Source organism: Toxorhynchites rutilus, chromosome 3, assembly GCF_029784135.1.
Source record: "Toxorhynchites rutilus septentrionalis strain SRP chromosome 3, ASM2978413v1, whole genome shotgun sequence".
Classification (NCBI taxonomy): domain Eukaryota; kingdom Metazoa; phylum Arthropoda; class Insecta; order Diptera; family Culicidae; genus Toxorhynchites; species Toxorhynchites rutilus.
Window position 1 is genome coordinate 127,747,632 of NC_073746.1, and position 72,089 is coordinate 127,819,720.

Sequence of the window (72,089 nt, forward strand, 5' to 3'; positions counted from 1 at the left end):
ACGCTAATAGGGTGTTCATTCTGGCAATTCTTGGAATACAGATCATGTCTAACTTTGCACAGAATAGTTACCTCAAGAAAGCCTAATTATCTTTTTAGTAAGCTGATTCCAATGCGGCAATCTCGAACCATGAACTTCATAATTCCTTATCATGAATCTTCATACTATGGACAGTCATTCTTCGTGAGAAGCATTGTAGTTTGGAACGCGTTACCTATCAACATAAAATCAATTAAATCTGCTTCAGGAATTAAGCGGGAACTCCTTGCTAGATTTGATAGCATGAATTAGAACAATAAATAGTTGGGACCTTCAGGAACTAGTGTAGTTTAGTTTTTAATTGAATGAAATAAACCAAATGAATTCTTTTTGTGGCATTAAAAAAGACGTTGTCTTACGTCACAATTATTATGAGCAAATAAATAAATAAATAAATAATTCAAAAAGTACGTTACATAACACAATACTATAGCTTCAATTTTAGAGATGTGAACATTCAGTCTAGAATGCAGTTGTAAAACGTTGAAATAATATAAGCAAAACACTTAAACTTAAAACCGCACGAGTTTAAGAAAGTTAAGTAACTGATGTTTGGAATTTGACCATGTGCGTAGTAGAATTTTATCATCAAATATGATCCTGCTACGGTCAAGATGGCTCCTGCGTTCTGTATGGATGAAGTAATGAAAAGTATATATGGAAGTGAATGAATAGTTTCTCCAAGCTATTTTCGCTTCAAACCAACATTGAACGAAACTAAATGCGTCAACGTAGATTTTAACTGGACTTACAACACAACAAAACGCAAAATGCACTGGATGAGTAATTTACCAATCGACCAATCTGAACGCGGGATTTTCGTTTAGTTCGCGCTGCGAATTAAACAATTTCTCTAAAGTTGTTCTCATAAAATATATTTTTTCTTCATTTTAATATATTGTAAGAGAGTACCCACATTGATTGAGAGAAAAGACCCGTACACTCATTTCCAAATTTAAAATCCAGAAGTGTCAAATTCCAGATCCCGATTCTTATTCGAATTCTGTCCTTGCATATGTGTTATCATCAAGTAGCCAGAAAATTATTCGACTCATATTGATTACCTACTTCATTTACTGCAATGACTATTTAAAAATTGAGTCATCATTCGCAATGAAACTAGATCGCGAATTCAATGGCTTAAGCCATTAATGAGCGTCTTAACGAATTGTGTTATCAGCTGAAAGGGCCTGGCTGAGCAACGAAGTAAACAGTGCCCCCGAACCTTATTACTAGCGCTATGAAAAATATTGAAAAGAGTACAAAATATGGAAAAAAAAGTTAATTTTACTATAATAGTAAGATGCACTTTGAGTTTTCATTCCATACTAGCTGACGCGGCAAACTTCGTCCCGCCCAGAATAATTTTTTTGTTATGAATATGTACAAATTACTGAAACACACTAAGGGAAATAATTAGTAAATATAACGATTTTTTTTAGTAAATGCTACCAATGTATAGGAATTTTCTAACGTACCAATAAACATATATGTCAAGAAGAACCATGATTCGTAAGCCCAATATCGGCCACATTCTCCCGCCGAAAATGCACGTATTAGAATTATATCCATATAATACCTCCGTATTGCCTTATGGTAACAATAAAATTTGTTAATACGCGCTTTTTTCATCAGTTTTCAGAAATGATAACATTTAAGTTTACTAATGTTATCGAGTAAAATATACCAATCTCTGGTAAGGATGCGGGTATGTTGATAATATGTACAACAAATTTGTACATTCTACTAATGTTTGCAATAATAAATGTTTTTGGTAGTTTTCGACAGAGTTAACTTCGACCGTGTTAATTTAAAAAAAAACATTAAAATCGCAGGATAAAGATAAAAAAACATTAAATTCAGTGTGATGGATGAAAAATTGGCATTTTTTGAAAACCTCGATTTTCGGTGATTTTTCGTTTTTCAAAAAAAAAAAAAATTTAACGTTTGTGACACCAGTAAATGAAGTCCGAATGAGCTAATATTTTGCATAGGGTATATTATCGTGCAAATCAACATTTCGTAGCGAGTTTCGAATGAAAAATCGAAATAACTATTTTTATTGGCACCCAAAACCATATTTTTCGTTTCGTATTCCGAAAAAAAAAACAAGTCCTAGAGTGCCGATATTTGACAAAAATATTTTTTTCGAGATGACACTAGATCTCGACGTTTCATGCTATTTTAAGATATTTGGCATCAAGATTTGTTTTTTCGAAAACCCCGAATTTCTTTACTCTCCCCTTGGGTGATTTTTCGATTCTCAAAAAACTCAAATTTTTATCGCTTTGCGCCACTCTCCCTTAAGTCCGATTGAGCTGAAATTCTGCATAGGGTGTTTTTCGAGATGGTGAACATTTTTTATGGGGTAACTTTTTGAAATTCGAGATGACCATTTTCATTGGCACCCTAATGTATATGTGTCACATACAGAGCAAATCAAAACGTGCCTGAAGAACTACACTCAAACACATTATCTTTTATATTAATGGGGGTCGATTTTTAGACCTCGTTGACCCCCAAAATCAATTTTCGTTTATTTCGACCCCTGGGAAACCGATATTGACCCCAAGAGGCTTGTACATTGATGACAACTTTGAGAATCCCTAGTTTATAGTGAAGTCGGTAAAATCCAGGCTTTCAGGCTCCCTAAATTCATTATCGATATCCTGAATATTATTTTGATCACAAATATTTGGCTTTGTAGAAGAGGAACAATTAACATATGTTTTCTTTCTGACAATCAATTATCCCCATGTTGATGATTAAAGGATCATTAAATTGAAAACGTTTGAAACTTGCTTTGTGTGAAATTTTACATACTGATAAATATTTTTTTAATAATTCGTTTATTTTTACAGGCTCAGCTACATTAGTTTTAAGGAGCCGAACTATTAACTATATTTTTATAACTAAAGGTCGAACACGAAATTATTGCGACACCGAAAATGTCATGCCAATTTTCTTATAATGTTTAGAATCAAACCAAAATTTTAGGGTAGTTTTGTACATATATTTACATCAAAAATTAAAAGAAAAGTTAATCGATGGAGCCTTGAGTGTAAAATTGAACGCATTTTCGCTTGATGCCCTCCATCAAAGTCTTTACAGTGTCATCCGGTACCAGTTTCTCAGTTTTTTTTTCCATTTTATTAACATGTCCTTCTCGTCTTTGACTGTCTTTTTGCTCTTCCGAAGTTCCCGCTTCATTATTGCCCAGTACTGCTCCACCGGGCGCAGCTCCGGACAGTTTGGCGGGTTCATGTCCTCTGGGACAAAATGGACAGAATTGGCCTCATACCACTCCAGAACACTTTTAGAATAGTGGCATGATGCCAAATCCGGCCAAAATAGCGGAGCTTCGTCGTGCTGCTGCAAGAACGGCAAAAGGCGCTTTTCGAGCCACTCATATTTGTAGATCTCGCCATTTACTGTGCCCTTTGTCACGAAAGGCTCACTCCTCAGTCCGCAAGAGTAGATGGCATGCCAAACGAGATATTTGGTGGCGAACTTCGACATTTTCTTCTTCTTAAATTTGTCGTCCACATCGAACTTGCTCTTGCCGGTGAAAAACTCCAACCCCGGAATTTGCTTCAAATGGGCTTTTATATACGTTTTGTCGTCCATCACACAGCAGCCATATTTTGTCAGCATCTTCTCGTAGAGCTTCCGTGCCCGAGTTGTAGCCGTCGATTGTAGCCGCTCATCGCGGTTTGGAAAGTTCTGTACCTGTACCTGTACCTTGTTGTATGTAGTCCAGCTCTCTTCTTTGCATTCTAGACGTAGCTCTGCGACATGCTGATCTTTTTAGCCAAATCACGGCTTGAGCCGTTGGGATTTGCTTTAATCATCCGCTTCACCTTTCCCTCCGTCTTTTTGTTCTCCGGTCCCGGTTTTCTTCCAGCTCCTTTGCCGTGGTCCAACGTCAACCGCTCCTGGAACCACTTCAACACTCTGGAGACGGTTGAATGGTGAATGTTCAACATTTTCCCAACTGCCGGTGCGACAGGTCAGGAAATTCCAGGTGTTTGGAAAGAATTTGTTCTCTCGACTCGCGTTGGTTCACTTTCGTTGAATCGAAAAACACGACTTCGAGTTTGACAGCATGTAGACAATACACATCAATGAGAAAGTGTGCAAAATTTGGTTGATTTTTACCCAATGGTAAAAAAGTTATGCCCTGTTGAATGTGTCGCAATAATTTCGTGTTCGCCCTTTATATATAAACAATTTTCTAATTCTAAGGTTAGTAAGGTAGAAAACCGATTACTCGCGGTTGACTCGAGTTTGGAAGTGTGACATTTTTTTTCAGGACAACGATGGGATATGAGGAGTTTATAAAAATGTTGATGACCACACTCAATTCTTAAATCTATTCGTATATCTATAATGTATTTACATTTCAACTTATTCCACTGTTTATAGCAAAGGTGCCAATCACTCGTAAAAGAAGAAAAGGGGAGTATAAGGATATACGGACAATCACACACGAATATCGATAGATTTAAAGAAAACATATATTTGGGACATGTAGGGGAACCGCGGGTAATGTGGACAGGTGGTTGATTTGTATAGTTACATTTTAAATTTCAGATTTCTGTTAATGGGAACACCTTCTACAAATTATTATATAATATTTAAGCCACCTTACGGTAATGAATACTGATCAAAAGTGGAAAAGGGAAACAAAAACCGAAAATCATACTTGATTCTGTGTGTGGATGTAATTTTGGCTGCTTCGATATTAAGTATTTTGAGTGGTTTAATATCAAAATTCAATTCGTTGATGGTTATATTTCGGTTTGTGAGCTAACAGAGAAGCGATATTGGGTATGTACGGAAAAGTTAATTCATTTTTTAGTGGAAAATTTAAATTATTGAAATAATTGTACTGGTGGGGTAAAACGGACAGTTGTCAGTGGAAGTGAGGTGGACTGTGGAAAGTCTGTTCAATCTGTTCCCAAGGAATGCCCTGCGTCTATAAACGGAAATCAAATCGCCAAATGTGGACTGTTTGGAAGCAAAAGCAAAATAGTTGAGGGTCTGTCCGTTTATACTGCTGAAAAGCACGATATCACTTCTAGGTAGATTAATTCGCGATCGATAAATCTTTACGCTTCATCTATTACAAAACTTTTCATATTACCCGCATCGAAAAAAATGTTGTACTTTTCGGTCTGTTTTAATTTCAGTAAAAACATTGGAAAAGATATAATTGAAGTTCTACTTAACATGTCAGTTTTACCCTCACCTCCTCTAATCAAGGTCTAACCGAGCCAATACTAATAAAAAGGCAGAGGTTTATAATAACGTCTTGATTTATTGAAGGCTGACGTTTAACTAACGAAAAATAGTTCAAGGCTAAATATAACAAGGTTAACCAGATTGCCACTGTGTTGCTATATCAATCGGTTGTTATCTAACACCCCCGCTCAACCGAATAATCCTATTTTCGATCGTAGTGCTTCAAAAAGTCTTCTTGATAAGCCTTTGGTAAAGATATCTGCAGCTTGCTCGGTGGTTGGAACGTAGAGAACCTTGAAAAATTCGTCCTGTATTTTCTCTCGAAGAAAATTATATCGGATGTCTACATGTTTCATCCTTTTGTGGTCACGAGGTTCCTCAGCGATACGGATGCAGGATTGGTTATCCTCATATAGTGGTACTGGATGGTCCACCTGTACTCCAAGCTCCTTCAAAAGATTTCTCAGCCAAATTGCTTCGCAGAAGGCTTGGCTCAATGAAACGTATTCAGCCTCCGTTGAAGACAGCGCCACAGTGTTCTGCTTCCGGGTCATCCACGAAACGGTTCCACCATAAACTTGAAATATGTTGCCGGATATTGATCGGCGGTCTTCTGGGTTGTTGCCCCAATCAGCATCAGCATAACCAAGCAAAGGTGTAGCTCCTTTACGTCGCCGAAATACCAAACCGTAGTTGATGGTACCCTTCAAGTACCGGAGGACTCTCTTCAGATGGCTCCAGTGAATATCCGTTGGTGCAGATTGAAATCTGCTGAAGAAGTTTACAGCTGCACTGATGTCTGGTCTGGACGATAGTGCTAGATACGTCAGGCAGCCAATCAGCTCTCGATAGGGTTGCGCTGTAACTGCTTCGTTGCTCCGTTCCAGTTTCAGGTTTGGGTCTAATGGAGTTGACACTGGGTTGCACTCCGTCATTCCAAAACGCCGTAGAAGATCCGAGACATATTTAAGTTGACTGATCTTTATCGTTCCTCGGCAGCGATCCCGTTCAACTTTCAGACCCAGAAAATGTTTAAGTTCACCTATGTCCGTCATGTCAAATCGCTTGCGTAACTTCGCCTTGATTTCTGTCACCAGGTCAAGATGGCTGGAGATCAGGATGATATCGTCCACGTAGAGTAACAGATATACGACAACAGTCTCGATTCGCTTCCAGTATAAACAGCTGTCCTGATTGGATCGCTTGAAGCCAAGCGCCAGTACGAAAGAGTTGAACTCCTCGTTCCAGCTTCGTGGAGCTTGCTTCAACCCATACAGCGACTTCTTGAGGCGGCAGACGAGATTTGGGTCACTCCGCTCGAATCCCTCAGGTTGTCGCATGTAGATTTCTTCCTTCAACACGCCGTTCAGGAAGGCCGTCTTCACGTCCATCTGGTGAACATGGAACTGCTCCTGATTTGCTACAGCTAGCATCACCCGTACCGTGGTGATCTTCGCCACCGGCGCGTACGTCTCGTCGTAGTCGAATCCGTGGCATTGCGAGTAGCCCTTTGCTACCAACCGGGCCTTGTACCGATCGATGTTGCCAGCTTCATCACGCTTCACCTTAAAGACCCACTTGCAGTCCACAAGGTTCTTTCCTGCTGGTTTTGGAACAAGCTCCCAGGTTTCATTCTTGTGTAGCGATTCCAACTCACTACCAATCGCATCTTTCCAGTGGGGCCAGTCACTCCGCTTCATCAGGCCATCAATTGTGGATGGAAGATTCTCCACAAATGCCTCCGCATTCAGTGCAAATGCCATCACCGTGTCATCTGTCGTCTCACTGGAACCTGTGAAATATTCAGCGGCAGAAGTTGCTCCAAATCCAGTAATGTAATCAAAGAACTTACCGGGGATTCTGCGCTCCCGTCCGCTTTGCCTCGTGGACACTTCTGCTGGGCAGTTGTCACGTTCTAGTTGCGAAGGGAGCGCTTCGGTAGGTTTCTCCTCTTCTTCAGACACAACGTTGTCCTCTTCATTAATGGGTTCCTGGGGTTCTCGTGGTTCTACAGCCGTTTCCAGGCAATGTCCTGATGGACATTTAGTCTCCAGATGGATTTCCTCTTCCTTATCCTTCAGTTCCAGCGTTACCGGCTCGACGATTTGCTGCACATTTCGTTGCTAGTCGAATACAATATCACGTGACGTGAACAACGTCTTCCTCTTGGCATTCCAAACTCGATATCCATTGGTTGTGTACCCAATCATCACGTTCTTTTCGGACTTCGGGTCTAGTTTACTACGTTTTACGTTCGGAATCCATGTATAGGCGATCGATCCGAAAACTCGTAGCTTGTCGATGTTTGGCTTCCTACCGTACCATATCTCAAACGGCGTCTTCTTCTCTTCCAGGGCAGATGTAGGGCTTCGATTCAATAGATATGCAGCGGTAACCACCGCCTCGCCCCACAAGCTCTTAGGGAGACCAGCATCCTCCAGCATCGACCGGGACTTGTCAAGAAGTGTCCGGTTCATTCTTTCTGCAACTCCGTTCTGCTGCGGACTGTATGGTACAGTTGCTTCCATGCATATTCCTTCAGTGCGGCAAAATTTTCGGAACGACTTGCTCGAATACTCCCCGCCGTTGTCGCATCTGAGCTTGGCGATTTTCGTCCCGAAGAATGTAGTGACCCGCGCACAATAATGTTCGAACTTTTCCTCGACTTCATCCTTCGACTCCAGGAGGTATACCACCGTGAAGTGACTATAGTCGTCGATAAACGTGACGTAATAGCGTTTTCACATCGGAATGAACCAATTCTAATGGCCGGGATGAACGTTTCTCTTTGTTATCGTCGAACGGTTGCCTCGTTTGCTTACCAGCCAGGCACACCTCACAGATGCACTTATCAGGCCAGTCATGGATTTTTGCTGTTGTGTCCACCATCCCCTGTTTCCAGAGGGTTCTCATGTTCGCCTCTCCTAGATGGCCGAATCGTCGATGCCACAACTCGAAATTATCTTGCTTTGACGTCATAGCGCTCGCTTCCACTGACCTCCGGAAACTGATATCCAATGCATACAATTGGCCCTTTCTCTGTCCAACACATACTACCCGATTATTCTTCTCAATGGATACCTTTCCTCCGGCAATTTTCAGCGTCATTCCGTTATCCTCCAGCCGACGGACCGAAAATAGATTGCACTGCAGATCAGGTACATACAGCACCTCCTTGACGACGGACGGGTATTTCTTTCCATTGATTGTCATATTCACTCGGACCGTTCCAGCCAACTTGGCCACGAGCACCTGACCGGATTTCGCCACCGCAATGTGAATCGTTCTCGTTAGAGGATGCAGCTCTTCGAAAAACACTTTCTCCTTTATCATGTGATCTGTTGCGCCCGAATCAAGAAACCACTCAATTCGTTGTTCAGTCATTGCAGCAGGTGCTGAAAGAGCGCTGTCACTGTCGCCTGTGACAGCAACGGAAGCCATCTCGTTTTCGGTCGTCAAATTTGCATCGGATTTTTGTCGTCGCTTGAATTTTCCAGCAGTCTTCTGATTCCTTCCCCGGTCATTACCAGGATTCTCTGGACAATCTACACGCTTGTGGCCGTACCGATGGCAGCCATAGCACTTCAAATTGTAATTTTTACCTGCAAAAGCTGACTCGCTGGAATTTTCCTCCCTGCTGCTCGATGGATTTTGGTGCGTTCGTTTTACCTGCTCATCCAATAGCCGTTTTTTCACGTACTCCAGCGTCAACTGGTCAGGCTGGATCGTTTCCAGCGCCGTAAGATTTTGGAAGTGCCAGCAGCAGCTGACACACGACATCCTCCTCATCCATATTCACGTTAGCAGCTCTTAGCTCTCGGAGAACCTTCTCGAACTGTAGCAAAAAGTTCTGCACGGACTCATCGTCTCTCAGCTTCAGCTCTTGAAAACGCTTCCTCAGGAACAGCTTGCCGGCGATTCCCATACGTTCGAACGCGTTCTTCAGACCGTCCCAAACATCCTTTGCCGTGCGCTTGTCCTTGACGTACTCTAACTGGTCTTCCGCGATCCGGTGGATGAGTAAGTTCTCGCACTTCCGGTCTCTGACCATACGCTCCTCGAGTTTCTGCTTCTTTTCCTGTTTGACATCCGCGGAGTCATTTGCCAGTTCCGTCGCGTACTCCTCATCCTCGATGGCCTTCTCCAGACAGTCCAGCAATCCCTTGTCCTCCATCAGTACCTCGATCCGGAACTTCCAGTTCCCAATGTTGTTTCCGTTGAACAGCCAAAGCTTTTCTTCGCTCATTTCGGGAGCACTTTTTCGTTTTCTTCAGGTGAAAAAAAAAATCTTCTAGATGTCCACATGTGCTGGTCCCATAACCTAATAAAAAGGCAGAGGTTTATAATAACGTCTTGATTTATTGAAGGCTGACGTTTAACTAACGAAAAATAGTTCAAGGCTAAATATAACAAGGTTAACCAGATTGCCACTGTGTTGCTATATCAATCGGTTGTTATCTAACAAATACATCTCTCACCGGCACATTGGGTTGTCTTCCTCGGGCCCGAAGGTTTTCTAAATTCGATCTGGCGACCAGATATACCTCGCACGATCAAACAACGTGCTCGATGTCGCGATAACCTTGGCCACAAACGCAGAGATTGTTGCTGGCAAGATTGAAACGGAAGAGTAGTGCATCTAACGAACAGTGATTGGACCTGAGTCGGGAGAAGGTGCGATAAAAGTCCCGAAAAGTCCCGACGCTGATTTGATAAATTATTGATGATCAATAGCAGCACCTGATTTTGATAGCAGCACCTACATAAATATTATCCAAACTGACATAATTTTCCTGATCGAGCTTTGATATACAGTTTTGAAAATGGAGGCAAAATAGTGAGAAAACATCATACCGCACTTCTTTGAGCTTGTACTAGATATATATAAATATAGGTAGAGAAAGACGATATTCGTCATATAGAGTGAGGGGCAAAATAAAGTGTCCAAATTATTTTTTTGCATCTCTTTCATTTTTCTGGTTAAAATTCAACGAAAACACATCGTAATCATTTTTAAAATATTATTTATTATGTTCTTTTCAAGTTTTGTTAATGTTGTATTGGTAAAAAAGAAAGTTTTTCTGATAGAAAAAAAAGTTAATATTCCAAAGAAAAAACAGGGGCAAAACAAAGTGTCCAGTTCGGTACAGCTTCAAATAAATCAAACTGAAGGTGAACAAGAACGATTTAATAATGAGTATGGCCTCCTTTAGCCTTCAACAGCTCCTGCAAGCGCTTCGGCATGCTTTCAACATGGTTGTGCAAGTGTTTTGGGTCGAGTTCTTCCCACGCGCACTCCAGGGCATCAAAATAAGTATTTTTATTTGCCACACCAGTCTCATAAATCCGAGCATCGAGGAAGGCCCACAGATTTTTGATGGGGCTCAGATCAGGACTTTGTGGGGGCCATTCGAGGAATTTGATGCGGCAGGAACGGAAAAATGACTTCGTCAGCATGGCCGTATGCTTCAGATTGTTATCCTGCTGGAAAAACGAAACGCTCTTCGAGGCCCGTCTTGATGAGGGATACCTCGAGGTTTTCCCGCAGGATATTGCAATATGACTCAGCTGTCATGATTCCGTCAATTTTTACCAAACTGCCCATCCCACCCCAAGAAAAGCACCCCCACACCATCACGATACCTCCTCCGTGCTTGACTGTTCCTTGGGTATGGCAGTCTTGGAGCTCCTCACCCGACTTGCGCCACACACGATCCCGCTTCTTCCGGTTGAACAGCTCGAATTTCGATTCGTCGGTCCACAACACTGTTTTCCAGTATTCGAGCGGTTCATCGGCGTGTTCCTTGGCGAACTTGAGCCGCTTAGCCTTATTCAACTGGCTGATGATAGGCCTTCTCCCTGCGATCTTACTATGGTACTCCTTCGCTTGGATGCGGCGACGGACAGTACGACGCGATACCGAAAGTTGGAGCTCTTTCTGTATCTGCCGGATCGTAATTTTGGGGTTTTTTTTCACCTCACGAATGATTTTCTTGTCCGTTCTGGCATCTGTCTTGGGCTTCCGTCCTTCCACCAATCCGAAAATTTTCATCTTCTTCATGATTTTTGATACCGCTGTCTTGCTGATTTCGTAGTGCTTGGCCCCTTTCCGGTGCGTTTGGCCGTTATTGACATCACGAACAACCAGTTTCCGGATGGACAACAGGATGGAACCGGAAATTTTTGCGTTCTCCATATTTTACAACTTATTCGAATGTAGACACCTGTTTGAATGCTCCAGAGCCAAGCCAGTTGTTTATGAAACGTCAGAATAACCAAAACAAACAAATTCGATGGGCCTCACGATGGAAACTTATCGAAATTATATCGATTTTCGAGTTGGACACTTTATTTTGCCCCTGTTCGACCCACAAAACTTGCACAACCATGTTGAAAGTATGCCGGAGCGCTTGCAGGAGCTGTTGAAGGCTAAAGGAGGCCATACTCATTATTAAATCGTTCTTGTTCACCTTCAGTTTGATTTATTTGAAGCTGTACCGATCTGGACACTTTGTTTTGCCCCTGTTTTTTCTTTGGAATATTAACTTTTTTTCTATCAGAAAAACTTTCTTTTTTACCAGCGTAACATTAACAAAACTTGAGAAGAACATAATAAATAATATTTTAAAAATGATTACGATGTCTATTCGTTGAATTTTAACCAGAAAAATGAAACAAATGGAAAAAAAATAATTTGGACACTTTATTTTGCCTCTCACTGTAGGTCTTCGATGTAAGTGGATCGAAGTAGGATTCTCAGTTGGCAACTGTTTCCAAGTTTAAATTGTGGTTTGTTCACAACCAACAGGGCGAAAACAATAAGTTAGTATCTAAATTATTCATTTCCATCCTCATTTGCATCCTTCCGTCAAGTGCGATATGTTGATCATCACATGATTTTTAATAGCAACATGTTTCGACATGCAGCTAAAAGCACATCGAATTTTAGTTATTTTCATAGGGGAACTTTTTTTACGGTCCCTATCCACCGCATAAAATAAGTTTTTTTTCTGAAATTTTGTAGCGAACACTATTTTTTTTAAGCTACTGGTGAAGTTTTTTATTGTGTTTTCACATCCTCGCACAAAAACAGGTTTGCCCATACCTATGAAAATGGGGTTGTCACAATGTCATTTTCGGGAGTATATTTGGGGTAAAAAATAGAGGGCAGCTCAGGGTCATCTTTTTTTAACGTGTCAGAAAAAGACACTTTTGATTTGGCCTCTGTATTTTCCTATTTTACAATCATGAAAAAGTACTGGTAGAAAACATAGAAGAAGAGTCTTACTACACGTTTCAATACCGAAGTCGCCAAAAAATATTAGTCTAGGTACTCGAAAGTTATCTCAATTTAGAGGGTCGGGATGGGACATTAAAAAAACTTTTTTTCGATGTGTAATTGAAATGCTCTCGAAGAAATAAAAAAAAAACTAGCGATGAACAATACATTCAGTGATATGTTTTCTTCAAGTTTCATTTATTTTTTTTTCATTGAAGTTATAATTTTCATTTAATTCCAACGAGAACTCATTTGATAAAAGAACGTAACGAGTTCACAAACGGATCGAAAACGAGTTGCAGTACAGCGTGTTTGGTTTGCGGATTTCCCTCCTGGGCATTTATCAACCTATTGGGATATGCTACCGTCCACCGAAGTGGTTGATTTGCTACAAATTTCCCATTCAATTCACGTTCCAAACTTTGAACAGCTAGAAGCGCACACAACTTCGGACAATGGAGTTAAGGTTTTAATTATCTCCGGATTAAGGATGAGTTATGCACTACGGTGAACGCCGAGAAATTCGCCAGAACAGACAGGCATCTCCTTTCAACACGCTCCGCTGCCACTTTACTAGGTTGAGAATTCAAACAATTCCTTTGTCGTAGGTCTTTGGTCCGATGGTTCCCTCTGGATGCTGCACTGCCGGCACCAAGGACATGAAAATGTAGCAAAGTGCGGCGAACGAACAGTGAGAGGAATAGGGGGAGTGATGTGGATGCATTAGAGAATGTTTCTCTTGATTTTCGTTGGAAGTTTCTGTTCCCTGTTACACCCAGAGATTCCGTTTGCACCCGAGTTGATGGAGATATTTTAATTGTAACATCATTTGTCATTTTGCTTCAAAAAACATGTAGGACTACTTTCAATGCTCCATTTTTTTTGTTTCATATTAAAACAATTTCAATTAATCAATTCATTAGATCAAAGCATCGAAAAAAGTACTTTTTTGCTATACCTTGTCTATTCGAGTCTAACCGAGTAATCATTCGCTTTTGGCCAAAGCACCTGCGAGAGAAGCCGGTGCTCCCGCCTAATCTTCACTATTTATACCTCTCCTCGACCGTATATGTTACCAGAGCAGGAAACAAAAGGATAAAACTGCCAGCAGGAGACAGACAACCATTAAAAGCGGATAATGGCGCAAAGTTAAACAAAGGATTTGCAACTTTTGCATTATGATTATTGTTATGCAGCGCCGTCATTTTTACGCTCCTCGGGGAGGATGGAATGTGTAGGATCACCATTCGTTCCACACTACGGTCGCTTTTGTTGCGCACGAAGTTTCAGGGATTTCTTGCTCTTTTCGGTTCCCGGGGGAGATAGAACAGGTCATAAGTGTAAATTGTTGCATTGAAAGAGATATAATTCTCACGAAAAGGGGCCCGGCTGGAAGGATTTAAGTGGTGCGATTATGAGATTCTTAGTTTGACTGCGTGAGCACGAATCAAAAGCTTTAGCTTAGACATAGACATAATTGCATCAGAGAGTTTATCTATTAAAATTTGCGCGCTTTTTTACGTTTCCTCCAAATATCATAAATGAGCTCAAAAGGATTAGTTAGATTTGTTTCCTAAAATATTGTTTCGCATATATTTTCTTTAAAGGTTCCCAGCATGCACAAGCGTCCCACGTTCAATTCTCCTATAGAGACAATCTCGCTCCAAGAAAAAGGTTCGCCTATCATAAATACACATTTTCGCTCGGTGTTTTTTTTCTTTCCCACAGAGGGAATGAACATTTCCTCTGCGCTGGTTTCATCAGCCGGAGGGCGACCCCAGTTCCACCTTCGAAAAAGGTCCAATTTGCGAGATGGCAGATCCTGTCGTGTTAGATTCATCAGCAAACCTTTGTTTGATTGTGAATTTTAAATAGACCTGACAGGGCCAGGTCATCGTAATTTGTGTTTGGGAAAGGTTGCGATATTTTCTGGCTTTCCCCCCGTTGGGAGTGAATCCGAATAATTTGCGAATATTTGCTTGGGCAAGCTACTTTCGAACGTATTTCTTTTCCGGTAAAATGATTAAAGCCAAATTTAATAGAGGTTCGGGTGGATTGTACCCAATTTCTAAATTTCGTTAACGGAAGTGGTCAATTTGCCACTTAATTGACAGTTGGATTTAATTAGCAAACTATCAAAAGGGGCTGGTTATTCGCCTGATTAAATTGTATCGGTGTAAATAAACAACTCGAGGCATCATCGAATTGCCAAAGAAGATCTGATGTTGGTGCTGACAATTGAATGGTATTTTTTCTCTGGCAAAATATGCTCTGATGGAGCTATGATTGCTTCTGATAATTCTCGTTCGAATAATGAACGAACTGATTGCGGATTAAGTCGGGATATTACATTGAACCACTATAATATATCATCCACGGTAATTTACTGCATTCAATTCTCGCCCTGAATCGATTCTCATTATGTGCGGCATCAGATATGTTGCGTCTGATTACAGTTCGCATGAAGGATGTGCTCAATTTGTGTGAGGTCTACTTGAGTGAATTGAACTTTTGTTGAAGGTTACTTAGTGTTTGTTGTATGAGATATAAATGTAATTAGTTCAGATTTCATGGTGATGTACACTGGTGCAAATATATCTAACGCCACTACTATAATTGTGATTTTTTGTAAAGTTCTCACGAAGTTCTACGAAGATATTTTGTAAGAGAATTTTTGGAACCTATGTACGGTAACCTTTCATTCCGTGCCGTTTGATCAAATGAATTAGAGGTCCATACAAAAAAGTCGATTCATTTCGTTATATTTATACAGCCATTTCATGTCAAACCGATATAGTGGTTCTCAGATTTTCGTGAAAAGTGGTTGTTTTGTCCTTTATCGTAAAACATTAGACCCGTATTTTTTTATTTTTTCAGTTGGGCGAACATTTCCATTTCAGGGTTGTCAGAAAAATCAACTTTTTCCTCTTTTTTCCAAAAATGATTTTTTTTCAAAAATTCATAACTTTTGAACTACTAGACCGATTTAGATGATCGACATATCAAATTAAAGCCAATCACCTTTTTTTTGAAAAAATACTTTCCATAGTCTCGGGACCAAGAGCTCTATATTTTCTATATTTTTTCTGAAAAGCTGAGGATTTTTCACATAACCTATGTCGAAACCATATATTTTTTTTCGTTTTTAAGTTATGATTTTCAAAGCTAACCGATGGTCCAAAAAATCTTTTTTTTTTTAACTACTGGACCGATTCAGGTGATCGATATATCAAATTCAAGCCAATTAGTCAGTATTTTTTGAAAAACATAACACATTTGTCAATTAATTGATTTCTTCTCGCATACATCCAATCTAGTCGCATAGAGATATTGAACGGTTCTGAAAACATTTTAACTTTGAAAAATAATAACCTAAAAACGAAAGATAACACATCTCTGATTTTTGGATATGTTATGTAAAAAACTCAGCTTTAAAGGAAAAATATAGAAAAATAAAGCATCCTTGGTCTCGAAACCATGTAAACAATAAAAAAAACCAATACAATAAATAATTACGAAATCAAAATCTATTTTTTTAATAATTTTTAATCAATTATAAATAATAATTAATTTTTAAGTCTAATAATTTTCAAAAAAGACTAGCTAACTGGCTTTTATTTTATGTGTCGATCATCTGAATCGGTCCAGTATATCGAAAGTTATGAATTTTCGTGTTGGAAAAACGAGGAAACAATTTATTTTTCGAACCATCGAAAAATCATAACTCAAAAACGAAAAAAACGCATCTTTGGGTTCGACATATGTTATGTGAAAAATCCTCAGCTTTTCAGAAAAAATATAAAAAAATATAGCGCCCTTGGTCCCGAGACTATGAAAACAATAAAAAACGAACGCAATCAATAATAACGAGAACAGAATTCAAACTTTTTACAGGTTTAGTATTTTTCCAAAACAGTCACAGGAGGGTTGAATCCGAGACACGACCGCATAGTTGACGTAGGATTCCGTTAGGCTATCTGTTAATTTTGGATATGTTGGAAAAATCACATCGGTAAACTCTTTGGTAATGATTTGGTGGATCTGAAAAGGATCGTTCTGTTTGGTTGTTCGGCATTGTTTATTCACTCCACCAGTGTTTACCGAGTGATGATGATAGAAGTATGGTAAACAGTTGTTGTATGGTGCGTATTAGATAAAAGATGCCGAAGTGGAACGAGATATGATGAAAACCGCCCTTTGTGATCCTAGACGAGATGCCTCCTGTGTGGAATAAAAAAAAAACAAAACTCATCAATGTAATATAAGATAATTACCAACACCGAACACAATTATCAGTTTTTCTCATCAGTAAAAACATGTTACTTTCATATAGAGAAAACATATTTGAAATGGAAAATGTATTTTTTTACATTCTGAGTGTTTATTCAATGCGAATTTTAATTGGACTAACAACACCTAATACTATATATAGAACATATGGGAAATCACTTTTTCCAATATTTCTTCACTTTCACAATTTTTCTCGTCGTATAAACTTGAAAGTGAAAATGAAAATGGTGAAAATGAACACAACAAAACAGACAGCATAAACCAAACGACCCGTTCTTGAGCGGGAACACATCTTGGTTTTTTTTAATGAAAATTGAAATAAACCGTTTCATATATCAAGTCATTTTTTACACAACCGCTACCATATACAATTTTACACTTACACTTGTGCTAAATTTTTCACAATACACGATCGGTCATTGATATGAAATTTCACAAAGCAAGCAACATTAATGTTCCAAATTTAAATTTTATTTGCTAGAATTAATTTCGACCAATTAGAACGAGGTATTTCCGTTTTGGGATTTTACGATTGTTTGATAGTTAGTTTCATATAATATATTATTTTATTCATTGTGATGAATTTTTATGGAGGACTCAGATCGATTGATGCAAATATCTCGTGAATCCATCAGTATTTGACAAAGTAGAGGGTAGGTCAAAACTTCATCTATCGGATTCTATAGCAAACTCAAATTGAAACGTTTTGGAAGTTGAGTTATTAGTCAAAGAAAAAGTTGACGAAGAGAATTCGATCAAGTCACTTACATCCCTTGCATACTGAGCCCCTCAATTGCGATTAGAATGAATAGAAATGTTCTTGACAACAGCGATAGTGAAGAAGAGCACACGCTTGTTCCACAAAGGAATAACAATAACCCTATGTCGCTAAGTGAAAATTAGTGAGTTTGTCTTTTTTACGTTTTCGATATAAATGATAATGATTATTCTTTTGTTTCAAGGTTTCGGCAGTATTTCAGGCTCAGCCGAGAGTCATTTCAAAATATTTCGAACACAACCGTGTTCCAACCAACTTTCAGAAACACTGCTATTCCTGCAGCTTTCAAATTAGGGTCCTCTTTGAACCGTCTGGCCAGTGGGTCGCACCAAATTAATGTCGGAGGGAAATTTTTACATGGTATGGCTCAACCAACAGTGTTCATTGAAATGATGCCAATTTTGAACAGAATCCTATGTGAAAAATGGATCGAATTAGATACAACATCGTTTAATTAAAATTGGAGAAATATACATCACTGAACTTTTTTTTTTTACTCCGAAACCTCTCGCACCGGGGACCTTGCACATTAAGTGTATTCAAACTGTCCCATAATTTGTAAGAAGTCCTTTTCGCATCAGGGGTATTCGGGTGAGATCCGAATATTCCTTTATGAACTCCGTCAAATGTTTCATTTAGGAAATGTGAATGCTTTTGGTATTCCTTAGTGTTTTCATAGTGCTGAAATAACAAGTGATTAATATGGCAACATACTAAATGTATTGTATTTATGCTCACATACTGGCACAAATAGCCAAAAAGAAATGTAAGGTTTAGTATTGATATCAACGTGCAGGAGGCGATCTGGCGTAGTGGTAACATCCATGCCTCTCACGCTAAAGGTCACGAGTTCAATTCTTACTCCCGACATTCTTCCAGTTGAGTTGAGTTGAAAGTCACTATAATACAGACTAAAAAAAATTGATATCAACGTTTCGCTAGCACATCCCCATAGGACGATCAATCATTTCTTGTCGAGACATTTGTTCTCGTTTCGAGCTAAAAACGCTCGAACACAATGTTACGCAATGCCAAATTTTGCTTGAAACTCTACTACTGCCTTATCCGTTTTACTCGTTTCGTGCCCGCTACAATGGCAAAAGTGGACGAAACAAGTGGAAAGAAAAAGTGGAAAGAACAAGAATAACTCGTTTCGAAATGCGGAATGCTACCCCTGGTTCCGCAGTGGTTCAAAGAAAAGCGTATTAAGGTTATGGAGTGGTGAGCACAGTCTTCCGACCATAATCCGATCGAGCATCTCTGGTTAATTTTGAAAAATTATGCTCATAATTATAAACATACCACGTGGATCGTGGTATGTTCGACCATAAGACCCACTCTTCTCCACCCATCAAAAAAACCATAGAACATTCCCCTTCTGCCTACTGGACGGTGCCTACACTCTCTAGTAATGATGCTTCTCCCGCTTCTGATGATAAATCATTTTCTTTTTTTTTTGGTATAAGTTATCTCAGAAGTTCAATTCAATAAGTGCGCACTTTTGCCCCGTTCAGTGCGCACCTTAGCCCCCACTATGGGGTAAAGGTGCGCATTTGTCTTTTTGTATTGAAATATGTATTTTTCTAATTGCAAACACAACTCGAAAAATACTTGTACTACGTTTCGAAGGTAATATATATATATATATATATATATATATATATATATATATATATATATATATATATATATATATATATATATATATATATATATATATATATATATATATATATATATATATATATATATATATATATATATATATATATATATAGTTACAATTTGGTAATCAAACGGAATTTTATTTGCTTTTATTTCAAGAGTTATTGAACGACAACAGTTAGGTGCGCACCTTTGCCCCGCATTACTCTATACTATACGTGTGAGTTATGTGTTTCCGTGGCCGAGTGGTTAGCGTCCCACATTATTATGGCGGGGATTCGGATTCGATTCCCGGGGTTTTTTTCGTCAAATAAATTTCTTCCTACTTGCACTGTGGTCACGCGTAATCTAGAGCTTGCCATTCCAGAATACATTCAAGACGTGTTATAAGGCATAGAAATCTCAACTAAGTACTACTAATAAATATGACGCAAGTAATACTTACGTTGGGAAGAGGATACGTGTGAGTATGATCACTTTTTGCAATCCTCATATGGAAACGAAAAAATAATATAATAATATAATAAGAATTGTTCATTCTGAGAGTATTTCTAACTTCTGGTAAAATATGCGTTGAAGTCCTCCTTTAATTTACTCCAAACTTTGATCGATCCGCTAAAAAAAAAACAGTATATTGTACATGATGAATGTTAGGTAGAATTATTTCGTTCATTTTTTGAAATAAAGTATTTATATATTTTAATTTTATTTCAAGCTAGATATGAATATCATGCTTGCTACACCCAAAATATTTTTAGCACGTGTAAGGTAAATGATTTTGGTTTGTCCAGTCGAAAATATGATCATGGTTTGCCCACTTTTTTGAATGCTCTAATTCAGCGCTCCTGTGTCAAATAAGGTATTCGAATGTTTCAAAACATGTAAATAAAATTGTCTTTTACATGATTTATAGTAGTTTTATAGTATATTTTAACGAAATCAGATGTTTTTATAGGATTATAAAATACACTTTCTATTTCTGTCAATGTGCCCCTCATTCGAGCTAACTTTTAATCGATCACCAGATGATTATTTGGCACGACCTTTTCTGGATTATAACACTTACAAATATTATAATCATCATGCTTGCACACCATTTGTATCAGATTTACATAGCTAAACCATTAAATTAACGCATTTTGATGAACTCAATTCTGATCATGAGTTGTCCAATTCAATAATGTTGTTTTGTCCACATGATTTCTATGGCAACCGATTGGCGCGCTGAAATTTGTTTATTGTGTCCTTCGCGGATAGCAGAAATAAAGTTTCTCTGTGTTGAGTGTGTTGAGGTGAACACTTTTAAAATGCCCAATAAAAGGCAATATTCTGAAGAAAGCTTAAATTATGAATGAATCAATATGATGACAGTAAACTCAAGCAATGATAAATGCCACATCTACTTGTAAGTTCGAATGTTTTCATTCAAAAATGGTGATTTCTTAAACCGGACAAACCATGATCATTTTTTGGGCAAACCATGATCAGAGGTGGTCAAACCATGATCATAATTCCTCTTTAAGGAAAATCGTTAAAAACATAAATAATTGAATAATCTCAACACCTTATTCTTAGTATTAGCAACTATAGACTTGGGGCTTTTCAACAAACCCAAACTCGTATCGATTATGTGTGATTTTCATGAAGAAAAATCGATTTGTATTTACTAGTTGCGTAAAAACACGCCAAATTGGACAAACCAAGATCATTTACCCTATTGGCATATCACATCAAATGAGCCTCAAATAACAGAAAATGTGCTACTCTCCCATAGTGGTACATCATTTGTATAATACACTGCGTTTCATAACTATAGAATCACTTCATTTTTCTGAGTTTCCAGAGATATATAAGATGTCGGTTGAATTGAAGTATATAGTGTAGGATATAATAACTATCTTTATTTATAAGACTTACCATTTGAACTGTATTGTTGTGTCCAGGCGCGAAACATTCAAAAAACTAAAATTCCAATGTTTCATAGCTATGGAACCAGATCAAAAACGTCTCACTCTTTTACACAATTAACGTCAATTTCACATGTATTACAATAAGATGTTAATTTGTAGGTCATCTTTAGTTCTCAATCAGTTAAAAAAACAATTCGGATTGGTTTCGACCAAGCTGCGCCATGTTATACAGGTCAGACTCGATTATATACAGACTCGATTATATGTGATTCGATTATATACAATTTTGGACTCGATTATATACAGTTTGGAAATTATTTTTTTTATATTTCGAATATGACTTATTTCAAGAAGAAATGTAACTTTTTAGCGTTAAGGTGAAGTTTAAGTGTCTATTGCATGTACAGTGGGGAAAAAATCGCGATTTTTGAACATTTTGCTTGCATTTTCACCAGGAATATATCGATATTGTAGCCAAATTAAGAAAAATAGAAGTTGAGCGTCAAAGAACAAATTGTAGAGCGGTTAAAGAACTTCAATTGAATTGATAGAAACAGTCTAGTTTAATACAAATTTTTAGGAAAAAATTAATAATAACACATTAAAAATTATTAACTTTTAAGTTTTTCACTTCCAAAATGTAATTAAAATCCACTTATTTAGTTGTTCCACTACTATATACTGTACTCAACTTTCTCATCTTTCAAATGAAAGCATCAGAATCGTCTTCCGTGGCGTACTTTTTCTGCGTACCAGTTTGAGGCAACAGAAACAAAAAAACAAAGTTCTATAACTCTGTCATTGCTGAAATTCGAACATATGCGTAGAAGGATTTTTTTTATCGAATATGATCGTCTATAACCTCCTGAGATAATCTGGATAAATTTATTTTTTTTCATGTGAGAAAGGTGTTTTCTGATTTGAAGCGGATGAATCAAAAATCAAATCTCTCTTTTTTTTTCTCCAAAATATATATTTTTATCAAGGCTCATATGGCGTTAGCCTGACGGGGCCGGAGTTCAATATTTTGACAATTTTTCTTATTTTCTATGTTAGTAATATTTAACCGATTACTCGCGGTCGGCTCGAGGTTAGTATTACAAGTGTTCTCGTAATTGGGATGTTGTTGTCTCCAATGCTCTGTACGTGTGCCCGACACGGGATACTTCCTATTGGGATGCAGCTGACCATTAATCAGCAACGCCCCCTAGTATGTCCCCCATATCTAGCGTGGTGCGTCTTCTCGACTCGAGGAATCTAGGATAGAATGGTCACTAGCCGGCGCAATCATCAGCTCGTGTAGAGTTGTCATGAGCGGTACAACCTTTGGCTCTTTGACTGCACAACCTTTGGCCCGTGTATCTGTAAAGAGTGTGTGTATGTATTGCCGCGACTAAGTAAAAGTTTATAGATCGGATAGGAGGGATATGAAACAGGGACACAACGAAGGAAACATCATTAAACGTTGACATCGGCGTTTCTGAGGAACAGGTATAGATGAAGCAGAAGATCAGGATCACGGCTACCTAAGATATCCCGGACGGGGATATCCGATTGTCTGCCTTGTGCTCTCAGTGCTCTAGAGAGCTGAGAGCGAGCAGCATGGGACCGGATACACGACCAGACAACATGCTCGATGTCGTGGTAGCCATCGCCACAATCGCAAAGATTGTTTGCTGCGAGCCCAATGCGATAGAGATGCGCGTTTAGGTTGTAGTGATTGGACATGAGCCGAGATATCACGCGAATGAAATCACGACCTACATTCAATCCCTTAAACCAAGCACTCGTCGAAACCTTAGGGATAATCATTTGTAACCAACGACCGAACTCATCTTCACTCCACATGCGCTGCCAACTAACGAGTGTGTCCTGACGAGGAATGTGAAAAAATTCATTATAGGCAATTTGCCTTTCAAAAAGTGTACCTTCTGAAGCGCCCACCATAGCTAGCGAGTCCGCTTTCTCATTCCCCGGAATCGAGCAATGAGAGGGAACCCATGCTAAGGTAATCTTGAATAATTTTTCGACCAAAACACTCAATAGATGTCTTATTCTTGTTAGGAAATAAGATGAGCGTTTATCAACTTTCATTGAGCGGATTGCCTCTATTGAGCTGAGACTGTCTGAAAAAATAAAATAATGGTCGATGGGCAGTGTTTCAATGATCCCTAGAGCATAGTATATCGCACCCATTTCTGCGACATACACGGAACAAGGATCTTTGAGTTTGAAAGAGGCACTGGAATTTTCATTGAAGATGCCGAAGCCAGTGGACCCGTTTATGTATGAACCGTCAGTAAAGAACATTTTATCAGATCCAACTTTCCCATATTTTTCCGAAAATATCGACGGAATAACATTGGAGCGTAGGTGATCTGGTATTCCATAGATTTTTTGTCGCATGGACAGATCAAAAATGACAGAGGAATTGCAAAAGTATGGGAAGCAAACTTGGTTGGAGATGCCTGGTGAAGGGTGCACGTCGTGGGTAAGGTACTCATGGTATAAAGACATAAAACTTGACTGAGGAGTCAGTTGTAGTAGATTTTCGAAGTTATCAATCACCAATGGATTCATGATCTTGCAACGGATGAGAAATCTGTAGAATAATTCTGTGAACCGAAGAGTAAGCGGGGGTACTCCTGCCAAAACTTCGAGACTCATCGTATGTGTCGAATGCAAACACCCCATGGCTATACGCAGGCAACGATATTGTATTCTCTCCAGCTTGAGAATATGAATCCTGGCAGCTGATCGGAAGCAAAAACTGCCATATTCTAACACTGACAATATCGTTGTTTTGTACAACTGAATGAGGTCTCCTGGATGGGCACCCCACCATGTTCCGGTTATTGTTTGGAGAAAATTGATTCTTTGCTGGCATTTCTGTTTCAAATACGCAATGTGTCTCCCCCAGGTACATTTAGAATCAAAATATACACCCAGGTATTTGAAAAACATAGAGTGTTGAATCGTTTTGCCGGATAGGTAAAGCTGGAATTGGGCGGGTTCGTGCTTCCTAGAAAAAACGACCATTTCAGTTTTCTCCGTAGAGAATTCGATACCCAGCTTGAAGGCCCACGTGAACAGATTGTTCATGGTATCTTGCAACGACTTTTGCAGAGCGACGGGATTAGTACCCGTGATGGAAATAACTCCATCGTCTGCAAGTTGTCTCAGCGTGCAGTCTCTAGTTAGACAATCATCCATATCATTGACGTAAAAACTGTACAAGAGGGGGCTTAGGCCCATAAAACTGTAACGAGAAGATTTTGAGTTGCCATGAGAGAAATTCATGTGCTTTTCTGACAGTAAATTTTACAGGAAATTATTCAGTATTGGTGAAAGTCCACGATTATGAAGCTTCTCTGAGAGAATTTCCATGGAAACTGAATCAAATGCCCCTTTGATATCGAGGAAAACGGAAGCCATTTGTTCTTTGCGAGCAAATGCGATTTGGAATTCAGAAGATAGCAGCGCGAGACAATCATTCGTCCCTTTACCTCGGCGGAAGCCAAACTGCGTATTTGACAGCAAATTGATCGTTTCGACCCACTTGTCCAAACGAAGTAGAATCATTTTCTCTAACAATTTGCGAATACAGGATAACATTGCAATCGGCCTATATGAGTTGTGATCGCAAGCCGGCTTGTTGGGTTTTCGTATGTAAATCTCTCTTTTATTTTCAAAAATCTAAAAATATATGCAAAAAAAAAACAAGTAAAAAATATATTTTTTTTGACTCGATTATATACAGGATTCGATTATATACAGTGAATAGAAATCAAAAACTGTATATAATCGAGTCCGCGCTGTAGTGAGTATCTCGTTCTACGCAGACAGTATCCTCTGCGTAATACTCGTTTAAGCTCTTCAAAACAGGCATACTGCTTGTAAGCAGCATCTACTATTCGTACGATCACTTCTAATAAGTTCTTGACAGGGGTTTGATTTGGTAAATAAGCTGACCAGGCCAGAATCTGAAGTCCCTATTCATTAAACCATGCCATACACTTCCGGATTTCATTAATTGATGCCAAATTACCTAATTATCACATTGTTTTTGATGCAAAAACAACAGTAAATAATGCTGAAGTACTTCGTTGCACTTCTGTCTGTTCATACGCCTTTTTGAGAAAATTCTCTCCAAACCATAAAAATCCCATCTCCAAAGCGCGGGTTTCAAAACTAATACGGAAGCTAATCCCGTGGGTTACACTATTTCAGGAGAACTTCTCAGATAAAAAGAAATTAAACTTGAAAAAAAACTTGAATCAAATTTCTTCATACTGGGAGGAATTATGGAACGTGTCATGTAATTTTTCAACTCGTTTCTTTGCAGGTGGCAGTTTGATGGTTAGAGGAAAATATTTTCAAAAAGGACTGGTTTAGATAGCTTTTCATCAACACGAATGAACTGACAGAAGTGCAATGAAGTACTTTAGAATCATTTCTGCATCGAAAACACCGTTATAATTGGGCATCAATTCATGAAAGCCGCCAGGTCATGTCATGTTTCAATGAAGAGGGACTTCGGATTCTGGACTGGTCAGCTTGTTTACCAAATCAAATGAATTACTAGGTTTAGCATCTATTACTACCGTTTTGATGTGTTGAAAATAAGTTTCTTTACCATGCTTAAAAATGGGAACGAAAATGCGGATCAGAAAAAGACTCAACTCAACTCTTTGTTTTTAAGAGGCTTTAAACTTTTATTTTATTCGCCTCTAATGAGAAAAGATAAATTAAGCAATTTATTAAGCGATTCAATGAGAATGTAGCCGGTCATTTTTGGATGATTTAAAATTGCTATATGTATTTATTGGTTTATTATTAGTACAATGGGAACCTCTGATAGCTAATAACTCGATCATTTGCAAATTTTAATCAACTATTTAAGGAGGTAGTACACTATTAACATCATAAAAAGTATGTGATTTTCGCGATTTTAATAGGTATATATTACTTAACAAACAAAAAATATATTGGTGTCAATTGCACTGCCCCCTGAATAGTCGCAACTATTTTATTGAACACTTGCAATCAAAACCATGTAAACTGGTGCGAGTTCTACAAGTTTTTCTAGTGGACTGATTTCAACCACTCATTTTGTTTTTGTGAAATCTTATATAGATATATTGCCTGTCATTGTAAGTAGGAGTTTTTCGAAATTATAATTTTTAATGAAATGGCGACATTTTTTGTAAACAAAATTGCGACAAAAACATTAACCAAAACTTTATTTTTTTAAATATCAAATAAATCCTACGTACGATGACAGGAAATTCAGTGGAGAATCTGGGAAAAACTATTTTATGAAAATCGGATGGACCGTTCCGGAGGTAGAGCTCCAACCAGTTTGTAAAACTTTTTTTCGAGAAAAGCGCGTTTAAAATTTTGGAATCGCGCACTTTACGCAAATATCAAGGTGCACTAATCGGCTTGTAACTTCGGAACGGAGCATCTGACAAAACTAGGACAAAAACTATTGTAAAGTAGACATCTCAGAGATATTTTAGGCCAGAAATATTTTTTTAAAATTTTTTCTAGATTCCATAGTGTACTACTCCGATAAGTGACTGGCCGATCAGAGCGACTCTGACACCAAAATGTCCAGAACGAAATCGAGCAAACCACTCCTGTGAACTCCACCAATTTTTCTGCGTGTTTCAAAGGTCGGTCATACTTATTTCCCACGCGAATGTCTAGCAAGACGTAAGTCAACACTAGAAGGCAAAATTATGTTGGACCCTAGTGTTACAGAACCATGTTCTTTTTGGCAGTAAGTAGTCTAGGGCTTGGCTAGGCTTAGGGATTGCATTACCGTGACAAAATTTAAATAACCGGTTATTCGGTAATGAAAATTTCATTACCGGTAAAACCGGTAAATAAATACTTCAAAATATACCATTATCTTGAAGAAACGGCTTTTATTGATAATGATTAGTTTACAAAAAGTTGGTTGAAGTGATACTTGAGGACACAGAGAATGTTAATTCTGTCGTCTTCTAATCTAGATCGGATCTCATTAACAAAGTTTCCAGAAGAAGAAGACGCCCGTTCAGAGTCCGATTCTGTTGGGCGTACAGTACGAAGAACATCGAATACCATTGTCATGTATTTGTCTCTGATCCCTCTGTACGAAAACTCTTCTCCGAGGATTTTCATCAATGCCTGCTTGATAAATGCATTCCGTGAGGTTTGATAGAGGACGTAAAAGTCATCATTAATTGTTTTACGTCCACGAGCAAAATGATTATTCATATACGGGAATAAATCTGCATATACGAAACGTCTTTCTGCAATCCTTCCAATCAGAGCTTCAAACAGCTGCTTCGAAATTTCTGATGGCTTCTCTGATAGCTGTTCTATAGGGTGCCAATGAAAATGGTCATCTCTAATTTCAAAAAGTTACCTCATAAAAATGATCACCACCTCGAAAAAACACTATATGCCAAATATTAGCTCAATCGGACTTAAGGGAGAGTGGCGCAAAGCGGTCAAAGTTTGAGTTTTTTGAAAATCGAAAAATCACCCAAGGAGGGAGTAAAAAAATCGGTGTTTTCGAAAAAAAAATTTTGATGCCAAATGTCTTAAAATTGCATGAAACGTCGAGATATAGTGTCATCTCGAATTTTTTTTTGTCAAAAATCGACACTTTTTTCGGAATACGAAACGAAACGTATGGTTTTGGGTACCAATAAAAATAGTTATCTCGATGTTTCATTCGGAACTTGCTGCGAAATGTTGATTTGCACGATAATATACCCTTTGCAAAATATTAGCTCATTCGAACTTCATTTATTAGTGTCACAGACGTAAAAATTTGAGTTTTTTTCGAAAAACGAAAGATCACCGTAAATCGGGGTTTTAAAAAAAATTTTGGTGCCAAATGTCTTAAAATTGCATTGCTCGTCGAGATTTACTGTTATCTTAAAAAAAAAATTTGTAAAAAAATTTTTTTGCGCTTGCTCGTTTTTCCGTCTGAAAAGTCGATTTTTAACAAAAAAACATTTTGAGATAATTGTAAATCTCGATGTGTCATGCAATTTTAAGACATTTGGCATCAATTTTTTTTTTTGAAAACGCTGATTTCGGATGATTTTTCGGTTTTTAAAAAACTCAAATTTTAACGTCTGCAACGCTAATAAATGAAGTTCGGATGAGCTAATATTTTGCATAGGATATGTTATCGTCAACATTTAGCATTTTATCATCAACATTTCGCAACAAGTTTCGAATGAAAAATCAAGATAATCGTTTTTATTGGCATCCAAAACCATATGTTTCGTCTCGTGTTTCGAAAAAAAAAGCCCCAGGGTGTCGATTTTTTTCCGAGATGACACTAGATCTTGACGTTTCATTGTTTCAATTTTAAGACATTTGGTATCAAAATTTTTTTTTCGTGAAACTCCGATTTCTTTTACTCCTCACTTGGGTAATTTTTCGATTTTCAAAAAACTCAAACTTTTACCGCTTCGCGCCACTCTCCCTCAAGTCCTATTGAGCTGAAATTTGGTATAGGGTGTTTTTTCGAGGTGGTACACATTTTGTATAACGTAACTTTTTGAAATTTTAGGGTCGATTTTTTTCCCATACATTAATTGGCACCTTACTGTTCTAGCACAAATTGCAATCTGACGTCAGCTTTTTAAAGGTGCATTTCTTCCGCAATAGCAGTTTAACAGCGACCAGAACTGACTCGAGGGCATCAACCAATTCCTTCATCGCTGTCAGTTCTTCATCGCTGAAACTTATCTTGTAGAATCGGCGGAACACTGCCAGTTATGATTTTTGGATCTTATTTTGATTCTTGAGTCATATTTCAAAGCGACATAAAGACAAATATTATGTATGGTGTAAAAATGAAAATTACCGGAATTACCGGTTAATGATTGTAAAATGATCGGTAATTCGGTAATGAAAATGAAAAAGATATTACCGGTAAAACCGGTTAACAATCCCTAGCTAGGCTATGCTTATGTTAACCCATTAGTGCCCAGCGCATGAAATTTAATACGCAAAAATGCCCGTTTTTGGAAAACTGCTTCTGATGAAACTAAAGTGTTAGGCGCATTTTAAAAGATACCACATGACAATTTAAGAGTGTGTCAGTGACATTTATCTGTTATTTCTGTTGTTTTGTTGTGCATTGAAGTTTGCAAAGTTCGAGTTTAATGGAGTCGCAAAAATAAACATAAATTTATCAAAGTTTTACCCCTTAAAGGATTCTAAATTGCTCAAATCTATGACACAACACTACTAGACGAGTGTAAAAAATGATATCAAAAAAAAATCCGAAGAAAATTATGAAACCGCAAGAAAATTTATGTTTACTTTTGAGCTAATGAAATTTCATACGCTGTGCAACTACGGTATATTTTTTTCTCAATTGAACGAAGACACTTTCGAAAATCTAGTGTCAACAAATGATATTGACTTTGTTATCGTGCCCCCAAGCGGTGGAAACAGCGATGTGGATGCTGGAGATAGTGACTCGGAGAACGGCCCTTCCGATTTTGGCAAACAAGAATGCTTCTCGGGCAGCAGCAAGAAGCGGAGAGCCAGACACTGGGAAAAAATGACCTTAAATTCGGATGAGTGACATAAATCCAGCAAGGATCGAGTTCATGCAGATCAAGCCTAAACACTCGAAGTCATCGGAAGTTAGGTTTGACGGAATAAATCATTTCATTAATGCGAATCCAACAGGTACCCAACGAAGGTGTGCGTATTGCAACCGATGTACGACGTATGTTTGCTTGAAGTGTGATGTGGGTTCGCACCCTTCGGAGTGCTTTTTCCGGTACCATACTCAGTGATACTAAATCCGATAAACTGCCGTTCTACGCATAACTGTACTATGTTCTATGCAATCCCTCTGAACCGTGGAACAATTATGCGTAGAACGGCAGTACACGAAAGTGCTAATAAACCGGGAAATGGTTGTTGAAGTTGAATTTTATGAAATAAAACCGTTTTGTTCGATATTCAAATGATTTCCATTTTTGATACTGTATCGGCTCTGCGTATGAAATTTCATACGTCAGATATCTCAACTTCCAAAGAACTCCAAACCAAAATATTGCGTTTCCCTCCCGTTTCGAGACAAACCTAGATGGACTAGAAAGTTTCATGCCATTTGGATCAAGTTCTTGTACACCTGGGCAGTAATGGGTTAAGAGGCGTCAACTCAAAAAAAAAAAATGCGGGTGAGTTATATCTATGATAGAACAGTAAGATAGAACAGTAAGATAGAACAGTAAGATAGAACAGTAAGGACTACCGTTGGCTTAGTAATCATTTGTTTTTTTTTATTAAAATATTGATTGAATGAAACTATTTTCGAATTCAATTTAATTCAACATATTTGCTGTGTAAGTAAAGAATTCAAAAAAAAAACGCCATGTAATGTAAGGTACCATGGTTTTGATGGCTGTGTTAGGCAATTCATTTCGGTGGGAAAAAAGTTCCCCCAACTTGCATGTATTTGTAATGCCAATTTCCCCAGGAACCTTGGTTTTGATGGTTGTGTTGGGGAAACCGTACATCGGGCCAAACGGGGGCCGTAAACGGGGTAATTAGGGCGTTTAAATAGCGCTTAACATTTTACAGTTTTTCAATTGTGATGGATGCGTAGAAATATTTTCTATCAATAAATGCAAGCATCTTTCCGATCTATTAAGAAATGTTCGAGATATAAGCATTCGAAATCTTTAATTTTTCCTGTATGTTCTTCGTTTAGGTATTCATTTTATAATCCGGATAAACGTAGTCCCACGTCAAAAAGCTCCAGATTATACAATACTGTTCAGAATAATTCATACTCAACAAAGCAGAACGATTACTACACGAAATACATCGTAATATATCCTTGAAAAAATATAATTCAATAATAATCGGCAGTCGCAACATTTCAGATTCGATTGCTAGTAATAAATTCATCAAGTTATTACAACAGCTGCCTTAACGTGTCTGACCTTCTGTCACAAATTGACCCGAAGGCTATGAAGCGCTCACAGAATGCGCGGCAGGTGCTGCTCATAAAAAGGCGCTAAAGGGCATGTATCAATTATCGGTTAACTCCCACTCGATCTCTGTCCGAACCAGTGGTGGACTGAGACTCCCACGAAGCTCAAATGTTTCATCCGGGCAGATCGCAGAAAAAAAACACTCATGAATGAAAATAGGGATAAAAAAGAAAGGCTGCACTTTTCGATTTAGCAAGTGAACAATGATGCATCGTTTGCTCGGATAATCCAATCGGAAAAATAATTGGTTTTTTCACGCTCCCATCGCTTACTCAATCATTCAAACTGAAAGTCGGTGTCGTACTTCTTCGGGCCACCTCCCACCCTCTCATTCATTCCCTTATCATTTACCTGTCTGCTCGAATGAAAGCGTCGCACAATCGAACGAGAAAAGAATGCCACAAATGCAACCAGAGCGGTATTGTAGGTTATGCCTGCCGGCGTGATTGTTTGCTTGGAGCGTGTTTCTTCTTTCCAGGAATCAACAGGATGCGATATTAAATTGAACCAAACACCTCACACAGTTACTTTGCAGGTGTTTCACGTACGATAATATTTTCACAATAATTTACATCACAATTGTTATTTATTAAATATTTCACCATGCTGAACCGCAGGCGTTATTGTAAATATTAATATTGAGTTCGTGTATCGGAGTGTGAATTATAGTAACATAAGCACAGTATGGAAATAAAATGGAATGTGGGCCTCGACATACCAACATTATTGGTGTTCCAGTTCAATGTTCTGAATCAATTTGATTAATTGAAAATGTTATGCTATCCAATGCTATAATTTATTTAGCCCACAGCAAAATGTATTTTTTGCGATATTACCTGATGCATGGTCAAAAAACCATCGGATCAAAAAAAGTTGATATGTGCGTATACTAAAACATAAACTACAATTACATAAAAATCCGATCTAAGCATTTATAAAGAAGCCTCGAGTAACTGTATAGTCGTTGTGTTGAACATGCCTAATTTCTCCGAAGGTAATGGTGACATCGCAGACGCGCTGCTGATGGCATTTCAGGTCGTTAATCAACCCGCGACAGCGCTCATTTTGACGGCCAATTATGAATCCATCAATGTGTGCCGGAAGTGATAAACATATTTTGCTCGTTAATGCTCGTTAATACAGCGCTGACGTAAAGTAACAACAAGCGTCGATTCCGAATTTATTGGACGTATTATGTCGACTAGCAGTTGGACTACGACCGGTTGAAACTGTGAGTTATGGTTATTAACTTAAATATTTAGGAAGACTGATTAACCAACTTCCCATTCACAACTCATTCGGGTTGAAGCTTGGATCGTGTAGGAGTCAGAACAAATGATTATTTTTTTTCGATTATTTTGACTTCGTGTGTGAAGATTATTTTTCCCAGTGATGGAAATGTTGTTACAATTCATTACAATTACATAGTTGCATTTCGTAGTTGTGACAGACGGAAGACGAAACAAGAAAATCATTTCCAAATAACTACGTCGGAAACCGGATATGTTGAAGTTCAAAAATTGTGTAATTGTTGAATTTTACTAAACACACCGTCTGAAATATCTTCATACGTTTCCTTGAACAGTCGAACCCAGTGGTGATGAAAATTTTGAGTGGCAAGTGATTACTACCGCTGGGATCTTGTATTACATTCTTCTTGCTATCTAACGATACTGAGTTCGAGCAAAGCGAAAGGTCGAGAGCACTTGGGTTAGCAGGAGGATCAGGTACACGTGTTGTTTCCCCACTGTTCGAAACGGTCATATTGAAGCTGTTACAACAATGAACGGTTCTCGTCGTACTGTTCCTCCCAGGCGGTTCCGTGGGATTTGAAGTCTCCCGTGATCAACCGTGGCACAGGAAGGAATGAGCACATGTCAGCAAGCTGCTTGCGGCTAACCACGCCTCTCGGAGGTCAATACAAGCTGACAATACATAGGTCTTTGCCTAAGAATTGGAGAGATTACCAGCAGTCTCAATATCTCCAATAGATGGAAACTCAATTCTGAAATAATTAGTGACATTTATTGATCCTCAATAGCAATTTTCCGTATATGTCATCACGGTCCAGTAGTATAATATTAAAATTGTAGATAGAGAGATCTTTTCGTTAAGAAAGCCAAGTTTCGGACAGTGCAAAAAAATCATAATTAATGTTATGAATGAAAAATTTGAGTGTATCAAATTTAGGGATCAGACTACGACAACTCCACTTTAAAAGTGGTAGCTCTGACCTTTCTATTTAAATTAGACATCACGAGAGATAATCATTGCAAGGAGAGGCCATGTTTGCATCAATTGCTACTAGCAGTATTTCGGTGACCAGGGGCCAACATTTTCGATGACTTCGTAGTCCCCATGATGGTCGATGGATCCATAGTCCCCTGACTATCTTCAGTTGAATATGACTTTGCCGAGCCCTGGCGGTGACAGTGGTTCTGATGGAGTCAGAAACATTAAATAACGTGAAAATGTTATCCACAATGTCAGACAACTTTATAAACCCCGATTGAGAAGTTGAACTTGAACGCAAGACAGGGACAGTTGGGTTTTTGATGTCCCCTCAAGTGCAGTGTCGTTCGACGGTCAACTATTCCCACGGAAACCGGGGTGAATCCAATTTTGTTTGTCTGCTGCACTCATTTTTTGGCAATTAAAAGGGGTATCACCGGAAGGAACTTGTCCTTGAGCTTTTGGGGTGGTCACATTTTGCACCGGGGATTCCAGTTGAAAATAAATGGTGTGCCCTCATTAGCTGAGTCCATTTCTATTTGGTCAACTGGCAGTGAAGCGAAGACATTGTTTGCGTTTGAAGGCTGTTGTTGTTGAGCCAGTGGAGAAGCGCTCATTAAAATATAAGCTAATTTGCGTTTTGAGCGTTCATTCTAAGAGCGCTTCTGTTGCTCCCAACGACTCTTGTATGTTTCACATGCCGAGAGCACGTATGGGGCTCCCCCGCAATATGAACTTATGCTCAGTAGCACTGCAGGGTTCGCTCACATGTTATACTCCGCAAGTGACTTTGCAATCCATGTTGGCGCAACAAGCTACTGTGTTTTTGGCAAGTCATGGGATTTGGTACGAAGAGTCCCACCGGTAGCCTCAATTTGTCCAACATAACTTAGCCAGGGAGGGCGGAACCAGCAAAAGTTACTTGAAACGAGTCGGACGGCGTGAATTTAGTTGTTTCCACTTAATGGGAGACTTTTCGTAGTTGGTGGCAGTCCAGGATTTTAACACTCATCGAAGGAAGCTTTTTGAACCTGCAAACTCTTTTTTCATTTCACATGTCAGACCCCGAGATTTGTACGTCATGGGAAGGGACGTAGGCACGACATTCTAGGATAAACCTCTGGTCGTCCACAATATCGTTAGCGTGTTTCCGATCAGCCACGACAATACGCAGTTTGTTCGGCCTAATCTTCAAAACTTCGATCTCCGAGTAGTATATTGTCAGATCTTTCGTGATCTGAATAAAACTAAGCGTGATGATTTCAGCAAAGAAAGGAATTCAAGTTTTATGAACTAAAACCAGAAATTTATTGATACGAACTTATAAAATTTCTACAATATAAAAATGAACAAGGATTAGACTTCTTAAATCTAAATTTGAACTTCTTAATTTTAGTAATTTTGGCTGAACCTTTTCTCAAATTGGCGACAGTGACACAGCAGAATCGATTCTTCCAATGTAATAGTTATACTGTATTTGAATGACTGTAAGGTATCTATCCAGCTTCAATTCAATTCGCTCACCTCTTGTTTTCAGGAATGTTACAGTAGATTTGTTTTGATTCAAATTCAATTCATCAGCTATATCTATAAATTTACAGATAAGTTTTATATTTTATATTATAAATAGAACTTCATATAGAACTTATATAAATATAATATAAAAAGCTAAATCTTTCGAGGTGGGAACATGTTTAGGTAACTTACCAGCTCCCGTTGTAGCAAATGAGAAGGAAACAGTATTTTCAATCTCTATTCTAAAAGGACCTTCTCCTTCTGCCATTGTTTAATATGGCAGGTATACATTTATTCAATTTGTTACTTATCTTTATTTCTTAACCTAATATGTTTTCTACTTATAGCGCGCACCAGTGCGGATGATTTTTAACCCTCTACCGCCCAAGTTTTTTATTTATCTAAAAAACCTACTCCACTTTTATGTCGAATTTCCGACTTCCAACATAAAATACTCCTAGCAGAATGCTGCCAGCATTAAAACAATGTGTATGTGTGATAGATGAGAATATTCTAAAGGCGTTCTAGTGGGGGTGAACATTGAAAATAATGTCTGAATAATTTGAAAAGAGAATCCGCGAAGCCCGTCTAAAGGCGTGCTTGGGCTGTAGAGGGTTAATGGTGGCCAACTCGAACCGCGTGTTGATCGGTCGACACACAGTGGTCCTTCAGAAATTCTAGGTGACATTAAATAGAAAAATGAATAGAAATGCCTTGAAATTTGGTGTATGGGGGTTTTCGAAGGTGCTGAATCTATTTTTGAGTCATTTTGGTTACGAACTCCAAAGCAAAGGGCTGGGGGAGGGGGTAAAATTTGAAATTTTCGGAAAAAACACGTGTGGGGTGTCTAAATATATGTTTTCAAACTTCCAGAAAACGTTTACAATATTCTTTTTACTCAAAACCCAAAAGGGGATGCAGGGAGAGGGGATACAATTTTTAAAAAATCGAAAAATACGTATGAGGTATCAAAATGTTTATGGCATTTTTTCGCAAAGTGGTCAGAAGTGGCCACAAATCATAAAGGGAAAGTGTAGAGGGTACCCTAAGGAAGACATTTTGTTATAAAAAATTTGGAGGTATCTGGAGAATTATTTGTAGGCCTACTTTTGTATAAATTCAATGCAGAAAATGTACTTGCTTTAAAACACTTATTTCACAGATTCAAAAACGGAATACAAATTCCAAATCAGCATAAAATTCTCTATCCAGAACCCCATCACATTATTTTTTAACGTATTTTGTAGCACTCGTGGAAAATTTTAACATTACAATGTACTGTTGATTGCTCGCTGTCTAGAGCGAAAATGAAACACAGAACTTGTTAAATATCTATATAGTTTTTCAGTATCTTTTAGCAAGCCTACATCTTCAACGCTCCCAAAATCATCATTATTCCTGAAGAAAAGAAATCCATAAATCATGCTATACAGCCCATTTCGCAGAACGGCAACAGAGAATCCAAATCGGTTGTGGTGGTGGCAAAAGAGATTACAACCGTCGTGGAATTAATTTTAACCTTCAGTTTCAACCGAGCAACACAACTATCGTCAGTTAAAAATACATTTTTTGCATGCGGCTTAGAACGTGCTGCACTTCGACCCCACTTTTAACCCAGAAACAATGTTATAATCAGTTATCCCGAAAACACTTCTAAATTCACACAAGCTCTCGCTCCAAAAAAACAAAAAAAAAAAGAAAACTAGAGTAGGGTTATATCTTTGATATAACCGCATGGCTGACCTAGGACTATCGTAGTATAATCGAGAGCGTTGCACAAGGTTTCGAGCTTTAATGCCGAACAACTTGTATATAGTGAAGGAAAAATATTCAGGAAAAGAAGTTATCACGCAAAACTGGTGCAAAATGTATTCTTCGCTTTCTCACGTATGTCCTATATATAATGCATCGCTTATCACTAACTATCAAACGTTTTCTCCCCTTCATGTGTGATATAATTTGTATACCATTTGCAATAGACAAAATATCTGTCGCTTCCAATCAGTCTACATAAAATGTTTCGCTCGCTCTTCATTCCTCATAACACCCACTCCCCGTTTGAGAAATTTGTTGAGTAAACGTCATTTGACGGCAAGTGTCGAGCGGGAATTGTCGTTATTAAAATTTATTGTAGCCCCAATAATTGCCGAAAGGCGTGATCTTACGTTGATCGCACTTGATTGAAAAAATTACAAAACAAAATGAATTTCATCCCTTTTAGTACAAATAGAAAACAAAACAAACTCTTTCGCTTCAAAGTGATAAAAAGTTCTAAGAAGAACTGTATTTGATTTGCTGAAAACAAAATCCCTTGTGCTGTGCTCAGAATCACTCTGCTCCTTTTTGTGGCATCGGTGATTTCGGCTTCTGTGCAACGGTTTTCTATGGTTTTGCTATAGTTGTACTGACAGTAGCTTTCTTCTTGTCGCTCACCTTTTTCACAGTAGTAACTTTGAGTTTTTAGGCAGCGGTAGCTGTTTTCTTCTCCCCGGTAGCAACGGCAGATAATTTGACATCAGTGATGACATCTTTTCGGTTTCTTCTTGGCGGCTGTCTTCTCCCTCGACGCACGATACCCGCCGGCAATCGATGCTGACTTGATGACCACCAAACGAAAATAATTGCTCGCTTGTGTGCGTGTGGCGGCTGTCTTCAATGCCCAGCGATTCTCCTCAAGCGGAAACCATTTTCGATGCTGGTGCTTTCTTGGTCGCCTTCTTAGTGGCACCATTCTTCTCCTAGGTGGATTCCATTTTGGCCTTAGGAGGAATCTTTAACGAACCCGACGAACCAATGCCGTTAGTTTGCACAATCAGGCTCTTGGTGACTGCGTTCATCAGTGCTTCCATGACGAACATGCTCCAATCGCTGTACAATTATAACTGAGTGGATTCCAGAGCGGGCACCCGGTTGTATATTGATTTGTGTGATTTCGATAATCTGTTTCGAAAGCAATTTTAAAGCGATTGAAACAAGTTTTTGGATCAATAAGTAGCAAGCATATAACGCGTAGACATTTTATCTTTCGAATGAAGCGTTTTTCATACCATTTCGTTCAGTTGTTAAGGAGGTGATAACCCTCAAAATCTTGCTGCTCCGGCGTAACGCTCTTGTTTTCGAAACTTTGAACTTACACCCCAGTATAGAAATCAAAGACGTAGTCTTACGTCAGAATAAAAAATAAAATATTCAAAATCAATAAATAATAAATTCCAAATTAACTTCGCGTTGGAATAGAACTTCAAATTGAAGAGAATTGTGAGAAGCTGGGAGGGGGGAAAAGTGTAGAATCACAGAGGTTTTAAACATTCGCAATCAGTTCATTCGCCTCTGGCTGGATGATTGCCGATTCGAAATTGTTGAATCCACAGAGCAAAATAATATATAACTCTCGCTCGATGCCGCGAAACATAAAAAAAAACTATAGTATGTAAGCTAATCCCCGAATTGAATGCGAACTATCTTGGACAAAAAAAGCCTTATGATTCCTCCAGATATTAGTGAGAATGATCAAATAAAAATCTTTCAACTTTTTTCAGTAGCATGAATTCAGTGAATTCAGGTTTATCAGCTTGGAACAAAAAAAATTAATCTGTTGATCCGGGGCAAAACATACTCCAAATAAAAACCACAAAGGTTTGGACATTAAATATTTGGGGGAAGTCAAAATTCTGCAAGCAGTCTAATTTTTGTCACATTCATACTAAATGGTGAAAACCAAAAATGCATCTCTTCACCACCGACGCTAACGAAAGCCAACGGGTGGCCGAAGGGGTGTAGGATTTTATGCGGCTTGATTTTTCCCAAATTTTCTCTATTACTTTGCATTAGTTATTTTTTTTTTTTTTGATATATATATATATATTATATATATTCCACGTGCCCCCGTGGCCGAGTGGTTTGCGTCCCACATTATCATGCCGGGGGTTCGGGTTTGTTTCCCGTTTTGGACCGGGGTTTTTTCATCAAAGAAATTTCTTCCGACTTGCACTGAGATCACACGTTTTCTAGAGCTTGCCACTCCACAATACATTCAAGGCTTGTTATCCGGCATAGAAATCTCAACTAGGTACTACTAATAAAAATGACGCAAGTAATACCTACTTTGGAAAGGCAAAAGTTCCACTGGGAAAATTAGTGCCATCCAAGAGAAGAGAATATATCTTCTTCTTCAATGGCACTAACGTTCCTAGAGGAACTTTGCCGTCTCAACGTAGTATTACTTGCGTCATTTTTATTAGTACTTAGTTGAGATTTCTATGCCAAATAACACGCCTTGAATGCATTCTGAGTGGCAAGCTCTAGAATACGCGTGATCACAGTGCAAGTCGGAAGAAATTTCTTTGACGAAAAATTCCCCCGACCAGAACGGGAATCGAACCCGAACACCCGGCATGTTAGTTATGACGCTAACCACTCGGCCACGGGAGCACTAATATATATGTCCCTCAATAAATGCTCAATATATATGTCCCTCAATAAATGCTCAAGATAGTCAGGGATATTCTCACATGTATAACTAGCACATAAAGCCAGCGAATGACAAGTACATTTGTCGACCGATGCAAATCCTTTCAGACGATCCTTGTAAGGAATTTCGTCCCTATAAAACTGATCAATTATTGCATTGTAAATGCTTTTATGATCAGCAGCATCAAGTGATACTACGGCCTAAAAGTCGTCATGTACCTTAATGTAGCTTTGTTCAAATGTAAAAGAATTCACAATCAATCTGTACTTTTTGACGAAAATCTGTACCATCTACCGCACAGAATCTGTACCAAAAATAATGAAAAAATCTGTATCTTTCCAGAAAAATCTGTACGCGTGGCAACACTGCCCGTAACATTGAAATGGGCCTTATATTGAGTGGTTAGATGTAGTCAAAAGCATCAAATAATGTCTGGTCACTTGGTAAATCTGAATTGATTATTGCGGCAAGATTTTGAAAGTATTCGATTCAGTACATACAGTAGAACCCCGATTATCCGTGGAATAGTCTGGCAGCGTTACCTCGGATCAAGATATGTGGACTAAAGGTGTGACCTGTGGCGTCAATAAGTAAGCGAGGGGAAACGGTATAAATATACACAGGACTGTGGAAATGGATTTGACTGCAAATAGAGATGTCTAAAGTTTTCGTTTATTCGATTGTCGATTAATCGTAGGGTCATTTTTAAATATTCGATCCATTCGACTAATTGTATTTCAGTATTCGATTAATAGAACGAATATTTATTTCTTGTAATCAATAAGAACAGATATTCATATAGAAAATATGATGGCATAATTCTAAAAGTTACATTAAATATAATTTTGTAATAAACATATTGCCGAAAAATGGTTTTTGAATGATATTATATTTCAGTATATTGATGAATTTACCATTTCATGATTTTTTGAGGACGATTGAAAAAAGAGTACACCATGAGAATGATGCACAATATTTTTATTACACCAACATATTTTTTTTTTCTGTTCAAAGTTACCTATTCTTCGAATGTTGTTGTTGAAATAGAGGATTTGTTTGAATATTTCTGCTTGGTCCCTATTGCTACTTGTTCAAAAGAAGTATATTTATAGAATCATTGACCACTAGTATAGTATATTTTCCTTGGCACTCTGAATTTGAATACTACTATTTTAGAACGGGAGCTGAGACTACCTTCTTCCAGTCTGCATTTTACTCCTGCAGACCCTGCAGGTTTTGAATTCCTTCACCACCAGCGAATTACTGTTATGCTTCAACCGTAAATGGTTTTGCATATTCGATGGATTTCGACGAACAACAACATGACGGTTAATACTCCTATACTCGCGCATAGGTTTGAGAGACCGAGAAATCAATAATTCTTTCATTTCTCAGAAAACATCAACACTACGACATTGCGATTCTCTCTAGTTTCGTCATTCGTTGTTCGTCATAGTTTAGCGTATCGTATGAGTTGGTACGAAGGGGACGTGTATAACTTTTTCACCACTTTCGGTCTAAGATTCCGACATGAGTATAGGAGTAACTTTTTTGGACAAGTGACTTTTTTGCTATTTTAAAATATTGTTCAATGAAATGTATAAATTAATGTCAGTGGCGTGGAATATTTATTAAATAAAATGCATAATATCATTTTCACAAAAAAAAAGCTATTTTTCTATTAATGTTTGACATTCATACATTAATGAAAAAAAAATTTTCTTGAGATTCGATTATGTATAGGATTTGAAAATAATTGTTGAAAAAAAATGGTCGACTATATATAATCGAGTCCGACTTGTATTCTTATTTTATTCGTCGTTAGATTCATACGGAAAAAATAAAGTACAAATGTTTGACATTCGTATAGTTATTCACTAAATACAATAATCACATACATATATACACATTTGAAAGAATTTTGCGAAAGAATTATAAACTTTAAACTATAAATGAATCGGTGGCTTATTGTTATTTTTACAATTACAATATGGACAATAAAACAAGTCGCAGGAAGTTCCTAAAAATCCTTTTGTCATCTTTTTATGCCCCATAAAAAACAGGCATTAAGTTTCTGTTAACCAAGAACACAGGAACAAAGAATATTAGATATAAGAAAGCTTGAAATTCCAGAACCCTTATCATCTGGTAACTATCTAGTCGTTATACATTATTTTTCTTCAAAAAAGACCCTAAAACACGCTACAACTGTATGAAATGTAAAATATATGTTGTCTCGATCATTATGGTATGCTTTGATTCTTTTACTAATGAAATCTAAATCGATAAATACGTTTTTATGTTATATCATAGCTCTTCATACTTTCATGAATTATATTCTGTTGCTTACTTTCAATTAATAACAGGAAAAAAGTCGAATTTCGTTATTTGTGTTGAAGTATCAATTTCTCTGTATTGAAGAGGCTGAATTAGATGACTATTAAAACTGAATGAAGAAGAAGAAAACATATTTTCTGGACATTTTTCATTCAATTATACCCTCTTCTTCAAATAAATATCAATAAATCTTGAAAAAATATTCAATAGCAATATTACGAAGTTTCAACTTTCGGTCTGTGACACCGTCCGCGTGTATATGTGTTATGATTTTGCACGCAAGTACAGGTAGGTTAAACAAATTTTGCACTGAATTTTTTGAAAAAATGGTTCCCTTTTTCATTAATCGCGATTACTTTGATAATTATTCGATGTAACCTCACTTTAACCGTAAAAGACTAACGTTTCAACTTTTCAATGCTCTTATTGCCACCAAAACGATTCTACACACAAAGAGCAAAAAAAAAATATTGCAAAATATTGCTGATTGTTTAGATACAAAATCCAAGATGGCTGAAAAGTCCTTTCTCATAAGTCGCGCTACCGTATTGTATTTATCGTGAACTCGGATAACGCAATAAAATATATATTTCAGCATGTATTATCAATACAATCAACGATCTGTAAGGTCGTGCATACCAGAGCACAGATAAGCTGAATGCTATGGCCAAAACAAAAGGTCAAAGGCCTACCGCTCACTGAAAAAAAAAATCGGAAAGTTCTACAGAATTATAATAGAAATCGCTCCACCGGATAATCCGCAGATATAAAAGTTTTTAATATAACATTCAATTTTTGATTAAGACTTTTTAACAGTGCATTTGAAATGTTGCTTTCCTGAATAGTTTATTGATTTTCCAACAACTTCGTCAACATCATATTTCAATCAGACATCTAGATTTGGAGTTCCGATTTTTTGGAAAGGTCGGGTCAACATTTGCTGTTTTTTGGTCGATTTGGCGTGGAATTGCTTCTTGTTCAAATATTGAATTTAGTTGGTTACAATTTATCTCAACGATTTATAAATCGATGTTGATATCGTCTGCACGAATATAAATGCGGCCCTGCGTGTAGGTAGAACGTTTTTTTTGTAGGCGACGGAACGTTCTTGAAGTGCAAGTGCAAACCAAATCAAGCTAATCAGCATCCACAGTATGTGTACGTGGGAAACCGACAGCTCGTTTTACTGTCTTTAGATTAGAAGCCAGGCAACATTCTGAGGGCGCTCGATGCCGCTGAGCAATTGATGGCAGATGATGCTGCTGCTGCTGCTGCTGTTGATGATGATGATACTGCAGATTATAGATTGTGTCTGGGAAACAGGAATCCAATAATGCAAATTCTCATTGTTCGTCACACCGTTTGGCGTGAATGGATGTGGCACATGTAGGATTTTTTCGATGAACGGTAGATCACGTGGATGAGAAACTCAAAGACTATTGTTTTAGATGGTGAGCTAGTTAGCGTTTGATTCATGCAATCAATGAATATGTTCCTAGCGAATACAAATATAATAGTTACGAATACAATAGTTTCAATCAATTATTGCGAAACAATATTTCGTTGCCTTCATACGACAAAAAACACTATGAGACAGATTGTTCTTTACACTTTATAATTTCACCAATGACTATTGCGACTGGCACTGTTGCTTCAAAGTGCAATTTGCCATGGGTGAGCTAAGCTCGTGTACAAACCTGCATTCAAATGAATATTTGCCAACTTCATTTGGAAACGTTGTCGGTTACCACAATGAAATGAATGTGATTAAATTCTAAAAAAGTATTATAACATATTTGCTTCGGTGAGATGAAACATAATTAAATTGCACTGGATGTATTCAACATTTGGCAGAAAACACCGAGATCGTGTGTAGGTTCTCGACCTAAGCTCATATGCGCCCGCTGCACATCTGGTTAGTTCTGCAGCATTATGAGAATATAATTGCGGTTCGCGCGTTTCGCACCAAATGAAAATCATTCCCGGGTGCTTTTGTGTGATTCGGCAATTACTGATGTGGTTTGCTGCTATTAAGTACACCTGAAATCTCTCGGTAAACTCAACCGGTGGGAAGCGAGCACGGAGTGGGCGAGGAAGAGCAAACGGAGCGTATGTGTTATAACGGTTTACGATCGGTTGGGTTGCTTGGCCTGAACCGAGTGCACCGAGGAGAACGGAATGTCCCGGGATATGTTGGTCGAGTCAAAATGAAGTTTGCGGTCGCGCAGCTGTGGCTAATGCGGTCGAATGATTGCAGCAACATGCGTTACGGTAAGTTCCGACATAACTTTTTGTTGCCAGCTCTTCTACCCTTGCCGTTGCCTTGATGGTGTAAAAAGTTAGCAGACAAAAAAGTGACTTGTGAGATCGTTTTCGGTCATGAGCTTGCGGGTAATAAATGTGCATATCGTGCTTGGGTGATAATGAAACCCATTATTGCCACAGGACAATGTTACTGGAAGGGTAGCAGTGCACTATGCACTATGTGTATAAAACAGAATTGTGGAAGAAAGGGGGGTAATTGATGGCTAGATAATCGAAATCTTGAACAACTTTCTGGTAGGATCTATGTAACTATGACACCGCCACTGATGACAATTAAATCGAAACACGGGTTTACGGCACGTGAACAAGCAGATTCACGATTGATATATTAGGCTGTCAAACAAGTCCTGCGGTATTTCCGCGAGGTGTCGTTGTAAGCGCGTAGTTCTAGTTGTATTCATTGTATCGAGTCATACTATAGTTTGTTGGAAAGGTATTTTTGCGCGCTATAATATAGTCCTTGACAGTGTTTTGTTTGGTTAAGTCGTTCGTGAGTTATAGTGTCGCAAATATGGAGCAAAATAAAGAGAAAATCCGACATATTTTACAGTACTACTATGACAAAGGCAAAAATGCATCTCAAGCTGCCAATAAAATTTGTGCAGTTTATGGACCCGATACAGTTTCCATTTCCACCGCACAACGATGGTTTCAACATTTTCGTTCTGGTGTAGAGGTCGTCGAAAATGCGCCACGCTCCGGAAGGCCTGTCGTCGAAAATTGCGACAAAATCGCTGAATTAGCCCAGAAAGACCGGCATAGTAGCAGCCGTAGCATCGGCCAAGAGCTGGGGATAAGTCATCAAACCGTTATTAACCATTTGAAGAAGCTTGGATTCACAAAGAAGCTCGATGTATGGGTGCCACACACGTTGACGCAAAAAAACATCTTTGACCGTATCGACGCATGTGAATCGCTGCTGAATCGCAACAAAATCGATCCGTTTCTGAAGCGGATGGTGACTGGCGATGAAAAGTGGGTCACTTACGACAACGTGAAGCGCAAACGGTCGTGGTCGAAGCCCGCTGAAGCGGCTCAGACGGTGGCCAAGCCCTCATCAACGGCCAGGAAGGTTCTGCTGTGTGTTTGGTGGGATTGTCAAGGAATAATCTATTATGAGCTGCTTCCCTATGGCCAAACGCTCAATTCGGACCTGTACTGCCAACAACTGGACCGCTTGAAGGTAGCACTCATGAAGAAGAGGCCATCTTTGATAAACAGAGGCCGCATTGTCTTCCATCAGGACAACGTCAGGCCACACACTTCTTTGGTGACGCGCCAGAAGCTCCGGGAGTTCGGATGGGAGGTTCTTTTGCATCCGCCGTATAGTCCGGACCTTGCACCAAGTGACTACCACCTGTTTTTGTCCATGGCGAACGAGCTAGGTAATCAGAAGTTAGCCACAGAAGAGGCCTGTGAAAATTGGCTATCCGAGTTTTTAGCCAATAAGGAAGCGAGCTTCTATAACAGGGGTATTGTGATGTTGGCATCTCGTTGGGAACAAGTCATCGAATAAAACGGCGCATATTTGACTTAAAACAGATGATTGTAACTAATTTGGTGAAGTATTTCCGTCTGTGACATAAACGCATAAAAATGCAATTTAAGAAGCAAACTGTGAAGGACTGACTGACACAGACTGTGACTGTTCCTCACAGTATTGTCCATCCTATAGATTATTGTTAGATTACTGTAACTTTCAATTGAATGCCAAACTACGTAATTAGGGCAATTTCTTGTTTTGATATCTATTCAACAGTTTTAAGGCAGCAGTATAATTTTCAGGAGCGCTTAAAATTAATTTTCGTACAATTTTTTTTTTTGCTACAATTTTTACATTTTGCGGACCGCTCACGAGATTTTTCGTTTTCGCGTTCCTTCTTTACGGACTTGTGTGAAATTAGCGAATAAAAGTTTTTGTTGTGTGCAAGTTTCTGTTCAACGTCTTGCTGTATTTAGTGAATACAGGTAAACTTCGATATAACGTAAATTTCACTTTCAATATTGTACGTTGTATCGAATTGTACGTTATATCGAAGCATAATAAAGTACTCACAAACGTAGTCTATAATACATTATTGTGTTGCTGTTTTAGTAAAGTTAATGAATAACTTCAATCAGAAAACGAAGCCAGCCTTTCTCATGATATTTCCCTCCGTACTGTTGATTGAAGCTTGATTCATTTAGAATCCGGAATCACAAAATCAGCTGTATTTCTGGATTGATAGAAGGTACAACACTTGTTTTAGCACCACAATACAGATAATTCATTGTTTTATCAGTAAAAAAATATTGAAAATTTTTTTGCTTTACACTTTGGAAATGTGTACGTTATATCGAGGTAAAGTGTACGTTATATCGAGGTAAAGTGTACGTTATATCGAGGGTACGTTATAACGAGGGTACGTTATATCGAAGTTTCCCTGTAATGAATTATTTCAGTTGAAATAAATTGATTGTTTATCAAGTAACAACTTTCAAAATCATGCTCATTAAATAGATAGAAAATTGAATCATTCATCTTTCCACATAATTGATTTTTTTGTTGACCGTGACAGAGAAAAGTTATAGACTGAAACGTGAGCATGGGTCAATATAGAAAAAAATATACAAAATTTTGAAAATCAAAAAAAATTGTTCGAATAGAGTTATCGAAGTTATTCGATAGACAAATATTTTACCTATCTTCCAGCCACAATTTTATTAGTCGGAAAAAGGTCTGAGAAAAGTTCTAGCCCATGTTGTATGGGAGAAATTAATTATTTTAAAGAAAATTGAAAAAAGTTATTTGAAAGGACCGAAAACACACTCTCGAGATAGTACTCATTCGATAAAAAATATTTTCATTTATTTTTAGCAAAATTTTCATTGGTCGGAAAGGGGTCTAAGAAATGTTATAGGCCAAAACCTGTAAAACTTGCTTTGGAGAAATTAATTAATTTCAAGAAAATTTAAAAATAGTTATTTGAAGGGCCCCAAAACACATTTTTGAGATAATACTCATTGGATAGAGAATACTTCTATCCATTTTCAGCCATATTTCGTTGGCCGAAAAAGAGTCTGAGAAAAGGTATGAGCCAAAATGTATGCAAGTTGTGGGAGGAAAATTAATAAATTTAACGAAAATGGAAATAGAACTTTTATACACTCGAAAAAAAATTGAACAGAGTGCGAAGTCGAAATTTTTAGACGATTTTTGAAATGCTTTAAAATTGAGAAATATCAACGCATGAAGATGGGATATAAATCACTTTAAAGCATAATTTACATGGATTTACGAAGAATGATTTACAGAGAAATTTGTATTTCGATGTATGTAGATGTAGTGGACAAAAATATCAGGAAGAAATGAGAAATCGATTTCTTTCTGGTTTTTCAAAGATAGCAAATTCAATTAACGTTATCAACTATCAACTTTCATTTGATTTCTATAACGTTGTTGTAGGACTACTCAGTACTGAGATATTATTGTATGAACGAAAATTTTCGATTTCGTATTTGATAATAAATAGTTCAATAAATAATCATCGAATAACAGTTTTGAAAACTCTTATAAATTCTATACACCCAGGTTTTTTTTTACGCGGGGGATAAAATTTTATTATAATTTGTCGCGGTACACCATAGTAGATATACTTTGAGTATTTTCTCAAATTTTTATTCCCAAGCCTATAAAAATGGGAAAAAAGAAAAACTAATTTTTTCACTATAGCTCTTATAGTGAACCATATAGGAGAACTATCTTATTATTATCTGAAAAAAATCACAAATATATGTAAAAGGCGTAGTATTACATTTAAATATGAATTATAGTACTACTAAACTAAATCCTCAAAAAAAAATCAGTATTTCAAGATTTTTTTAGGAATTTAGATCCTATGGTGAATTACATAGGAATTCGAAAAATAGTCAAAATTTCTATACAATAGAAATTTTTACTCCCTTTTTAGTTCCTTACCCAGCCAGATCTTTTCTCCCGTACTACTCTTGAACGTTTTGGCCAATAACTTTCCTCATACCCTTTTCGGACCAATGAAAGTTTGGCAAAAGATAGATAAAAATATTTTTTATCGAATGAGTACTATCTCGAAAATGTGTTTTGGGTCCCTTCAAATAACTTTTTTCAATTTTCTTTAAATTAATTTATTACACCTATACTGTACAACTTAGTTTTTGGCCTATAACTTTTCTCAGACCCTTTTCCGACCAATGAAAATTTGCCTAAAAATAAATGAAAATATTTTTTATCGAAGGAGTACTATCTCGAGAGTGTGTTTTCGGTCCTTTCAAATAACTTTTTTCAATTTTCTTTAAAATAATTAATTTCTTCCATACAACTTGGGCAGAACTTTTCTCAGACCTTTTTCCGATTAATAAAATTGTGGCTGGAAGATAGTTAAATATTTGTCTATCGAATAACTTCGATAACTCTATTCGAACAACTTTTTTTGATTTTCAAAATTCTGTATATTTTCTTTTATTGACCGCTCACGTTTTAGTTTCCTCTGTAACGATCAAGAAAAAAATGAACTATGTGGAATGATGAATGATTCAATTTTCTATCTAATGAGCATGATTTTGAAAGTTGTTACTTGATAAACAATCAATTTTTTTCAACTGAAATAATTCATTATTCATTAATCCAGCAAGACGTTGAACAGAAATTTGCACACAACAAAAACTTTTATCCGCTGAACTTTCATCCGATAACTTCACCCATAGAGGCGAATGATCTGCAAACTTTAAAGCTTCTTAAAAACTTGCAAGCAAAGCAAGGAACTTCACACAAGTCAAAGCATGCGGTTCCAGACGTATGTCTTACAGATTTCTTCCCGGTCCTTAAAGTGTTAAGAAAACTGCTGCAGAATCGTGTCGAGCGTATTTTTTTCAAAAATAAACACATATATTTTGACACAAATCTTCGACTAGACACCCGAATTAGATCATACAGGTATATTTATACAGATACACATTTCGAAAATTCTAAGGCTTCTACAGAAATTCAATTACATCTAAGATAAAATCAATTATGATACTCCAGATTGGTCTAATTCGTCGACACTGCTTTATTTTGTGCTCTAGGCCGTGTAGAGTGTCCAACTTTTATAAGACCACGCTGAATCTATTTCGTTGCAACACAAACAGTTAGAATTTCAACAAGATACATTCATACATTATTGAATACTTGGAATAAAGTATATTCAACGTCAATTTCGTTCAAATGATTTGTTTGTTTATTTATTGTGCTTAAACATGATAATTTCAGCTGTCCAGTTTCTATAAGACCATTTCAAAATTCATATGTATTATCAATGAAAAATTCAAAACGATCGGCTGATTTACATGTCAGTAATTGGCAACTTTCGGCTAATAACCTTTTTATAATAAATTCGTATTGGAATATTATTTACCCAATTCTACTGAACGGATTTCTCGATATTTTTCCATGTTTCCGAATTTGCGACCTTAAGCTTTTCAATCGTGGTGTACCCTCAGTGTAGATTCTAGGTACAAGGATTCCCTCTAGGATTTTCAACCGGACTCGAGTCTGGAGAGCGAGCAGGCCAGTCCAAAAAAATTAGTTTTTGGTCCTTAATCCATTGTTTTGTCTCGTTCTGGTATGAATAGTAGTATTGTTTTGCTGGAATGTGATTTTTTGTGACAATATCCACCCAAAAACGGTAGGAGAGAGGATTCCAGAACATGCATGTAATCCTTGAATGATCTGAGAGCTATCTTGAGTTGCACAGAATCCCGTCCAAACCATGCACGAGCCTCCACCAAAATTCCTGACTGAAAAATACTGTTCCTTCTTCCCTGATACACGCCAGTACCCGTTGAAACCATCAGAATCAACCAAATTGAACTTTTTTCGTCAGTGAAGATAACCTCTACATATAGCAAAATGTTTTCTCCTGGAAACATTCTCTGTCACAACTTGAACCTTTAAAATCCTCTTTATGTGAGGATTTTTTTACTAAAACTTGACGAATTATCACCCGAGTAACATTTCAATTCAAATATTGCTTTATTTGCATAAGCGATTTAGAAGTATTCGAACCTGTTCAAGCTATTTCAGCTTATCCCGATCAGAGAGCTTCGATTTACGTGGAGCTCTCTCCTTCTTACCGTATCCTTGAGGATTAGCCATATAATTGAGCTCTACTTGATGGAAGCGTCCAACCCGATGAGTATTTTCTCTGACAACAACATATTCTTGTTGTAATGCATCGATTTGTCTTTCTTCTCCCTCCGTGAGCACTTTTCACTTTAGATTTTTCCAGATTTATTGATCAAAACAACTAAAACAATGGGAGATGTAACTGGTCTTATAGAAACTTGACACTTGAAAAATACAAAAACATTCGTTTACGCTCAGCGCTCGCACACACACACATATGATAATCATGCAATGGATGGTAGCCACCAATACCTAAAGGGTGTGTCACATCAAATTGCATCACGGAAAAAACGCTGTAGAAATTCGCCCAGTAGACCGATCCTTTTGAAGATTTTAGACAGTAAAATAAAAACTATTAAACAACTTTTGGCATTTTCTTTTTATTCATACTTCGAGCCCAAGCCCATATGCTCGCACCTTCCTCTTTACCCCGTCCATAAGGTTCTGTACAACGTCAGGTTGTAGTTTTTTTTGAACAGAAATCCATTTTCTCTTGAATTCCGCCTCCGATTTGACAACTTTTGGGTTCTTCCGGAGGGCCTGCTTCATAATCGCCCAATATTTCTCTATTGGGCGAAGCTCCGGCGCGTTGGGCGGGTTCATTTCCTTTGGCACGAAGGTGACCCCGTTGGCTTCGTACCACTCCAACACGTCCTTTGAATAGTGGCACGATGCGAGATCCGGCCAGAAGATGGTCGGGCCCTCGTGCTGCTTCAATAGTGGTAGTAAGCGCTTCTGTAGGCACTCCTTAAGGTAAACCTGCCCGTTTACCGTGCCGGTCATCACGAAGGGGCGCTCCGCTTTCCGCAAGAGCAGATCGCTTGCCACACCATGTACTTTTTGGCAAACTTGGATAGTTTCTGCTTGCGAATCTCCTCCGGAACGTTGAATTTGTCCTCTGCGGAGAAGAACAACAGGCCCGGCAGCTGACGAAAGTCCGCTTTGACGTAGGTTTCGTCGTCCATTACCAGGCAATGCGGCTTCGTCAGCATTTCGGTGTACAGCTTCCGGGCTCGCGTCTTCCCCACCATGTTATGCCTTTCGTCGCGGTTAGGAGCCTTCTGAACCTTGTATGTACGCAGACCCTCCCGCTGCTTGGTCCACTGGACGAATGAACTTGACAAATTTAGCTTATTGGCGACATCCCGGACCGAACTTCTCGGATCACGTCTAAACTGCTTAACTACGCGCTTGTGATCTTTTTCACTGACGGAGCATCCATTTTTGCCGTTCTTCACCTTCCGGTCGATGGTTAGGATGGATCATTACCTGTTCTTATAGAAGTTGGACAGGGTGTAGAACCATAAATGTAAGAAGATGAAAGTGTTCAGAAAAAATATCATTTCATATAGTATGAAGATCCTCGCTTAAATATCAGTATAAGTGATGATGTTTCTCAGATTTCATAATTTTACTGAAAGTCGATCGTTTGTCACAAAAAGTTATGATACTCATAGACTATTGACAGAGTATCTAACTTTTGTTGAAACAGATTTATCGATTTGTTGATGGCTGATGGAGATGTTACCAGTGTTTGCCACCACTAGATCCAATGGACCGTTCCAGAGTGAACACAGCTAGAGAAGCCAACCTTCCTTTTTGGTACGTTTCCTAATATCCTGCAAACACATAATTCCGCTTTATTTTTCCTCTTTTTTTGTACTTTTTACTTTATCAGAATTATCCATTATCCATAATAAATTTACAAAGTTTTCAAGATTGACAATGATGTCCATGTAGCGATGATATCTGTGTAACGAAGAGAAACTTAAACTCACCCACCTACTCCGTCATCCTCCACGAGAGCGCTCCTTTTTAGTCTACAATCATCATAGTTAGATATGTGCGAGCGCAAGATGATGGAAGATCAGTTTGTTTTCACTCAACACTCGGTCGCGCTAGAGTGTGGAAAGAGAGCGCAAAAATTTTCTACAGTGTAATGAATAAATGCACTGAAGAGTACACTCTGGTGAGCTTCTACCTGTGCGCTCTGGTGGATATGCACAGGTAAAAGAACTGGAGTGGCTTTCAATTAATTTAGCCTCTGTTCACTGAAAAAAGTGAACCGAGGTGAAACATGGATTATATGTCGAATGAGATTGCACTCTTCAGTTTACTCTTCGGTGCACTCTTCAGTGTACTCCTCAGTGTGGCAGAGTGCGGTTCAGCGCGCTTCAGTGTGAAAGTACATATTGGTACAGATTTATTAAGAAGTTGAATTTTTAATACGGGAAGTTGGGCAATCAGATGTGGGAGAGATTTGATTTCGTTAAATCTTTCCACAAGGCTACTTCAATTTAAAATCCCAGAATTTTTTTCAACCTAACAATCATGTCATATGAATTTCTTGTTTTATATCTCGAATATATCACGAATTAACACAGAGTCTCGATGAATAATAAATAACGGTACTCGGTATCACAAAAAGTGGAAAGATAAAAGGAAATGGAAAGATGAAAGGACCTCTTTCAAGAGAAATTTCCGACCAGAGGAAATTTTTTTTCGAACCGTCGGTTAATTTTGAAAAACTTTATCTCAAAAACGAAAAAATAGTATCTCTGATATCGAAATGAAAGGTTAGCTTATTGGCTTCAATTAGATATATCGATCATCTAAATCGGTTCAGTAGTTCAAAAGTTATGAATTTTTAAAAAAGCCATTTTTGGAAAAAAATAAAAAAAAATGATTTTTCGTACCACCCCAAAATGAAAATAAATACCTTAATAAAAAAAAATACGGGTCTAATGTTTTGCAATAAAGGACAACACTACCACTTTTGACGAAAATCTGATAACCACTATATCGGTTTGCATGGAATGGCTGTATACATTTACTAATATAAGCGTATATTCCACATGAAATTCAAGAGGATTTTTGTTTCACAATTACAACACAAGAAAATCAATGCCGTCAACGCGAGTTGAATGAATGAACATTGAGGATATTGTTGCGAGATCATTTTTATATCACTTCATATTTTTACTTCAAGGAAAGGATGACAATTTACAATTTACATCTTGCAGATTTTATATGTATAATATGTTCGAGGTCAGTCGCTTTCGGAAGGAGAGTCGATTCTGGTTATGAATTAAAACAGCAGGAATCAGCGGTTGTGGGAGTGCCACACAATTTGACCTAAAAATCATGAATGTTTTGGACAATAACTTCGACTCTATGGACAGCATAGGAAAAACCTTGAAGAATTTTTGACAAGAAAGTGAACATATTCTGGAGCAGGGCCCGAAATCTTCGAAGATGAAAAACAAAGATTGACTCTCCTCTCTGTAGCGTCGCTTCGACTAGGACTACTTAAACATTCGCCTTCAACATAATGTGAATTGACTAGAAAATGAATTGACGAGCGTTGAGAGTGACTGACTGATGAACTATTCTAATCAATGATTATTCTAAATAATTGACGTGACTAATGAATACGAATCTGCCTCTTCATTCAACTGGTTTCAATCCACACTTCTATTCCCCCTGACATGAATCTTGTTACCCACGACAAAACCTTGTTCTTACGTCCATATAAAGTGAAATCCCGGCCCCGTCAGGCCAACGCCACATGTGCCTTAATAAAATATATATTTTGGGAAAAAAAAATGAAGTGAAACGAAAACATGATTTCTGATGCAAAAAATAGATAGACGGTTTATTGACTACACATCGTGAACACAAATCAACGAACTTAGACAGTTATCAGGTATGCTATAAAAGTTCTCGAGTTAGTGTTAGTAGATAGCGTGCAAAATAGCGTGCAGTTTGAGATAACTTCTAAACAAATTTTGGTTCACTTTGTCTCTGAGTTTAATTTTGTGAAAATAAACATACAGAAAAACAAGTTTATATTAACAATTTGTCAGTGTTTCTGAATACAACACTGCACGCTATTTTTTATGTGTGAGTAATTTTCGTGTATGATACTTACAAATCTAGCTCACCTGTAGTATATGGCAAACCACGTTGAACTCAAACATCGATACATGCATACGTGATGATAGAGAAAAATGAATTCATTTTGGGGGGAGTCACTTCAATTTGCATTGAAGTCCATTTGACGGGGAAAAATGAAATGCGATAGTCGAGTTGTAGAATGAGATAGGAATTAAACGTCCGACGGACTGTTGAGTCATGTTGACGGAGAAACTGATGGAAGAAACCAAAACTCAATTACACTTAAATACGAAGGCGACTTTCTTCATAGTCCACTGACTATTCTCAGTTGAATATGACTTTGCCGAGCCCTGTTCTTGGGGATATAATTTTTAAGCTGCTTGAAATATGGTGGGAGATTATAGAACAAAACTGTGTATATAAAATGTATTTCTGAATAAATGTATTTCTGCCCATTAAAATAATGGTTTTGTTTTTCCAAAAATCGACACAAACATATAAGCTATCCTGATTTTTTCCTGATTTTTATTTTCATTCTTCCTGCACTGCCATCCAAGAAGGGGATTAAGAATAGATGTATAACCGTGTCGTACAGAGCATTCGATAGGGATCTCTGGAAAGAGAGTTTTCCATTGATTAGTAATCGAGAAACGGTGAGAACAATATGTATATCTCGGAATATGGGTGGTGCGGACAGTCGGGGTGAGATGGAAAGGTGGTTGATTTGTATAATTATATTATGAATTTCAAATTTCTGTTAATGAAAATAAAGTAGTGTCAACTTTCTATCTTTTATAGTTTCTGGAATAGAGGGCATTTTGGTATGAAGACCCCTGAAAAAATAATATTTTACTCGTTACATTTTTGTGTGCAAATTATCGTGTTTAATACATTTTTGACATGTTTCTGAATAGGAAAAACTTAGCAGAGCATGTCAATCGCGATAATATGTGCATAAAAATGTTACGAATTAAACATTAACCCTTTCACGTACATTATCGAGTCTCACTCGATGTGAAATGGTTGTGCCAAAACGTACAATATCGAATCTCTCTCGTGGTGCGCTTGCATATAACAAGGCGCTAAGACGCTCAGCGGATTGTGAAATTACTCGATACGTGACTCATCGAAGCATTTGCATTTGGTCTGCTCTTTTGAAAATTAAATCGTACGCTAAGGGGTTAATAGTAATTTTTGAAAGAAAAACATGAAAAAGTTGTTGTTCGAATAATTTTTTCCCTGTATAAGTGCCCATCTTCCGATGTATGGGTGACTTGTTGGAAATTGTATGGGCTATTAGTATCTATTATTTCAGAATAAAACAAACATGTTTTCGAGAAAAATGAAATTTAATTTTCAATATTTTGACGTAGAACTACGTCTTTCATTAAGGGTGCCAAATCAGAAAAAAGGTCACGTTTTTATGAAATAAAGTTAACGTTAATAACTATTTTTACCACGAACGGATTTTGGCGATTTACATTCCAAGCGAATCAAAAATTCCCTAAGATTTGTTTGATATGCTATACATTACGATCCCCTGGTGTGCAAATGGTTAAAATTCATGAAAATTATAAGCCTTTCCATTTCCCCATACATTTTTCTGTCCATTTGTGTGCTTTCCCGAACAGAGCTGTCAATAACGGGTAACTTATCGACGAGCAACGAAGGGGAAATCATAAGATTTAAAGTTCCCGAGAACAAAGGAAAAGAAGAAGAAGAATGAAGGGGAATACTTGCCTAGAGTATAAACAGTGGATCTCGCTGAGGCAAACTTTCTGTCACGTTCTGTATTCAAGACAATGAATATCGCTTGTTCTTCCTTGTTTTGCGTCATCACATGTCTTCGTTTCGGAGTGAGCTGAGGACGCGACCAAATTACTCACGCGCTGATGTCTCTGGCATTGCATCAAACTTACGTCATTGCATTGTTTTGAGCTACACAATTGTGTGGGAAGCTAACCAAGAAAATAAATGTTGTGGGATTTTGCTTGTGATTTGGTTTAGCATGACGGTAGCAAAACTGTCTCCACTAAGGATGACAGCTAAATTAATCTAGACCGGCAATATTAACAGGAAGGACTTCTGTAGAGAAGAGCGCAAAAACGGAGATAAGTGTGTGTATATTTAGTTGCTTCAAGCCATCGATATATGCATATAACTGAATAACATGTAGCATGATGACATGATATTCTACCAAACAGTTATTTCTAAAATTTCACAGCATTATAAAATAGTATGCGAAGTTATAAACATGCGACTTATATCAAATAACAGCGTAGTTCTACGTCAACAATGCGGTCGTATCTTGGACACAACCTCCTATAATTTTTTTTTTCAATGAATTTTTGCTTGATATTTTCTAATGAAAACCTAAATAATTTCCTAAATTTCATTCTTTGACTAACATTTTCGTAGGTCTGATAGATTTTGCGTGATTTTTTTTTAATTTTGAGTTTTGTTCAACTTTTTTTTTCAAAAAATCTTACTTTCAATACTATAAGATCTAGAAAATGTTAATCAAAGAATAAAGTGTAAGTGTTTTTATTTAAAAATATGACGCAAATTTTTGAAGCTGTTGACAGTTGGATGCGTAGATGCTATCTGAAAATTGGCACATTGCTGAAGCAACGGGGTGTCGTAGAACAAATTCCAATAAATATTTTGAAACTTCAGGAAAATACCTAAAGTATTACATAGGGGGTTTTGAAAATTCGAAAAATTGCAAAAAAGGACGCCAATTTTTTGTTAAAAATATGTCATTTTTCATGAAAAATCGCTGCTTATATAAAAAAAATATATGATATTAAAAAACGGCTATGTAACGCTTTAGATAAATAGTTTTTACATGCCGATAAAAAATTTCAGCCAAATCGTTCGAGTAAATTCTGAGATATCGATACCACCAGTCGAAAAACATGGTTTCGAGAAAAACGCCTTTCAAAATTCGTATAGCAATGCTATATCCCTTAAGGTGACTTCATACTTTTGGCTGTAACTTTCCAACGGAATCAAATATCGAAAAATCCTTTTAGAACAACATATCTGAGGGGCATAACTGCAGTTCTACGCAAAGTAGTCCCATGTTCCAAAATTTACAACTGAGAAAACGCAATCAAAGTTTTCTAACATATTTGTCTACCAGAAGCTTTAAGCATTTCAGTTTAGCAATACACTGGGTTTTTTGTTAGCAGAAAGCTGTTGTTTAATGAAATGTGAACAGATTCCTTCATTTGAATCAAGCAATCATGTTTACGGGCTTAACAATTCATAGTGGGACAGTTATGCCTAGAATATCAACATGGGACAATTGAACATGATGTTGTTTTTTTAAATACTGGGAACAAACAATAAGTTTTTTTTGTGTTTTTCCGAAAGATTATGCATAATAACATCGTTTTATGAAGAAGGGAGTGATCGGCAATACCTTTGCTAAATATAAATCTCATAGTTATAAGGCATTCGCTAACAAGGTGTACACGTGTTCTGTCAAACTTTTTTAAATTTGTTTGAGAATTAGTTCGTTATTCCAAACCAGAAATGAGTGCATTAGCCCTGCTAAAAGCGTGACATAAAATTCTTATACTTGAACCGAATTATTTCTTATGGATCTACAAAAAATACATGGTGGTACAGTAATGTCTAAAATACCAACATGGGATAATTGAGCTTGATGTTGTTTTTCAGAAGCTGTGAACAAACTATAACTTTTTTTTTGTGTTTTCCGGAAGATTAGGCATAAAAACATAGTTTTATGAAGAGAAGAGAAAATTGTTAAAAAGTAACATGAGACAACTATGCGTAGAATGGCAGATAAGCTTCCCAAAAAATGCAAAAAAAAACGAAAATCGATTTTTTAGATTTTTCAGGCTGGGGTCCCCCCCTTAGAAGACCCATATGTTTACACCCACAACGTTTCGCTGCTATCTGTGATGGTGCTGCCAACGACCAGTCGAGTTGGCATTAAATTCGTCATTAATAACACTAGGTACAAGTTTATAAGTCTGAAGTTTGCGCAGTCCGATAAGTGGCAGTATACAATTAGATTTGTCAGAATATAATTCCAGATTGAGATGTAGAGTCGGTAGCCTATATATTATTTTCACCCATCTATTCTGCAATGATTGAAGCTTCTTTAGCCTTGTTTTGCATGCATGACCCCACACTATTATACCATACTGCAGTTGATCTAGATCTATAAACAGTGCTCCGACAATCATTTTACGATCGATTCCCTCAATTATCTCATCCAAGTTCAGTGAGCGGTTGTAGTGCTACATCCACGCCTGAATTGAAGCTTGTAGAAAACATAAATTTTATTTAGACATTTAAGAAATCTCGTTTTAATTTTTTTAATAAGGGGTAGTGGGGGCAAATTGGTCATGGGGGGCAAAGTGGTCACCTGCTTGTTTGGCAATATAACTATTGACTCTAGATGCCGTATTGATAGTCACCTCATGTTTGAAGAATTTAATGACTTTTGAGTCACCCTGTACTTCAGTAGAGCTGTCGCATGTCAGAATACAAATAAAAACAGAAATTGCTCTCTCGATAGCCATTCGTCCGTAGTTCTGTGCGCATGGTATCTAAGTAATTTTTCGTGAAATTTAGTTTATTCAATCTGATATATTGGACAAATCATCAGTTCGGACAACTGTTCACATATTCTAGGAGAGGTGAACAGATATTTTGTTTAATCTCAGCGATTGATTAGCATAGAAATTATTTTGATTTTTTGGGGCAAAGTGGTCATAGGGGAATAACAACTTACAATGTTCTGTTTACTAAAGCTGATATACATCATCACATTCTGCTCTTGAAGAAGATCATTTTGTGGCTTTGACTCAGGAAAAATATGCCACTCCAACTAAACCAAGCCTCATTATGTGGAACGTTATGTGTTTCCTACTACGTTTTTGTATGCAAGAGAAAATTTAAATTTAGACTCTAGGTCAAGGAAAAGCTTATTTCATACATGTACCTACTACTATTTTTTACTATTTTTTCTAATGATGAAAAGTGCAATATTTCGTGCACTATTTCGAATTATAGTAAAAGCCGTTTGCTATCTTGAAGAACAATGAGTTGAACTATAATATTCTTCGAGAAACGGGAATTGAATCGGTATGTGGGCGCTGGAAATGGGCATATTCCTTAAGGTGACCACTATGCCCCCACTTACCCTATTTTATAAACTACAGGTAGTGTTGAAATGGGTCCGTAATTGCCCGGATTCGTAGAACCACTGGATTTAAAAATTGGCACAACTATAGTTACTTTCAGACAACTTGGATGAATCCCCGTAGACAGCATTTTATTGAATATATCTGTACAAATAATTGAAAATGCAGCTGAATTATCTTTTATGACACTTACTGGTATTTTGTCAGGACCGCAACTTTTTTTTTGCTATATAACTCATTTTAGTCAACAGCACCCTATCTTGAGTTGAGGGAAACAAAAATATAGTATTTCGGACGAATTGGGAATTCATAAGAGAAACATTGTCATCATTTTTAGGGATTGCGCTGGGGAACTGAGTTCCAATGTTCGAAAAATAGTTGTAAAAAATGTTGCATACTTCGTTGTCGTTTTCAAATACCCTCACATTACGATTAGGCTGATTTTGGAATGTCCTAAGAACGTCCTTATTTAATTTATTGAATTCATAGTTTGCATCCTACAACAAACTTCGTTGACATTTGATAATATATTGTACAGTTCGAAGAAGTGTACTGAAATAGCAGACCAAGATCAACGGTCTCGAGTTATGGCTTCCGCTCGTTGGAACATTCGACACCGAGACGACACAATCAGCATCGTCAAAATTTATGTTTTCCATCTCGAATCGTTTGATTCGTACACATATATGAGAAACAAGGATTGTACTCTGGACGTAATCTTTATGACACACCCGACAGCAATTTTGGGGGATGTAAAATTTTATCGAGCCGTGGAAGCCATGAACATACGCAGCTAGCAGTCGGTGGTGGTAGGTGGGGGGTGTAAATACGGAACAATGCTTGTTCGCTTGTCGTATCAATTGCGAAAATACACCGGAATTGCCTCTTGAGATCTCGTTAAAACTAATGGTCGCCGGACGGAATTGTCAATTTGAAGGCTTTAAAAAAAGCAGAAGGGTGATATTTTACGATGGCAGAGCGTTGTAAAAATGTGTTCCTTGCAAAGGATATGAATGTGGTAAATGCCTTGCTAAATAAACATAAAGTTCCCGGCCTCGAGTTCCATGTATCATAAAAACTCGTGTACGGATTCCCAGGGGGTGCCCTCGGTCACATGCTAATGAATAACGTTCATCGTAATTTTGAGAATAATTCCTTTCCCATCGTACCATGTATCATTGTTACTTGTGTTTGCCGTACAAAATTGCTCCCGTCGCAGACACCGACCCATTCGTTTCCTGATATCATCTTACCATCGGTCACACTTTATTGGCCCTTTTTCTCGCACACCATACCTTGGCAATATGGAATCATCGCGTATGGGCGGCAGAGCGACGCGGAGGCAGAGCATAAAAGTTAAAAGCTTTCCATTGTTCTTATTCGTCCAAGAAGACAGCCATAACAAGAAAAACACAATCCCATTCTGTAAGTACCTCTCCGGTTACGGTTAGAACCGTGGAAGAATTTTCAGAGCCCGGTATTTTCGTTGCTAACATTAGACCACTGTGGTGTAATTATTAAGCGACATGTTGCGAGCTTACAGTGAGGATGGAAGTGACAGAGGAATTTTAAAGAGCTGAATGGTTTTTGAATACCTCGAGTAGTTTTAGTCGTATTGAAATTTTTATTTTTAATTTTGTGTATGAATTCGTTTCAAATGTTATTGTGCATGCTGACTGAACTTTACTGTGGGGACGGATGGCCTTTTGTAATATGCAAAATACCGGAATTCTCCATCTTAAAATTCCAATTGATTAACACCCAGGTTTTTTTTTTCGCGGGGGATACGTACCTCGTGAAAAAACCGCGTTAATTGAAAAATCTGCGTAGAAAACCGCGTTAGTTCGAAAATCCGCGTAAAAAAACCGCGTTAGTTGGAAAATCATCTTTTTTGATTCACATATTTCACAGAGCTCAATCCATTTTTTTCATGAAAAACTTAAAAACTTCATTAAGCATAGTTAGAGTGATTTTATTTAGACCAGACATGCACAATTTTGTTTGATAACAAAAACAGGAACAATCTTTTGGTAGCCCCTCCAAATTCAGGTAACGCCAACCAATGAAATTGTGCTTATATTCAAGATATAAATAATTGTCGTTTTCATCATAGTCAATTTCTACCTATGTTTGATTCGGAGCCTGCTTCCCCTGAATAAGATAGCTTATTTTATACCATAGCTTTCCATATATAACGCATCGTTATGAAACACCTCTTTCTCATTTATATCAATGGTTTGCAATCTCGGTGGGTATGCTATTATTTCCCGTTTTTTTTTCCTGAAATCAGTCCGACCAGTATATTGTTCATTGTGTATATGTGCATTCTCTGCGGAAATGGACGGAAACCATTGCGTTATATCATCATCATGATGAGTGGGTAAACTCGAGTGGGACTGGATGGTACAATTATATGAAGTGCAGCAAGAAAGGCATTACACCTTACCCAGGGCAATGGGCGAAACGCTATGCGCTATGTTGTTTGTTTTTGTTCTGCTTTCCAGAAACCACCAGCTGGTGTTTGTTGCACCCATATGTTTATTAGCAACGCGCACCTTAATACTGGTGTGGTAACATTACATTTTATTAGGGAATGACGTCGATGTGGAATAGTCGTGATTGTTGCGACACGAAGATTTGTCGAACATGTCACATATGCCAGCCACACCATCTCGCTAACAGGGTTCGAGTGAATGGGTCTGCTTTTGCTGTTAGCCCCGATAACCATCTGTATTGTTCGATTGTTGATGTTATTGTATCGTTATTATCAATTTGGGTAATTGTGTTGGCAATATTCTTCTAATTTCTATGGTTTTGTGATCTACAACATGAAGTATGCTGTCGATCTGGTCCAGAAGGGCTCAGAAAGCGAGTCTCGTTATAACATTCAGTACCGTAATAGGAATATCGGTAAGTTTGTTGGTTTTTTTTCATAAATTAATGCACATTCTGCAAACATGGTTTCAAATTTAATATTCAAAGTATTGCCCATCGCTAGTCACAACTTTTTCCCATCTTTCTGGCAATTCACGGATCCCTTTGCGGAAATAATCGGCCGGGTTGTCGGCTAACCACGAATTGATCCAATTTTTAACTTCATCAAAATTGGAGAAGTGCTGGTCAACCAGACCATGTTGCATCGATCGAAAAAGGTAGTAATCGGACGGATTAATGTCTGGACAATACGGCAGGTGGGATAGGACCTCCTATTTCAGCGTTTCCAAGTATGTTTTGACCGGTTTCGCGACATGCGGCCGAGCATTGTCGTGCTGCAAAATAACTTTATCGTGTCTTTGCTCGTATTGTGGCCGTTTTTCCTTCAGTACACTGCTCAAACGCATCAATTGTCGTCGGTAGAGGTTCCCCGTAATGGTTTTATTCAGTTTTAGCAGCTCATAGTACACCAGACCCAGCTGGTCCCACCAAATAGACAGCATAACCTTCTGGCCGTGAATATTCCGCGCGGCCGTAGATGTTGATGCATGGCCGGGGTATCCATACGTTGCCCGACGTTTAGGATTGTTGTAATGGACCCACTTTTCATCGCCAGTAATGATTCGATGCAAAAAAACCCTTCTTTTATTTTGTTGGAGCCAGTGTTGCCACACGTACAGATTTATCTGGGAAGGTAAATATTTTTTCGTTATTTTTGGTACAGATTCTGTACGGTACAGAGTACAGAAATCAAGAAGTACAGATTGGTACAGATTTTTTTCCGCATGTGAAATTTCTTACATTTGAGCAATGCAACATCAAGCTACAAAACGACTTTTACGTCGCAATATCGCAATCCTAGCAATCTAGATTTCGAAGAAAACTATGTACAGCACGGACTCTGTTATATACAGTTTTTGATTTCTTTTCACTGTATATAATCGAGTAAAAAAAATTTATTTTTTCGTTTTTACTGCATGTATTTTTCGTTTTTTGAATATAAAAGAGAAATTTGATTTTTGATTCATCCCCTTGAAGTCAGAAAACACCTTTCTCACACGAAAAAAAAAATTATCAAAATTCTCTCAGGAAGAGATAGACGATCAAATTTTATGAAAAAACAAATCCTTCTACGCATGTGTTCGAATTTCAACAATGACAGAGTTATTGAACTTTTTTTTTGCTTCGGACATTGCAAAGTACGCTACGGAATACGATTCTGTTGCTTTCATTTGAAAGATGGGGAAATTTAGTACAGGATATACAGGGTTATCCATTTCGGGCTTCCGAAAGTATACAGCCCTGCGCTGACAATCGTTTGACATAGCTGTCAACCAAAACGTCATATCGTTAGTGGAATGTCTGCCATTTTACAATATGGATCGTTTTAGCATCGCACAACGTGTTAATTTTGTTAAATTATACCAAAAAAATGATGAAAAACCGGCAAATGTTTTTCGAGCATTACGGACGGATTTTGGTCGTCATGGACGGCCTACAGAGCACACAATCGCTAATGTAGTGCGTAAATTCGAACAAACTGGATCCGTAGCGGATATTGTAAAACCTGTGCATCATCGTAATGTGCGTTCGGCCAAAAATATTGCTGCTGTTGCTGCCAGTGTGGAGGATGACCCGAATGTTTCGATTCCACGGCGTGCTCAGCAATTGGGCTAGTCAAACACATAACCTACATCCATATAAAGTCCAACTGGTACAAAAATTAGAGCGTGGTGACCATGGAATGCGTCGGGCATACGTCGATTGGGTGAACGAACAACAGCAGCAAAATGCTGAATTTTTGCATCAAATTTTCTTCAGCGATGAGGCACATTTCGAGCTCGGTGGCTATGTGAACACCCAAAATTTCAGTATATGGGGCTCAGAAAATCCACACGTGATTGTTGAGAGGCCATTGCATCCGCCAAAAGTCACTGTTTGGTGCGCATTATGGTCTGGTGGAGTCATCGGGCCGTATTTCTTTGAAAATGAGGACGGCGGGACGGTAACTGTGAATGGTGAGCGCTATGGCCGCATCTTAACCGATTTGTGGTTTCAGCAGGACGGCGCCACGTGCCATACAACACGACCGAACATGGCCATATTGCGAACGAAATTTGAGGGACGCATAATTTCGCGTTTTGGTGATGTCAATTGGCCGTCCAGATCATGCGATTTGAACCCGCTAGACATTTTTTTGTGGGGTTATGCGAAAGACCGTGTCTATGCCAACTGTCCGCGAACTCTTGAACATTTGAAAGACAACATTCGTGAAGTTATGACCGAGATACCGCCCCATATGTGCCGAAAAGTCATCGAAAATTACCTGTTCATCTAAATTAGGATTTTAATAACATTTTGGAAGTGAAAAACATAAAAGTTAATAATTTTCAATGTGTTATTATTAATTCCATCTTAAAAATGTATATTAAACTTGATTGTTTCTATCAATTAAAATGAAGCTCTCCAACCGCCCTACAATTTGTTCTTTGGCACCCAACTTCTATCTTTCTTAATTTGGCTGCAATATCGATATTAACAATTCTTGGTGAAAATTCAAGCAAAATCTTCAAAAAACACGATTTTTACCCCACTGTACATATAATAACCACTTAAATTACACCTTCACTTTGAAAGTTTAAATTTCTCCTTGAAGTAAGTCATATTTGAAATATAAAAAAATATTTTTTTCCAAACTGTATATAATCGAGTCCAAAATTGAATATAATCTGTATAAGCATCATCAAACACACGAATGACTTACAAATGTAAATGTAGCATTCGTAGTAAATAAATGAATATTTTTTTCATGCTAATAAAATAGATTTTTCACTATAACAAATATTTTCGATGGTACAGATGTTTGGAAGAAAAAGTACAGATGGGGAAGATTTTAAACCCCTTTGGTACAGCTTTAAATGTGGCAACACTGGTTGGAGTAGTTGTTTGCACATGAAAAAACGGCGTTCGACGTCTTGTGACTTCAATTCACACGGCACCCATTGTCCTATCTTTCGGATCATTCCCATTGCTTTTAAACGGATAACGGAATTACCACTTTTAAACCGTGCAAGCCACGTCTGACACGTTCGTTCAGTTTGAGCATGATCACCATAAACTTCCACAAAAATGCGATAACTTTCCGCAGCTTTTTTCTTCATTTTGAAGTAATGAAGTAACACTCTCCACAAAAACACTCTCGTTGGTACACAATTCGACATATTCGAAGTGGCAGAAAACTAGTTGTTTACGCTTCAACTTTTTGGCATATACTGAAAAAGACGCGCAATGACAGTAGCTTTCCAACTAATGTCTGGAAATTAGATTCACTGGAATAATAATCAAGTGACGCCATCTGTTGTAATACCGAATAAACTTACCGGTACACCTAATATATCGTCGGATCGATTAGTTCTAGATAAATTTCCTTGGTTGCCTTCTTAGGTTTTCCTAAAATAAATCACTGTGGAATTCGGTGAAGAGTAAGCGCGATGAATAACGGAATATATCGTCCGTGCGATTGGTTTTAGAGGAATTCTCACGGTTACCCTTTCAGGTTTCCCAAAAAAAAAACACTTCGTCGTCGGGATTGAAATTCTATAAAGAGTCTGCGTGTGGCATATATCGGAGATTGGTGTTGGAGGAGTTTCCTCGGTTACCTTTTTAGGTTTCCTTAAACTAACTTAGTTCGATCAAAATATGCGCGATCATTAATCGAGTATATACTCGGTTCAATTATTTTTACAACTGTCTCTATTCATGTTGCCTAAAGATAATCTCTACTGCATGTTGGGACATATAAGATTTTCGGAATTTCGTTTCGCCGAGTGGTCGATAGTTCGTGTTCACATAATCACGTCACTTACCTCAATGAATCCTGATTCTTACCTCTTCCCGCTAACAACTATCCTACCGATGATAATCGCTAGGGAAGCACGCTATAGAGACGATCCTTCTGGCCTTCAGGCGGCGAATATCATACTAACATTCCTTCCCCTGGTAACTGTAAGGACGTTATCGACTAATAGAAGATCGAATCGCCGAAACTTGCACAATGAGCATGGTTTTCTACTCCCAAGCGCCATCCAGTGTGTTCTTTGTGCAATTTCGCTGGTTTAGCTCAATCGCGGAGAACAACTACGAATTGTACAGGCTACCCAAGCTCAAGCTATAAGGAGGCTTTCAACTTCAGAAATGTTGTGCCTAAAGGGTATCTCGATATTTAATCTCGTTGAAAAGTTACAACAAAACAATGGTGTTGCCTCAAAGGAAGTAGCATTGCTGTACGAACCTAAAACGCGTTTTTCTCAAAATCATGTTTTTTTTCAGCTGATAGTACGTGGTGAATTGTTTGCAGTGTGTAAAAATGAATCACATAAATTGTTTATGTAGCTTTTTTTGAAATCTCAAAACGATTTCACCCTTTCTGGCTGTTCGAAATAGAAAAAACGAACAGATTCTGAATTAGTAAAGATGCCCTTATCGTATGAACCTCGGACAAGTCGAAAAAATATTTTTTGGCATAATAGTGACAGTTTAAAAACAAAAAATAGTTTTTATCACATTTCTCATGACAATTTTGTTTTTTTTTCAATAGTAAAACTAAAAATCAAAAGAATTTGTTGGCTCATGCGATATAGAAATGTATAAAGACTTATTCACATCAATTTTGGAATAAACCGTTCAGTAGACTTTGAGATATTGTGTACTTCAGTTTGAAAAAAAAACTAGTTAAGAAAAACGCGATGAAGTTTTGTGTCAAGACCATAGTAGATTGAATTTTCGAAAAGTCCTTCCTGTGGCAGAATTTTTATTCCATTTTTTTAAATTTCTAGACTAGAATACCCCTTTTCCAAGTCTTTGAGTTTTGCATAACAAGTTGAATTTTTACTGCATTGAAAATGTCGAATTTCGTTGCAAATTAGCATCATTTGTGGGAAGTTTTGACTTTCTTGTTGAATGTACAACGAATTTTAAAATAATTGTCTGTCGACGCTCTAAAATCGTGATTTTGATGTGCCACGGCTAATAAAGGGTTAAAAGGGGTGATTTTAGTGTTAAAGACAAAAAACATCCGGGTCTACCGAAAAAGTTTGAACACGAATATTTAGAGACATTACTCGAAGACCATTACATCAACGCCGAAGCCGAATATTCGCGTGGCCAGAGTAATGCGCTGTATTTGGTGGGATCAATAAGGTGTGATCCACTACGAGCTACTGGAACCTGGTCCAGTGATCAATGGAGACTTCTCCATGCAACAATTGATTCGTTTAAAGCGAGCTATTGCAGAAAAAATCTAGATTATGCAACCAGACACGAGTCAATAATATTACTGCATGACAATGCTCGTCCTCATTTTGCTGTTCGATTTAAAAAAAATATTTGGGGAAATAACGAATGGAAAATCTAGTTCACCCGCCTTAGAGCCCATACCTTGCCTATTCCGGCCACCAATTGTTACCATCGACGCATAACGCTTTGAATGTAATAAGCTTCACTTCAGAACAAGGTATCAACTATTGGCAGGATTCATTCTTGGCTATTAAAGATGAACACTTCTTTCGCGGCGGAATCCGTAAATTGTCAGAAAAAGTTGTGGTTAGCGATGATCAATACTTTGAATGATGTATTAATTAATTCAATTACTCAAATAAATGTGTTTTTCATACAAAAACTCGGAACGAATTAAGTGGCACACCCAATACTACTTTATGAAACGGTATTAACACGTTGAGCGTCGAATTATTCTAGTTACTCTTTCCATTCAGGGTCGGTCCCCGCTCCTAAATATATTTATTGTATAGAAATAAAATAGTCAGACTAGAGAGTAGTACCATATCAAATGAAAAGCTCAACGTCAGTCCCTAAGGACCTGCATGAAGCTCAACGTGTTACCACGGCCACTTCTGGTCGGATTTGGCCACGGCCCACTATGCCAAAACAACTTTAAAGTGGTTTGAGTTGTGGACGAAGAATTAGAGACATTACTCGAAGAACGTTACATCAACGCCGAAGCTGAATATGCGCGTTGCCAAAGTAATGCTCTGTATTTGGTATGATCTATAGGTATTTGGTATGATCTATCTATTGTATGTGATCCACAATGAGCGGCTAAAACTTGATCCAACGATCGATGGAGACTTCTCCATGCAACAATTGATCCGTTTAAAGAGAACTATTGCCGAAAAACGTCTAGATTATGCGACACGACACGAGTTAACAATATTCCATTGTGACAACGCACAAAGCAACGCAAAAAACTTTCCTAGTTGGACCTTCTGAAGGAGAGTTTTTTGTTGTTTTTACTTTTACAAAATCAGTGGTAAGACTTGTGAAGTTGCGAAACATTTTTCGTGAAGTACAAAATGCCCAATATTCCTCCGAAACTTCGAGAGCAACTTTTTATTTAATTTTTATTTCTTGCCTAACTTTCTTCGGAATATTTTGATGCCGTACTGTACTGCACTTGTTCTGTTGTTCATAATGTAGTGTATTCTCCAACTCAAGCCATTCAGCCATTTTTTAGCGGCGGCCAAATCAAATTTTTCAAGATCATAGAATACGCAGTTTTATAATGGCAGTAGAATTAACGGTATGTTCCAAACTTCAGATCAATCAGTGATCAGGAACAGGGTCAAATTTAATTTAATGTGGGGCAACTCTACAAACACTCAAACATACACATAAAACAGGGCAATCTGAATGAAACCATTAAACAAAATTGTTTATTTGGAAACTGCGACCATCTTGGATTTGGATTTTTCATTATCTACTGTATTCTACCAGTCGAGCACTTTCATTTGATACCCATATTGATAGGGCTTTGAAAAAAAAAGATGGCGCTATTTTGTGGTGGTGCCCATTTTGGATTTGCATTTTTCATAAATAAATGTGTTCTACTAGTCAAGCCCATTTCATTTGATACCCATATTGATTGGGTTGTGAAAAAAATATATATGGCGCCTTCTTGTGGTGGCGACCATTTTGGATTTGTATTTTTCATAAATAACTATGTTCTACTAATCAAGCCCTCTCATTTGATACCCATATTGGCTATTCAATATGGAATTATTATACAAATTATTCAAGTTTCCGGAAATCAAAAAAAAAAATACTCCGGATAATCGAGTCTAAAATTCCGGATAATCGAATCCCGGATAATCGAGTCTGACCTGTATTACCTGTATTGATTTTTTTTCACTCCGGATAATCGAGTCATAAAAAAACGAATTTTCTCTCGTAACGTAATATAATTATGATTTACACTTATTTGTTAAACGGTTTTATTTAGCTTGGACCCGTTTGTTTGTTTGTGACTTTGTAACTTTGTCTGTAGCACTGTACCAAATTCATAGAAATTTAACCCCCTTCCTGATGACCAAAATGGCGGCCGGTACAAAATGGCGGATTATATACATATTTTCTCTAAATCCCATTAATATGGGTTTTCCTAAAACCCCATCAATATGGGTATCGAATGAAAAGGCTTGACCAGTAGAACAAAGTTAATTATGGAAAATGAAAATCAAAGATGGATGGCCGCTATAAAATGACGTATTACATATTTTCTCAGAATCCCATCAATGTGTATAGTTATTTATCTCAACGAAAAGGCGCCATATATATTTTTTTCAAAACCACATCTATATGGGTATCGAATGAAAGTGCTCGACTTAGAACATAGTAGATCAAGAACAATCCAACAATTCTGCCATACAAATGAAACACAAATTTCTGCATAACTCGAGAACTAATCACGCAAATGAAACCAAATTTGGCATGATGAGGTGTTAGGGTGCAATAATTTTTTTTATGGTGGTTAGGTACTTCTCCCCCTCTCTTAGGGGGAGCTGCCATACAAATGAAACACAAATTTCTGCATTATTCGAGAATTAACCAAGCAAATGAAACCAAATTTGGTATGTGGAGGTTTCAGGGGGCAATAAATGATTTCATGGTGGTTAGATACTCCTCCCCTCTCTCTTAGGTGGGGTTGCCATAAAAATGAAACACAAATTTCTGCATAACTCGAGAACTAATCATACAAATGAAACCAAAATTGGCATGTGTAGGTTTTACGGTGCAATAAATGTTTTTACGGAGCCAAATTTGTCATGCGAATGTTTTAGGGGACACAAAACGTTCATGGAGAATAGACACTCCTCCCCTCTCTCTGAGGGGAATTACGAATCTTACGAATTTCTGCATATTTCAAGAATCAATCCAGCAAACTGAACCAAATTTGGCATGTGGAGGTTTAAGGGGGCAAGAAACATTTCTAAGGTGGTTCAACACTTCTCCCACCAACACAAATTTCTACATAACTCGAGAACTAATCAAGCACAATTTGAAATGTGAGGGTTTTTGGGTATGAGAAATGTTTCTATTATGGTAAGACACCCCTCCAAACATGACAATTGAAAATTTACGGAGAACTCTGAAGGAAAAAGAGAAAATTCGGAAAATTAAATTCCCATATGTTCTACATATATCTTCTTTTATCTATACCAAATAAGGATCGCCGGATGTGTTGATAAGAGCAGAACTCGTGGAAGGAATTGTCCGATTTAGGGCTGTCTTTATTCTATCATATTTTCTGTATAAAACATTTATTCCATGTAACGGAGCAACATGTTATTTGCAAGTGGTTGAAAAATCTTGAACAAAAATTGTGTCTGAAAATAATCTGACATTATAATGATGAGTTTTGTTAGAAATACTAGGAATTTTATAGTAAGAGGTAAATTCAGCGAGGTCGATTAAAATATCAATCGATGAACAGTTCTGCGATTGGACCCATGAACTTGCTCATAGTAAGAAAATGTGAATGTTTGAAGGTATTGATAACAAAAAACGAATTTTGGGCGGGACGTAGTTTGCTGGGTCAGCTAGTTGCTGTATACAATTATCATGAAAAATCTTGTAAATTATACAATTCATTGTGTGGGATTTTTTTCCATTTTTACACTGATCTCCTTCTAAAATTCCGAAAAACACAATAATCATCAATCAAAATCTGCCTCGTAATACTAGTGACGGTACGATTGATGCGTCATCGAACGTTGTGCTGATTCACAGCTGAGGCTTCAAAAAATCTTCGCAATGGTGTGGGAAGGGAGCTCCCAATAGAAAACGCATTACTTTTCAGCCAACGAGCGGAACCTGATGTGGGTGTTCCATGTTTCCTGAAACTGAACGATAACAGTCGGATGGTGTTCGTTCCTCAAGGAAAGCAAGCGTTATGATAAAAGTCATTTATCACCGTGAATGTGCGTCCCCGTGCGTACATAGAGGAGATGTGTTTAAAACGCCCCTACCGGGCAATTTGACCCGCTTGAATTTCTCGGGAACCAGCAAGAATATAACTGCAATTGTTATGAGCAATCCTGAAGGCTAATGATAGTATCCTACTACGCAAGTTTGACATTTGTAACGTTCTTTAAAAAAAAATAATAAAAATAATTTTCTCTCGGGATGATTTTAGATGTAATTCTTACATCATTTCTGTAAGGTTTTTGTTGATGAAAACCGATTTAGAGGCGATAATTTGAAGTCATATGTAGTGAATTGAGTGACCGGTGAATGTCTGAAATGGAGAAAACTGTGAGAAAGGATACATTTCCTTCTCAATTTGATATTTTCCGCATCAGCTTAACTTCGGGCAATACGGCATACCCTCGACCAGGGCAGTTTGCTCCCTTTTGACCAGATAATATTCTCATGAGAGAAACAGCTGATATGCGAGTGATGCCAGATGTTTTTTCAAATATCT